We start from the raw sequence: 72,089 nt of genomic DNA on the forward strand, positions 1-72,089 counted from the left end.
CCAAAAATATCAATAGTATATAACATATAAAACATCAACACATAAGTACTTATATATTCTCAACTCATTCCTCAAGTCCATGCCAACACCATCCATATGTTTGTACCAAATTCAATAAACTTTTTAGGCATTACACCATCTACCACATAGGTATTATACTTACATGAACATTCCCGTATTCACTCATTTTCATTCTCACCTCTTGTTTGGATATTTTAAGATTTTTCAAATATCACCAATACTTTAAACATCCGCACACTTAGTGCTTTAAAGATTAGACGAAGCTATAATAATTCCACACACTTAGTGCCATCTCAATTAACCGAAGCTATTTCGATATCGCACACTTAGTGCCTCATATAGCCAAAGCTAGTTTAAATTGCACACTTAGTGCCAAATACCATTGGTTTATCATCGTATTCATCCAAACCAACTATATATACAATCTAAGCATAATCAAATCAGCAAAATATACCTATAACATCATGTTTTACGTACGAACTTACCTCGTACTCAGAATTGTCAACTCGGACTGTTTACTTTACAATCTTCGACTTCCCTCTGTCTAAGTTTGAATTTCTCTTTGCTTGATCTATATGATTCAAGAATTAACCCTTTTATTCACTAAATCATTCAAAACAATTCATAGACACATATTTAGGGCATTTTGCAAACTAACCCTCACATTTTCACATTTCGACACTTTAGTCCCTAAATCACAAAATTACAAAATACACATAATTTGCTTATACTCATGCTTGGATGAATTCTCCTAGCTCTCATACAAGTCCATACATTTCATTTATTTCACATTTTAGTCCCTCAAAATAACATTTTTACAATTTAGCCCATAATACTCAATTTCATCACAAATTCAAAGACAAAACATGTAAACCTAACATCAAGCTTTCGGAATTCATCAAATAACATCACAAAGCTCGTATTTTCATCAATGGCACATTTCAAAATCATCATCAATTTCTCAAATTCAAACATGGGCTTTATAAAACACAAAGCAACGATCTCAAAAATGTAAAAATCATCAAAAACCGAGCTCAATACATACTTAATCACCAATTTTTCAACTGAACCCTAGCTTGATCTTTTCTATTCTTTTTCTTTTAAATAATCGGCCAACAAAGATGATAATGTATGGCATTTTATGTTTTCTTTATTATAAAACATATTATTACACAAATGATTATTTTAACCTTAGCTATTTCATTATAAATTCCACCAACTAATGTCCACTAATGTCATTTAATGAGTTCAATGGCCTATTTACAACATAAGGACCTCTCATTCACAAAGCCAAGTCAAATAGGCACTTTTAACAAGTACCAAGCAACTTTTACAAATTATGCAATTAAGTCTTTTTTTATCAAATTAAGCACACAAACAGTTAAATTTTCACACGTGACTTTCACACATGTCAATTCACTTATAATAGGCACGGAAATTAATATTAAAATATTTTTCTAACTCAAATTTGTGGTCCCGAAACCACTATTCTGACTAGGGTTGAAATCAGACTATTACAATTCTCCCCCTTAAGGATTTTCATCCCCAAAAATCTTACCATTGAATAGATTCAGATATAATTGTCTCATTATATCTTCAGGCTCCCACACGGCCTCTTCAATACCATGTCACTGCCACATCACTTTAACTAACAGAATTTTCTTATTTCTTAGCTCTTTAACCTCACAAGCTAATATACGGATTGGCTTTTCTTCGTAATTCATATCAGACTGAATCTCTATCTTAGACGTAGGAATCACATGTGAAGAATCAGATATGTATCATCGAAGCATTGACACGTGAAACACATTATGAATCTTTTCTAACTCTGGTGGCAACAACAATCTCTATGCTACTGGCCCAATACGCTCGATAATTTCATACGGCCCAATGAACCTCGGACTCAATTTGCCTTTCTAAACAATGTAATTTTTTCCACAGAGACACCCTTAGAAACACTCTGTCGTCGATCTCAAACTCAATATCTTTTTTTTTCAGATCCCATAAGATTTCTGACGATTAGAAGCTGCTTTTAAACTATTTTTGATCATTTTCGCTTTTTGTTTAGTTTCTTTTATCAAATCAACTCTGTGAATCTTATTTTCGCTGAGCTCAGTCCAATACAAAGGTGTACGACATTTGCAACCATATAAAGCTTTGTAAGGTTCCATTTTAATGCTCGACTGAAAACTGTTATTATAAGCGAATTCAATCAAGGGCAGATATGGCTCCCATATACCTTCAAACTCAAGAATACAACATCTTAACATATCCTCAAGTATCTGAATAATCCGTTCAGATTGACCGCCCGTTTGCAAATGAAAAGCAGTACTGAATTGTAATTTAGTACCCAGAGCATCTTGCAACTTCTTCCAGAATCGTGATGTGAATCTCGGATCTCTATCTAACACTATAGACAATGGCACACAATGCAATCTCATAATATCAGAAATATATAACTCAGCTAATTTATCAAGCGAGTAATCAGATCAAACCGGAATAAAATGAGCTGAATTTTTCAAACAATCAACTATAACCCAAATTGCATCTCTTTCTCGGAGACAGGGGCAAACCCGAAATAAAGTCCATGGTCACTTGATCCCATTTCCACTCTGGAACCATAATCGGTTGTAACAATCCTGATGGCACTTGATGTTTCAGTTTAACTTGCTGACAGATCAAACATTTAGAAACAAATTCAGAGATATCTCTTGTCATTCCAGACCACCAATAATGTTATTTCAGATTATTATACATTTTCGTACAAACCGGATGCACAGATAAACGACTACTGTGAGCTTCACTCAGAATCATTTGAATTAATTTTGGATTTCTTGGAACACAAATTCAATCTCAAAATCTCAAACAATCATCTTTGTCAACTTTAAATTCTGAATCAGACCCTACATCGTACTGAGCTTGTTTAGCTAAAATCTTATTATCAATCTTCTGAGCTTCGATAATCTACTGTAAGAACAAAGGTCTTACTTTTAATTCAGCTAAAACTAAACCATCACTTGATAAAACCATTCGAGTATTCATCGCACGCAAAGCAAATAATAATTTTTTACTCAAGGCATCAGCAACAGCATTTGCTTTTCTCGGATGATAATCAATAACAAGTTCATAGTCTTTTAGCAGTTCTAACCATATTCTCTGTTGTAGATTCAGATCTTTCTGGGTCATCAAATACTTCAAACTCTTATGACCAGAGTATATGTGACACTTGTCACCGAACAAGTAATGACACTAAATCTTTAGAGCAAACACAATCGCAGCTAATTCCATTCGTGTGTCGGATAGTTCTTTTCGTGCGGCTTCAACTATCTCAAAGTATAAGCAATGACTTTGCCTTCTTGCATCAAAACACATCCCAAACCAATCAATGAAGCATTACTGTAGATCACAAATTCTTTACCTGATTCATGTTGTACCAATACCAGAGCTTCAGTCAACAAGGTTTTCAACTGATCAAAGCTGTACTGACACTTTTCGGACCACTCAAATTTGACATCTTTCTGTAGTAGTTTTGTTAACGGAGCCGCAATCATCGAAAAACCTTTCACAAATATTTTATAATAACTAGCACATCCTAGAAAACTACAGCCTTCAGAGACATTCTTCGGAGGTTTCCAATCCAGAATAGCTGAAATTTTGCTCGAATGAACTCGGATACCAGATGCTGATACAATATGACCCAATAAACCAACTTCTCGTAACTAGAACTCACATTTACTGAATTCGCATACAACTGCTTATCTCACAAAATCTGTAGCACTAATCTCAAATGCTCGGCATGTTCGGATTCATCACATGAATAAATCAATATGTCATTAATAAATACAACAACGAATTGATCTAAATACGGTTTGCAAATTCAATTCATCAAATCCATAAACATAGCAGGTGCATTAGTCAATCTGAAAGGCATAACTAAGAATCCATAGTGGTCGTACCTCGTTCTAAAAGCAGTTTTAGGAATATTTGAGTTTTTCACTCGCAACTGATAATAGCCTGATCTTAAATCTATTTTCGAAAACACAGCAGCTCCTTTCAACTGATCAAACAAGTCATCAATTTGGATAGAGGATATTTATTCTTGATAGTCACTTTATTCAACTAAAAATAATCGATACACATTCTCATCGTACCATCTTTCTTTTTCACAAATAGAACCGGAGCACCCTAAGGTGAGAAACTCAGTCTGGCAAATCCTCTATCGGCTAACTCTTGCCACTAAGACTTTAATTCTTTTAACTCGGTCGAATCCATTCTGTACGAAGCTATTGAAATCGAAGTAGTACCAGGTACCAATTCAATACCAAATTCTACCTCTCTAACCGGAGGTAATCCCGGAAGTTCTTCAGGAAATACATTAGGGAACTCACACAAAATCGATACTGATTCAACTTTCTTTTCTGACACTCTCGAATCAATCACATATGCAAAATAAGCTTCACAACCCTTTCTCACAATACTTAAAGCTTTTATCGAAGATTAACAGCAGGCAATCCATTCAAGTCACTAGATTCAATTCTAACTATTTCGTCATTCTTGCATCTCAAATCAATAGTTTTCCTTTTGCAGTTCACCACAGCATCATGCAAAGTTAACCAATCCATACCTAGAATTACATCAAATTTATCAAAAGGTAACAACATCAGATTAGCCAGAAAATAAGTGTCTTGAAACATTAACGGACAATTCTTGCATACTTTATCAACCAAAACACATCTGCCTAGAGGATTCAAAATTCTAATTACAAATTCAGTAGACTCTACAGGCAAAGTCTTACTGTCTACTAAGTTCATGCATATATACGAATGTGTCGATCCAGGATCTATCAAAGCAATCACATAAGTATCATAGAGAGTAAATGTACCTGTAATCACATCTGGTGATGAAGCTTCCTCGCGAGCTCGGATAGCATAGGCTCTGGTAGGTGCACGAGCCTTAGATCTAACAGCTGTATCTTTTGTTCCTCTTTGACTACCGCTTATATTTTCGAAATTTCTGGGAGGTCTACCACAAGAAGTGTTACCACTCTGCCTCGGATTCTGAACATTATCTTTTTCAACTAAATCTGGGAAATCTTTTATAAAATGATTTCTTGAACCACAATTATAACAAGCTCAATTATTTCTTTTTCCCCAGCATTCTCTGAAATGTCATCTTCCACATTGATCAAATTCAGGCTTTTCATTCTTTGCATTATCAACACTGGCAACAAACGTTGTTGAAGATTTGAAATTCGATTGCGATCTAACACGATCTCTGTTCGAATATCCCGCACTAGTCTTTGAACTACTACTATCATCTCTAAACTTCTTTCATTCAGATTGAAATGATTTGCCCGATGATCTCTTTCATACCTCTTTAACTTCAAAATCAGCTTTTCTTTTCTCTTTTCCAAGATCTTCAACTTTACATGCTCGTTCCACAAGTACAACGAATTCTTTGATTTCTAGAATCCCGACTAACAAACAAATATCCTCGTTCAAACCATCTTCAAATATTTTGCACATTATTGCTTCTGAAGATACACATTCTCGGGCATACTACTCAACCTTACAAATTCCCGCTCGTATTTTCTGACAGACATATAGCCTTGTTTAAGCTTGAGATACTCTTTGCATTTCTGATCAATGAATCTTTGATTGATATATTTCTTCTGAAATTCAGTTTGAAAGAAATCCCAAGTAACCCGTTCACTCGGAACCACAGATGTCAAAGTCTTCCACCAATGGTACACTGTATCTCTTAAAAGGGAAATGGTACATTTAATGCATTCTTCTGGACTCAAAGACAATTCATCAAACACTCTTATCGTATTCTCTAGCCAGAACTCAGCTTTTTCAGCATCATCACTCGTTGTAGCTTGGAACTCTTCAGCACCATATTTTCTAATCTTATCGACTGGTTGCCTTCTTACCTGATCCTGATTCACTGGTGGCATAACAAGAGCTTGAGGAGGATTAACTAGGGGTGGAGGTTGTTGTACAGCCAGATTGGTTCTAATATATTGGGTGAAGCAATCATTCATCATCTGATAGAAGGCTTGTTTAACCTCACCATCACGGCTACTCGTAGCCGGTCGAGAATCAGCTTGCTTTCAACATCATCTGCTACAGGATTACTTTCAACATCATCTGCTACAGCTCTTTCAGGACCCATTTGCTATATAAAAGCACAGTTCAATGTCAGAATTCATCATACTATCACAGTTCATAAATATGGCATGTATAGCTAGACTCACAAACGATATGGTAGTCTTAAAACTGACTAAATCATAGCTCTGATACCAATAAAATGTAACACCCTAACCTGTAACCGTCACCTGAATAGGTTAAGAGGCATTACTGGACTCACAACCCGATTCGAACAATCACATAACAAAAATATTCTCAATTCAATAAAATATAGATCATTCATACTAAACACAAACTTTAAACAATCATACAAGGTTTAAATCATACATTCAAGACTAATTCGAAAACATAATGAAGTTTTAGAACTTAGAAAAATTTTCAACTTCTAAAATGTCACACGCACGTGTGAATAGGCTGTGTGCTCACACGGTTTTAGACAAGCTCGCGTGTCTAAGTCGTGGCAAAATAGGGAATAGCTACTGACTAGCCCATACGACTACAAGACATGTCTGTGTGCCTTGGTCATGGTCGAGCCTAACTTTGGCCACAAAGCTAGCCACACGCCTGAGTGCTTTTGCCATGTTTGGGCCTAACTTACAATTGTAGGGTACCCCAGGTGACACACAACCATGCAACATAGCCGTGTGTCGCACACGATTGAGACACACACCCGTGTCTCTACCCGTGTGGACAAGAATAGGCCATTTGAATAGCCAATTTGCTACCCCAAATTTGGGTCAACCAATAAGAAAAGAAACAAGCATATATACACCACCATATCAGCCAATTTTATGCCAAAACATTCAGCATTTATATCATAACAATATCAATCATTTTCCTATTTATAAACTTTACTAATTTATGTCAACATAAGATAATATCATATCAAAACTTTTCCTTCCATATATCATTCAATCTCAAGCTAAACTTACCAAAACTTACCAACTAAAAACATACCACGATTGTATATTAACATCACCTACCATAAGCCATTATCAACTATGGGTTTAAACACCAACTAACCAAATCATACGGCTAACTATATACATCACAAAACATAATTCCACAAGCACTAGCCTATACATGCCATACTTCGAAATGTACAATTTCAAAATAACAAAATGAGGTTCAATATGTAGTGATGATCCTTGAAGATCCCTAAGCTTGCAGTAGCGGCGATATCTATAAAACAATACAAACATACACAAAGTAAGCTTTCAAAAGTTTAGTAAGCTCGTACCAAAAACATCAACGATATATAACATATGAAACATCAACAGAAGTATATTCTCAACTCATTCATTAAGTCCATGCTAACATCATCCATATGTTTTTACCAAATTCAATAAAATTTTAGGCATTATACCATCTACCACATAGGTATTATACTAACCTAAACATTCCCGTATTCATTCGTTTTCATTCTCACCTCTTGTTCAGATATTTTAAGATTTTTCGAATATCACCAATGCTTTATACACCCGTAAACTTAGTTCTTTAAAGATTAGCCTAAGCTATAATAATTCTGCACAATTAGTTCCATCTCAATTAACTGAAGCTATTTTAGTATCGCACACTTAGTGCCTCATATAGCCGAAGCTAGTTTAAATCGCACACTTAGTGCCAAATACCATTGGTTTATCATCGTATTCATCCAAACCAACTATATATACAATCTAAGCATAATCAAATCAGCAAAATATACCTATAACATCATGTTTTACGTACGAACTTACCTCGTACTCAGAATTGTCAACTCGGACTGTTTACTTTACAATCTTCGACTTCCCTCTGTCTAAGTTTGAATTTCTCTTTGCTTGATCTATATGATTCAAGAATTAACCCTTTTATTCACTAAATCATTCAAAACAATCCATAGACACATATTTAAGGCATTTTGCAAACTAGCCCTCATATTTTCACATTTTGACACTTTAGTCCCTAAATCACAAAATTACAAAATACACATAATTTGCTTATACTCATACTTGGCCGAATTCTCCTAGCTCTAATACAAGTCCATACATTTCATTTATTTCACATTTTAGTCCCTCAAAATAACATTTTTACAATTTAGCTCATAATACTGAATTTCATCAAAAATTCAAAGACAAAACTTGTAAACCCAACATCAACCTTTCATAATTCATCAACATAACATCACAAAGCTCATATTTTCATCAATGGAACATTTTAAAATCATAATCAATTTCTCAAATTTAGACATGGAGTTTATAAAACACAAAGGAACAATCTAAAAAACATAAAAATCATCAAAAATCGAGCTCAATACATACCTTAATCACCAATTTTTCAGCCAAACCCTAGCTTGATCTTTTCCATTTTTTCTTTCAAATAATCGGCCAACAAAGATGATAATTCATGGCCATTTTATGTTTTCTTTATTATAAAACATATTATTACACAAATGACTATTTTAACCTTAGCTATTTCATTATAAATTCAACCAACTAATGTCCACTAATGTCATTTAATGAGTTCAATGGTCCATTTACAACATAAGGACGTCTCATTCATAAAGCCAAGTTAAATAGGCACTTTTAACAAGTAGCAGGCAACTTTTACAAATTATGCGATTAAGTCCTTTTATCAAATTAAGCACACAAACAGTTAAATTTTCACACGTGACTTTCACACATGTCAATTCACTTATAATAGGCACAAAAAATAATATTAAAATATTTTTTAACTTAGATTTGTGGTCCTAAAACCACTATTTTGACTAGGGTCGGAACCAGACTGTTACACTCGTGATGTTGGATATGTGATGAATATAAATGATGATTATGTCTTAGGCTGATTGGTACTATTGAGACGTGACATAATATGTTTATATGCTTGAATTGTATTTCAACAGGAATGCTAAGAATGAGAAAGTATGTGACTATATTACGAGTGGTACAAGTATGTGCACGGAACTCATGTGAAGTGAATTTGATAAATGATGAATTCTTGGTGAGAATGTACATGAACAAGTTATGCTTATGAAACATTGATAACCTTGCGACAAATGGTCTACATTTATGATAAATGGATGCATGGTAAGATTTTATAATGATCATGTGATAGGCTTAGGAGCCTAATTGATTGTGATATATTACAGTTCATTTATTAAAATTGTGTTTCATTGGATATGAGGAAAAAAAAGACAGGAATAATTGCCGAATAAAAACTTTATGGGAATATAGTAAGATACGAGCTTAAACAAGTGAAAGGTGATTGAACTATATGTTGAAATTATGATTACTCACAAATAATGTGCATGTGATTAAGAGGATGGAAATAACTTGTTAGTTAATGTGATATGTTATAAAAGGAAAACTATAGTGGCTAGGCTAATGCCAAGGCATGTAAATGGTGTTTATAAATTAAAGGAGTAATCACTATGAATGAATAAGTAGAAATCTTAAAATCTAATGCTAATTGAAATTATAGTACTCTTATGGATGGATAAAGTAAATGAATGTTAATAGTTGCTATTATTTGCATATGAACTTATTAAGCTATATTATATAGCTTACCCCCTCCTTTCCCATGTCTTATAGGTTAAATTAGCTAGCTCGGGTTAGAGACTGCCGGAGATGTCATCACGCTATCAAGCTATTATCATGGGTAAAAATGAATACAAACCTCTCAAGTTTATGGCATGTATAGGGACTTAGTCAATTGTGAATGTGTCATTACAATTTAGCCAAAGGTAGTGGCCTGTAATGGTTAAATGTTTGATGTAATGTGAAGCCATGTAAATTGGCTTATATTGGCCTCTATTGATATTTGATTTATTTGGTATAAAGCCATGAGATGTGGCTCATATTGATTATTGGGTTTTAAGTATACATGTGCCCATGCGATGGTGATGTGTTGTGGTTATGAATGCATGATAATTTAATTTGTATTTGTTTAGTATGATGATAAACATGGCTTAAACAAGAATTGGCAAGTTAGGCTTGACAAAGTATGAAGTCTTATGCATGTATAAGTAAAGATGAAAAGATCATGGTCATATCTTGTTTCTGTATGTTTAAATGCTCACTTATGCCATGCTAAATGCCTTTGAAGTCATGTATGTGTATGTGTAAATAAGGGTGGCAACTGGCTTGGAAAATATCCTCAAATTTGTCCACACAGGTAGGCACACGGGCATGTGTCTAGACCATGTGTGACACACAGTCTACCCTCATAGGCGTGTGATTCAGCCGTGTGTCCCCTGTAACCTAATTTGTTAAAACAAAATGCTCAATAGTAAACACACGGATAGAGGCACGGCCGTGTGTCTCAGTTGTCTGGAGGCCACGACCTAAGACACGGGCGTGTGAGTTGGCCGTGTGACCTCAATTTAGTTGATGATGTCATAAACAGAGAGTTACACGAGCTGAGGACACGGGTGTGTCCCAAGCCATGCGGGCGTGTGAGACCACACGACCTACCCACACGGGCGTGTGACCCTCCAAAATAGAAAAATTTTCTAAGTATTGTATAAGTTCCATGAGTTCTTGGTTTAGTCCCGAACCACACCTAATGTATGTTTTTGGCCTCGAAGGCCCATATAAGGGACGATATGCATGTGAATGAAAAGTTTTAAATTTGGGAAAAATTAATGGCCCGATTTTGTATAATTATGTGAGTTTATGTCTGGTAATGCCTCGTACCCTGTTTCAGCATCGAATATGGGTAAGGGGTGTTACATGAGGGCAAATTGATTGAAAATGCCTTACATAGTTACCTCAAAATAGAATGAATGGTAAGTTAAATACCATGTTATACAAACTTACTAAGCATTTTATGCTTACTTAGTTTTATTTCCCTGTTTTATAGTAAATCAGAAGCTCGTTGGATTAGAAGCTTGGTAGAGATCACTCACACTATCCATCGGCCCATGTCAGTACAATATGGTAAATCAATTATGGTTGTCATCGTATGTATAGGATATATTGGCCATATTGGCATGTAAATGTAAATGATGCTTGTAATCTAGCCATTGGAATGGCTAGTAACGGTTTGTTTTAATATACTTGTAATGTCAAACTATGGTGGCTACATATATGTTAAGTAGTTGATTAAACTAAGTCTAACTTGTGGACTTAACTAAGGAAAGATTATAGACATGTATGCATGAAATGATATGCCATGATGAATGATGGAATTTGCTTGATTTGAATGCTTGAAATGGTTGGTATTTGGATATGCAATTCAAGTGCAGGTCATGGGTGTGATTTTGGGTGAGAAATAAAGCTAGGAATGGCTTTATTTTGTCCACATGGGCAAACACACAGGCTTGTGTCTAGATCATATGTGACACACGTTCGGGTACCTAGGCGTGTACTTAGGTCGTGTTTCCCCCGCACCTTAAATTCAAGAAATAGAATGCTCAGAATTGAGCAGACGGGCGTGTGTCTCAGCCGTGTGTGCTACACGGCCTAGAACACAGGCATCTGTCTTGGCCGTGTGAAACCTATATCTAATTTTGAATTGAATTAATTAACCACATGGCCTAGCACACGGGTGTGTGGTATGGTTGTGTGCACAAGGCACAAAGTTAGACGGGGTCGAACATGGCCTCTAGGACGGGCGTGTACTAGGGTCACACGGACGTGTCCCTCAGACCACACAAGCGTGTGAGCCCTACACCTTGGAAAATTTTTTGTAATTTCGTAAAAAGTTCTTAGAGTTCTCGATTCAGTCCTGACTCAATTCTAATGCTCGTATTGGGCCTCGAGGGTCTAATAAATGGACATTTTGAATAATCTCAGTTAGTGAATAGTAATTTACAGGAACTATGTAAAAAATGTTCTAAAAGTTCCTGTAACGCTCTGTAACCCTATTCTGGTGACAGATACAAGCTAGGGGCGTTACATTTAGTTGTATCAGAGCTATGGTTTAGTTAGTTCTCGAACTGGATGTAGCATATGTGAAGTCTAGAAACACATGCCATTATATAGCCTGTGATAGTGTGGTATCTCCCGACTCTGATGAAAATTGTTTTACAAATAGACAGAGATGCTGTCCAACCGAGCTAATTCTGATATTGCTGGGAGTGATACTCACGTGCTTGAGTAAAAATGTTACTTATGATGAAACGAGATTCATAAAGGTATGAAATAAAATTTTTATATTGAACATGTTAATGATACACGATAAGTGGTATGTGTGTAGTTATGAAAGTTAAATTTTGAGGCTTACGATCCCCAACCCCTTACCAGTATAGTGTTATACAATGAAACTCACAAGATTTATATGGATTAAGCTCATGAATATGGAACTAAAGAGTTTAAAGGTTGAATGATTAATGATGTAGTTAGAATGAGAATGGGTTAGTAAGTAAAGACTGTATTAAAAGAGATATAAGATTTTTCTGAAGATTGTTCTGGATATGTGATGTCATTGCTAAGGAAGAAGTTATTCATGAGTAATCGACTTATTCAGGTATGATATTTACAGAACAGATTAGCCAAAAATTCTTTCGAATTGACTCTTTCAGTGAACTGAATAATGTAAGATTATTGATGACTTTATTTGTCAGTGGAATAGTGATGAAATTGCACATATATTTGAATGTAGATGTTATAATTAGGGATTTTACAGCAATAAATTTTGGGTACTCTATAAGTTCTATTATTCTCAAAGGCATATGAAATTGTTCATATTCAGATGCAATATTTATCATATTTGAAAGCTGGCTAATTATATTAGATGGAATTACCGAAAGTCTGGTTGAATCATGAGCGGTCTTACTCTATTTTTCTTGGTTTTTCTAATTTATCATGATTGATATAAGATTTGATTATAAGGTTCATATGATATCATTTTTTACCTTTACTGATTGAAGGCCTGAATTGCAAATATGCAAGTTATATTGTCTTTATCATAGTTGTTTCTACTAAGTATGCTTGATAGTACTCTTTTGAATTTTCTCTGAGATATCATCAATCTCTTTGTTATGTAAACATGGATTACTTGTGAAAGATATTCTTTGATCAGAGGTAATTACATTTATTACTATTATAAATATTGACTTGGTCATGAGGTATGATGATAGAGATCACAGATTATTGAAACTGTGTTACTACATTGGTTATTATTGGGGCCACTTTCGATTTTCCCTCTTTTAAGTTGAGGTTCACTATTGATGTTGAAGTGTTGTTTTATCTATACAACTGAAATGTCAGTCATATTATTGCACAATGGTTTAAAATCTATCTGATGGTTGTGGCTTTGGAAAAACTCAAAGCTTCAATGTTAATAATTGAAATAGCTACATTGATGACATAGTTATAACAGAAAGATGTAAGATTTCAATGGACTGACAAATGTTAGTAAAGTTTTGACCAGTTGAAAGCTCTGTTGATCAAAGTATTAATTCTGGTTCAGCCTGAATCGGGTAAGGAATTCGTTATTACAGTACTGTACTATTAAACAGGATTAGATTATGTTTTTATGCAGTAAGGCAAGGTAATAGCCTATACTTTCAAATAGTTAAAAACCACATGGAAAGAATTACTCAATACATGATCTAGATTGCCATCTATTGTTTTTGTATTGAAATCTGACAACATTACTTGTTTGGTGAAAAATGTCATATATTCGCCGATAGTAAAAGTTTGAAGCATTTGATGTTACTAAAAGATTGAATCTGAGATAGCATATATGGTTTGAAATTTTGAAATATTATGATTTGATAATTGAATATCACTCGGAAAGAGTGAATGTGGTTACAGATATTTTGAGTAGAAAATCTCTATATACTTTGCAAGCCATGGATACCGAGTATGATTGTTTGATAATAACTCAATTTTAGCTGAGTGTAGAGCTAAACCGATGATTTTACAACACATCAATAAAACTCAGAAAAGAAATAATGAGTTGTAAGTTAAATGAATACAGTGTGAAATAATTTCTGATTCAAAATTTTAAAATAGATATGATAAATGTCTATTATTTAGAGACAAAGTCTGTGTATTAAAGAATTTAAAGTTTATACAGAAAATTTTACATGAATGATCATAGTGATACTATGTCTATTTATCTGGGGAATGATAAAATGTATAATGATTTGAAAAAGATGTATTAGTAGCTTGGAATGAAATGTGGTATTTCTAAAGCTATGTTTAAATGTTGGATGTATTAGAAAGATAAGGATGAAACTTTCAAGATGATTATAGCCAGCGAAGATACCGAAATGGAAATGAGACAAAGTTACATGAACTTTAGATCAGGATTATCTTTGTCTATAAAAAAGAAAGATACTATTTGAGTAATTGCCGATTGTTTGATGAAGCCTGCACATTCCATCCTGGTATGAGTGGATTTCCTACTTGATAGATTGCTTGAATTATCTATTTTTGAGATTGTCAGATTATATGAGGTGCTAGTTTTTGTAATGTCTGATAGAGATCTACAGTTTAAATTTTGATTCTGAAAAAAGTTACAAGAAACTCTGGGTATACGATTACATTTTTGTACTGTATTTCATTTTCAGATGGATGATCAATCTGAATATATGATTCAGAATTTGGAATATGTGCCTCGATGTTGTGTACTTGAATTTGAAGGTAATTGGGAAAATTATTTGCCTCTGGCTGAATTTTCTTATTATAACAGTTAATAGTCAAGTAATAAATTTTCACTGTACGAGGCTTTATATGGTCACAAATATAAAACTCTGGTGTTTTGGACAGAGTTCAATGAGAAAAGATACGTGTAGTAGGTTTGATTCTTTGAAACCGAAGAAGGATGAAAATGATCTCAGACAGTTTAAAAGTAGTATTTGATCGTTAGAAATTTCATGTGAATCTGAAATGAAAATAAATGGAGTTTCAGATTGGCGACAAAATATTTTTGAAAGTTTTGCCATGGAAGAAAGTTCTCCAGTTTGCCCATAAAGGCTTATTAAGTCTGTGGTTTATCAAGTCATATAAGATTAATGAAAAGAATTGGACCTGTTTCATATTCATTGGCATTATTGACAGAGCTGGAGAGAATTTATAATGTTTTCCTGTGATTATGTTATGACGGTAATGATCTAATCCATCACATGTTATTTCTTCGATAGATATTGTTATTTCTCTGATAGATATTAAGATTCAGCCTGATATGACATATATAGTGAATAACTGATCAAAATCTTAGTTCGGGAACCGGAGGACACTATGAGAAAGCAATACCCGAATCTTTTTACTGGTAAGATTTTCGAGGACAAAAATCCTTAAGGGGGAGAGTTGTAACAGCCCAATTTCAGTGAAATTGGAACAGTGGTTTCGGGATCACAAATCCAACCTGAAAATAAAAATTATTTTTATTTTATTACATCATCCGTAATATGCTAGAAATGTCATGTGAAAATTCTGATAATAAAATTTTATCAATTAAGTGTTTAATTACGAGATGGACTAAATCGCATAAGATGCGAAAGTTGAATTCTAGTAGCTATAAGGATTAAATAGCTATGGAGTTCAAAAATAGAGGTCCTTATACGGTAATTAGACCATTAAAGAAAGTATATAGATATTTTGGTGCCTCATCCATGGAAATTTAGAAAAAGGGCAAGGACTAAATTTGAAAGTGAAATAATTTAATTTATTAAAAGATGATAAAAAAGAAATATCATCTTATTTTATCATCTTCTTCCACAAAAATACACAAAAACCCTAGGAGAGAGAGAAGAAACTTTCATGGCCAAATTGGGTAAGTTTCCTTGGCCCATTTTTAGTAATTTTGATATTTTTGAAACTGGGATAACTTAATCTGTCTATTTGGGGGATTAATTTGAAAAGTTATCAAAGTATGAAAATTAGGTCATTGATTTATATGTTGTAAATTAGAAATTTATGGTAGAAAATGAAAGGTTGTTGATAGATAAACAACTTTCACAAAGTGATTTTTGATGAAAACATGATTTAGGGACTAAAATGTAAAGTTGTGAAATTGAAGAAAAATTCTAAATTTTTATGAATACATGTACTGTAAATTTTGTATTGGGATTTTGGTTAGGCTTGGAATAGGGAGTAAATTGCACAAAGTTTATTTTTCGAGCCCAGGGATGAAATGGGAATTTATGGAAAAGTTAGGGGCAAAATGGTAATTTTTCCTAAGATGTAAATTGAGTCCAAATGAGTAGGAAATATGAGAAATTGATGTAAAATTTACTCGTATAGATCCGACTAGACCAAATTCAGAGCTAGAACGAGGAAAGAGGAAAATGTTGGATTAATAGATTTTACGTACACGAATATTGTCGAGATAAGTTCGTGTAACTAAATTATGCTTATTTACATGCTTGCATTGATTGTATTTATGTAAATTGTACAAATTTCATAAATATGTGAAATGATTAGATATCCGATCAAGCCCGTTAAATAAAATTGTTTAAATTAAATGATAATGTCCGATAGATGATAAAGGATAAACGATGAGAATGTTACTTATATGCTTGAAATGAATGTGGAATATGTTCATTTGAATTATACGAATGTTTTCAATGTATGAATTAATCACATCTCTGATAATGTTTGAGAAAAATGTTCAAATCCCGGTTGAATAAAATGGAAAATCGATGGATATCTGATTTCTCGAAATGAATGAGGTCCTGCATTTGTTGCTGACGGGATTTAGCTCGGACGAGTAATCCTATTGACCTCATTACAGAAAGGATTTAGCCCAAACGGGTAATCCTGATATAAGTCCTTTCAAGCATCTGTTATAGATTGGATTTAGCCCGGACAGGTAATCTAGATCAAGCTCCTTAGAGCATATGTCATAAAAAGGATTTAGCCTAGACTGGTAATCCTGTTGTATACATGTATGGCTCGAGAGCGTACTCTCTGAAATACATGTATGTGCATGGAAACTTGACTGTTTTTGAGCCCATATGTTTGAGATGTTATTACGGAATATATGACTAACAAGGGCAATGAGGATATGTGTAAGGCTTGAAGCCAAATTGATTGAAAATACCTTACATAGTTACCTCAACATAGAATGAATGGTAAGTTAAGTACCATTATACAAACTTACTAAGCATTTTATGCTTACTTAGTTTTATTTCCCTATTTTATAGTAAATCAGAAGCTCATTGGATTGGAAGCTTGGCAGAGATCACTCACACTATCCATCAGCCCATGTCAGTACAATATGGTAAATCATTATGGTTATAATGGCATGTATAGGATATATTGGCCATATTGGCATGTAAATGTAAATGATGCTTGTAATCTAGCTATTGGAATGGCTAGTAACAGTTTGTTTTAATATACTAGTAATGTCAAACTATGGTAGCTATATATATGTTAAGTAGTTGATCAAACTATGTCTAACTTGTGTGCTTAACTAAGGAAAGATTATAGGCATGTATGTATGAAGAATGATGGAATTTGCTTGATTTGAATGCTTGAAATGGTTGGTATTTGGTTGTGCGGTTCAAGTACATGTTATGGGTGTGATTTTGGGTGAGAAATGAAGTAAGGAATGGCTTTATTTTGTCCACAAGGGCATGTGTCTAGACCATGTTTGACATACAGCCGGGTACCTAGGCGTGTAGTTAGGTCGTTGATGTTCGTGATAAGTTTTATATTTATGAATGATCGTACTTGAGAACTAACTATTACCACGATAAAGGCAAGTGCATCTATTGAACAGTAGTATAGCTTATAGCAAGATCGGGATGTCAAACCCACAAGAACTAAAAGTACTAGTATTGACTTTCTTTTTATTATCTAGCCTAAAAATAAGAGGATTTGTTTTATCTAAACTAATTAACTAAACTAAGAATGCACAGGAAGAAAATTGGGGAAATACTTTTGGGAAAACTGATTGATTTGGACAATACCCAAGGGAAAAATCCACCTAGACTTCACTTGTTATTTAACTCTGAATTAGATGATTTATTCACTTGACTTGATCCGTAGAAATCCCTAAGTTATATTATTATCTCTCTTAAGACTAACAATGTCTAACCCTAAGTTGATTAATTAAAATCTCTTTCTAGTTAAAATCCCTAGTGTTGCATTAACTCGATCTATGGATTCCCTTATTAGGTTTCACCCTAATTCGGTAAAATTATGTTGCCTTATGACTAGGGGTGCAATCAACTCCACTTAATTATGCTAAATCTACTTTTAGACAGGGACTTTTGCTCCTCTAAATAAGAACATCAATACTTGAATCAATATCCTGTAGTATTAAAGCAAGAATTAAGATCTCATAATTAAAAACAAGTCAAATATTTATCATATAATTTAGAAAATAATAAGATCCGTCTTAGGTTTCATTCCCCTTAGGTATTTAGGGGATTTAGTTCATAAGTGAAAAAGAAAACATCTTAGAAGAATAATGATAACAAAACATAAAGAATCCTAAGAACCCTTGAAGGAAATTGAAGGGAGATCTTCAGTCTTGAAGGAGAATACAGCTTCTAAGAAAGATCAATCAGCTTTCTTTGAGTAATTCCTTACCTCCTACTCTGTGTGTCCTCTCTAGGTACCTTTTGGGGTGTTTATATAGGCTTTAGAATGCTTCAAAACCCTCAAGAGTGGCCTTTTATGAATAGAACAAGGCTTGGGCTCGACAGGGACACCCCCGTGTGACACGCCCGTGTGGTGTGGCTTAAGTCGTATTGTAATCTGTTAAATGGACACGGGCGTGTGAACTACCCGTGTGAGGAAGTCTAGGCCATGTTGATTTCTCACGTTGACCTATTTTCTCCGTTTTTGTCCCGTTTCTCGCTCTTTTTACTCTCCTATGCTCACCTAAGTATAAAACATGAAATTAAAGGATTAGGAGCATCGAATTCCACAAATCTGATGATAATTCATCCAAAAATATGCTAAGCATGGGATAAAAATATGTATAAATTACGACTTATCAAATACCCCCACACTTAAGTGTTTGCTTGTCCTCAAGCAAAATCCTCAACTCACAATCAAAATAAATTCTTCTCAACTTATAATTCTCATCAATAGTATCTCAAAAAAATCCATAAGTGATCATACATTGACAATTCAACTTGAAGAACATCAAAGTTTCAAACATTCCAAGTTGAGCATTTTATCATGAAAACATAGGTGTCTCCCCTCATCTAAGTAATCACCTGTGATTCAAAATATCATAGAATTTCACATCCTCACTAAAGATTCACTCAAATCACTCGAGGTGTTTAAGGACAAGAAATTTAGCACTCAATAGTCAATATGAAAAGTTATTACTATAGGCTTGCGTGAAAATCAAATCTCCACCACTATATATTAAGATGATACATTAATCAAAAGGTCTTTAGAGGGTTGTAACGTGGCTTTGGTTAGGGGGTGTGGTCACAAGCTGAAAGTAAAGGTTAGAATCGAGATTGAATTGAAAAATTACTTAACTAGAAAAATACTAAAACTACAAATTACATTCCTAATTAGAAGATCCTAGAATTGAGCTTTTCTTCATGGAATATGGGATTAAATACTTAAGCTCAAAAACAAAGAATTACTACTAATATGTATGTATGTATGTATGTATTTTTTTTAGATCAAATCAAATAACATAGAACTTTGCTAACTATTACAAAGAAAAATAAAACATAGCTAAGCGATTAATTCAAATCAAATCTCGACAAAAATAGGGATCTAATTAGGGGTTTTCAACAATAATGGGTTATGGGTTAATATTGAGGGTAAATCAATGAATGGCTTGTTAGACTCAAAGGGGTTCACTAAGGGTTAATTATGAAGGTAGGCTTTTATGGAGTGAGTGGGTTACACCTAAGTGCCTTTATCATCTCGACATATCAAATCAAATAGTGTGGTCTTGACTTGCATAATCGACGCAGGTTCTAAAATAAAAATTTAATATTGACGGACTCAAAGAAAAATTAAAAGTGAGCATGAAAGAAATAATATATGCTCTAAAGGCTCAAGATCTCACAAACATTATGGCTTTTTTATGTGAAACCTATGAATTTCAACTCAAGATAATACCTAAACTTGGGAAAACAACATAAAAAAAATTTTAATTCTTAAAAATCAATTTTATCATGCTTGATTCTTTAATTCCTTAAAGTTTAAACAATCAATGAGTAAATGCTTATGTTTTAATTCAAGACATATCAATAAAAATCATAAATTAATCAAAATTCATTCTAATAGTGATATGAGTGAGTTACATGAGAATAAGACAAAATTCAGGGATTTTTCTGATAATGATATAAATAAATAACCCCTCACACTTAAGATGTACATTGTCCTCAATGTACAAAGATAGATTTACTGAGAATTATAGATATAAGATCATAAGATAGGGAGAGCAGTGAAACTTCCTGAATATTAAATGGAATCCTTGAGTTGGAGTTATGGAGAGTAATCAGCCAAGGCAAGTGTGAGATTGGAGGAGGATACTCCGGTGGTGCTAGAGGTTCGTTAGTCCATAAGTCCTGTGCCAAAAGAATATTATATCAGGTGGTAGCTATGGTCGTGGTTGAGCAGGATATGGCAGTCGTGGAGAACCTTTTCCAGTGGAGTTACAAATTCCTAAGTAATAGTGAGCTTTGGAGCTCTACATAATTGCGATAGAATCATTAACTCTTTAGGAAATATAAAGTAGCATGATTACTCGTAAAGAAATGGCTGAAAATATAAATTACTTAATATAAATTATAAAACCTAATGATGAAGTAAAAATAAAATTAAAGAAAAATAAAATAAAAAGTAGTTTTAAAAAGATAAAAGTAAAAACATAAAAATAGTAAATAAAAGTCTTTAAACATCTTCATCGTCAGATGGTTCCCGAGGTGGGGGCGGAGATGAGATGTGAAGGTGCTGACAAATCTAATGTAATGTTGTATCAATGTTATCGAAGCGTTGAAAACATTGCTGCTCGAATTGAGTGAGGTGCTCAGAGATGTCAGAGAGTGAAGCAGCCGCATGTACTAGGTGATGAATAGGTGGTGGCTGAGAGGCTGGATCTTTGTGAGGTGGAAGGACATCATCAGTAATGTCCTCTGGGTCCTCCTGCTCGGCTGACTGGACTAGGCGGTACTGAGGAGAATCAAATCCACATCATCGCTCGATCATCCTCATATACAGCATACTCGAGATCCCCTGTGGAGACATCTGACCGATGAGAGTGAGGGAGGATGCTTGCGCCGCCGTGTTGAGGAGATCGAAGTACCGCGCTAGGCGAGTCACATAAAGGCCTATGGAAATGACTCCCTTTTTATGCCGCTCTGTCTGATGGTGAATGGCGAGGGCAACGAAATAGGCGAGGTCGAATACGTGCACATGCGCCATGCTCCATAAAAAGTAGGCATCATTGGTGTTGAAGATGCTGGTGCTTTCTCTCTGCCCTACCAGGGTGTGGGCTAGGATGGCATGTAAATATCTCAGGGATAGGGCGAGAGCCGATGCCTTGGAGTGACTGGGGTTATAAGTGGCCAAAGCAAGGACTAGGGCTTCTAGCAGTTCGACTGAGAATAGTGGATGTGGCGATGAAGGCTGTCGAAATCGTCGTCATCCATGAACTCCTCTGTATATAGTCCTAGTGCGACTCCGAATTCAGGCACACTTAGCTGGTGAACTAAACCGCCGAGACGAAACTGAACCGTTCCAGGATCATCGAACTCTGTCATAATAACTTGAAGGTGGAAGGTCGAGCAGAGCTCGAGTGTGACCTTGAGGTACGTCGGCTCGATGATCTCAAAGAAGAGCCCCTACTTGTCAGTAGTCAAGAGGGCCCAGACAGCGTCAGCGAGTTGGATCTGCTCGAGTGCAGCCCAATCAATGCAACAACCCACACCTAGGGGTCGGGCCCGTAGTATCTAAAAGAGCTCCTCCTGAGGTCCCAGGGGAAACTGTAGGAATAGGTGCCAGATTCTGGTGGTAGGACTCGAGGAGTATGCTGCTCCTTTGCGCTTCTTCAAGGTGGAGACAACAGCCTTCTTGCCTCGTGGATTTGACATGATATAACTGCAAGAATAAAAGATTAAATCAACAATAATGCCCATATCTTCAAGTAAAATCTGAGTAATCCAAAAATAATGACTTGCTAGGACACACATTTAAGCATGCTAAAAAAGTGGTGATATTGCATATGAATCAACGGGTTAAGTTAAAGATGGACATAGTGCTAAGGTTAAAGCAAGCGAATGTTAAAAGATCAATCAAGTGATAGTAGATAATACTATTAGTAATCCTAATCTTGTGGGCAAATCAAGCAAGAGTAAAGATCAATGAGAGCACAACTATGTAAGTAAATCTTTATCATTAGGGAAAAATGGAAATTATGAAATATGGATAAGGGTTAATGCACATGCGAATTATTAACAATAGAGAGAATAACAAGAATAAGTTAAGAAATCAGTAAAAGAAATAAAAGTAATAGGGTGAAAGGGAAACAAAAGACTGATAAACAATGGTAGTGCTTGCTGACTAAGGAGTGCAACGTTGATGTGCGGTAGATAGCAGCGGTGGTGGGGCTGGTGCAACGGCCATGGGCGTGGGCAGTGAGGTCGTGAGGCACGCAACGGTGAGAAGAGAGGAGAGGGAAAGAGATAGGGGAGAAAATGGAAAAGAAAAGGGAGCTAAGGGTGGCCAGTCGGTGGTGGAAAAAGGGATTTTCGGCGGCTAGGGTTACGGTTTTTGGGGAAGGGGGTGATGAAAGTGGGGGTTTATATAAATTTTGGGGCACACGGCCATGGGGCACGCCCGTGTGCCCTTATTTCAGCCCGTATGTTTTGTGATTTTCAAATTTGGGCGCGTCTGAAATTCTGCCCATGCTCGTGTTCCTTGGGCGTGTTGGTGCACACGGCCGTGTCTTACTTTGTTCTCTTTTCCCACGCCCGTGTATATATGCACATGCCATTGTTATTTTGACAGGTTCGACCACGAATGGTGGGCACGGGTGTGTCGCACGCCCGTGTTGTTTTGGTAGGAATGCCCACGGCCATGTCACATGGCCGTGGCAACGTATCGAATCTCGTGTTGGGGAAAAATTTTGCGCGACATGGCCGAGTCGTCGCCTGTGGTATGAGCACGGCCTAAGGCACTCCCGTGTACCTGGCCGTGTGGATTTGGAATACCTGTGTTCAAAGACTCATTTAATGATTTAGATGTTAGAAACTAAAATTTAAAGAAATCAAAATTGTTAGTGCTCGGGTTGCCTCCTGAGAAGCACTTATTTATAGTCTAAGCTCAACTTATCTCAATTTCACGTGATTAGGGTGGATTGAGGAGTTGAAACTCCTCACATCTACTATCAATTTTATCAAAATAAGGTTTTAGATGAGTACTATTTACCTTAAACATGTCGAATTTGGAATGAGTTACCTCGACTGTACCGTATGGGAAAATGTTGAGTATTGTGAAGGGAGTCGCTCTTTCTGTATTGTGCTCTAAAGTAGCAATTCGGAGGTTATTTTCATCTAACAATACTTTGTCCCCAACTTTAATTTGCTTTGTTTCATCCCTATGTTCATTGTGGTGTCTCTTCGATTTTTCGTGTGGTTTTGGTTTCTCCTTGACAGGTGTTCGCCATTCATCTAGTTCATTGACCTGAAGTCTTTGTTCTTCATAGATGGGTCCTTTGTTGTTATTTGAACATGGCTCATGTATGCTCCTCGAACGTGTTTCCTACAAAAAAGGTTGCACCACATGATTAGTATTAGTAGCATAATTTATACAATCACCCTCAATATTCGATATGTTATTCAAATTACGAGCTTGAAGAGTGATTGTTTCATCACCCACACGAAGTGTAAGTTCACCTGTACCAACATCAATAATGGTTCTAGCAATTGCTAAAAAGGGTCGTCCTAAAATCAAAGGTATATTACTATCCTCTTCCATATCTAGAACAACAAAGTCTGTTGGGTATATAAATTTATCGATTTTAACAATAACACTTCAATGATACCCCTAGGAAATCTAATGGTTTTATCAGCCAATTGAATGCTTATCCTAGTTTGTTTGGGTTTCCTAAGACCTAGCTATTTAAACATTTTATAAGGCATAACATTAATGCTCACCCCTAAATAAGCCAATGCATTATTTACGTCTAAACTACCAATTAAACAAGGGAAACTCACTAGATCTTTCAATTTGTTTAATAGCTTATTCTGTAGAATGGTTGAGCAAACTGCGTTCAGCTCTATATGCGACGCCTCATCTAACATCTGCTTATTTGCTAAAAGCTCCTTGAAGAATTTAACTGCGTTTGGAATCTGCGAAAGAGCTTCAATAAATGGTAAGTTAATGTGTAATTTCTTTAATAATTTAAGGAATTTACCAAATTGGTCGTTCGTGTGGTCTTTCCTTGTTGCACTGGGTATTGCACACAAAGTTTGTACTCTCTACTTACCGGTTTCCGCTCACTATGGTCTACCTCACCTTTACATTTACTTACCACAATTCCTTGCCTCGGTTCTAGTTCAGGTTCAACTAACCCTTTCTTATCTTGAATGGTAATCGCATTGAGCTGTTCCCTTGGGTTAGATTCAGTGTTACTCGGCAAGCTACCTTGTGGTCGTTTAGAAATCAGTTTGGCGAGTTGGCCTATCTGGGTTTCGAGCCCCTGAATCGATGCTTGTTGATTCTTAAGTGCTGTTTCGATATTCTTAAAATGAGTTTCTAACAGCAAGATAATTTTCGTTAGCATCTCCTCAAGGTTCGGCTTCTTTTCCTGCTGGTATGGTGGTTGTTGAAAACTTGGGGGATGTTGTGGCCTTTGATTTCCTTGACCACCCCATGAGAAATTGGGATGGTTCCTCCAACCTGTATTATAAGTGTTACTATATGGGTTATTTTGAGGTCTAGAATTATTGTTACTCATATATTAAACTTTTTCCTCCTTGATGATAGGGTTGAAGGATTGATATTCTATGTGTACTTCTCCTCCATTTGAATCGCACCTCATCACTGGATGTACCTGAGTAGAACTATACAAACCGTCAATCTTTTTATTTAACAGTTCTACCTGGTTAGATAGCATAGTAACCGCGTTGAGGTTGAAAACACCGGCTGCTTTTGTTGGCTTTGTTCTCATGACTTGCCACTGATAGTTATTCAGTGACATCTCTTCAATAAATTCATAAGCCCCTTCAGTTGTTTTGTTGTTTAAAGTTCCACCGGCGGTTGCGTCTATTAGTTGTCTTGTTGAGGGGTTCACACTGTTAAAAAAAGTCTGAACCTATAACCATAAAGGTAACCCATGGTGAGGGCACCTTCTCAATAGGTCCTTGTATCTCTCCCATGCATCATAGAGTGTTTCTAGATCCATCTGCACAAAAGAAGAGATATCATTCCTCAACTCAGCAGTTTTAACCGGCGAAAAATTTTTAAGTAAAAATTTTTCGATCATTTGTTCCCAAGTAGTGATTGACCCTCGTGGTAACGAGTTCAACCATTGTTTAGCTTTGTTCCTCAACGAAAAGGGAAACAACCGAAGGTGAATGGCATCATCAGAAATGCCATTGATCTTAAAAGTGTCGCAAAATTCCAAGAAATTCACCAAATGAGCATTTGGATCCTCATCCTGCAAACTATCAAACTGAACAAACTGTTGTATCATTTGAATTGTGTTAGGTTTCAGTTCAAAATTATTTGCAGCAACAACAGGTCTAACTATGCTCGATTCGGCTCCTGTTAAAGTAGGTTTAGCATAATTATACATAGTGCGCGGAGCAGGATTCTGATTTACTGGATCAGCAGCAATTAAAGGAGGTAGCGGGTTTTCCTGATTTTCGGCCATCTCCTTAGTTGTGGTGGAAATATCGTTCTCTTGCTCTTCCTCTGTGTATCTTAGGCTTCGCCTTATTTCTCTTCGGTTTCTACGAGCTGTGCGATCAATCTCACTGTCAAAAATTAATGGTCCCTACGGGTTTCTTCTAGTCATAAACTATAAAAACCTGCCAAAAGGAAAAAGAAAATTTAGTAAAATTAACAAAACTAAAATAAAATTTAAATTGCAATAAATGGCTAAAGTAATAAAATTTGAGTGTTCCTAATATTTTAGTTCCCCGGTAACGACGCCAAAAACTTGATGTGCATGATAAGTTTTATATTTATGAATGATCGTACTTGAGAACTTACTATTACCACGATAAAGGCAAGTGCACCTATCGAACAGTAGTATAGCTTATAGCAAGATCGGGATGTCGAACCCACAGGAACTAAAAGTACTAGTATTAACCTTCTTTTTATTATCTAGCCTAAAAATAAGAGGATTTGTTTTATCTAAACTAATTAACTAAACTAAGAATGCACAGAAAGAAAAGTGGGGAAATACTTTTGGGAAAACTGATTGATTTGGACAATAACCAAGGGAAAAATCCACCTAGACTTCACTTGTTATTTAACTCTAAATTAGACGATTTATTCACTTAACTTGATATGTTGAAATCCCTATGTTATATTATTATCTCTCTCGAGACTAACAACGTCTAACCCTAGGTTGATTAATTGAAATCTCTTTCTAATTAAAACCCCTAGTGTTGTATTAACTCGATCTATGGATTCCCTTATTACGTTTCACACTAATTCGGCAAAATTATGTCGCCCTATGTCTAGGGTGCAATCAACTCCGCTTAATTATTCTAGATCTACACTTAGAAAGGGACTTTTGCTCCTCTAAATAAGCATATCAATACTTGAATCAATATCCTGGAATATTAAAGCAAGAATTAAGAACTCATAATTAAGAACAAGACAAATATTTATTATATAATTTAGAAAATAATAACAAGATCCATCTTAGGTTTCATTCCCCTTAGGTATGTAGGGGATTTAGTTCATAAGTGTAAAAGAAAATATCTCAGAAGAATAATGATAACAAAACATAAAGAATCCTAAGAACCCCTGAAGGAAATTGAAGGGAGATCTTCAGTCTTGAAGGAGAATCCGGCTTCTGAGATGGATCAATAGGCTTTCTTCGAGTAATTCCTTACCTCCTACTCCGTGTGTCTTCTCTAGGTACCTCCTGGGTGTTTATATAGGCTTTAGAATGCTTCAAAACCCTCAAGAGTGGCCTTTTCCGAATAGAACTAGGCTCGGGCTTGACATGGACACGCCTGTGTGACACGCCCGTGTGGTGTGGCTTAGGCCGTATTGCAATCTGTTAAATGGACACAGACATGTGAACTACCCGTGTGAGGAAGTCCAGGCTGTGTTGATTTCCTACGTTGACCCATTTTCTCCCTTTTTGGTCCGTTTCTTGCTCTTTTTACTCTCCTATGCTCACCTAAGTATAAAATATGAAATTAAAAGATTAGGAGCATCGAATTCCACAAATCTAATGATAATTCATCCAAAAAAATGCTAAGCATGGGATAAAAATATGTATAAATTACGACTTATTAGTCATGTGTCCCCTGCACCTTAAATTCGAGAAACAGAATGCTCAAATTGAGCACACGGGCGTGTGTCTCAGCCATGTATGCTACACGACCTAGAACACAGGCGTGTGTCTTGGCCGTGTGAAACCTACCCCTAATTTCGAATTGAATTAATTAACCATATGGCCTAGCACACGGGCGTGTGGCATAGCGTGTGCACAAGTCAGAGAGTTACATGGGGTCAAACACGGCCTCTAGCACGGGCGTGTCCCGGGGTCACACGGGCATGTCTCTTGGGCCACACGGACATGTGAGCCCTGCACCTTGGAAAATTTTTGTAATTTTGTGAAAAATTCTTAGAGTTCCTGATTAAGTCCCGACTTGATTCTAATGTTCGTATTGGTCCTCGAGGGTCCAATTAAAGGATGTTTTGAATGATCTTGGTTAATGAATAGTAATTTACAAGAATTATCTGAAAATATTTGGAAAGTTTTGGTAACGCTCCGTAACCCTGTTCTGGCAACAGATACGGGTTAGAGGTGTTACACTTGATATATTTATTCATATCATGACAAAGTTCAACAATTTTGGGTCAAGAAGTAATGAACATACATATATTCAGAGTTTTTATTTTGCTTAGTTCAGTGAAACAGTTCCGTATCAATTAACTTTTATTCTTTCGATGGATATTTGTAAAATTATTCAATACATAACTCTAGAAAAAGATAATGCTTATAAGAGCTAATCAAACACAGAAGAAATGTGTAAGGTTACCCGTCTGGGCTAAGCAAGTTCTTTGGGATAAGGGTGAGAGAAGGGGTCCACCATGGGCTAAACGTATTTGGAAGGACCGCCAATAGAGAGATACCCAAGGGCCATTAGAAGAATAGACCAAAGGGCTATCTTATAAGGACATGGTGGAAAGAAGATTTCCCGTATTGGGAATAAATAAGAAGAAGATTACAAGGAAGAATAGAGTTCACAAAAATAGAAATACATCCGAGGAACTGTCAAGACTAATCGTGGGTTGTTAAGATTGCCCAAAGGTAATTTGTTTAACAATCTATCCGTAAATGGATAGGATTGGGAATAAATCAGAGCACACTACGCCAGGTTTAAGAGAATTTACTCGTAAAAGAAGAGAGTTATTTATATTTAGTTCTTTCAATCTAAACCCCTATAAGATGGGGCCTATTTTCGTGCAACGTAGAGACTCACTAAGTTAATCCAAACTTACAAGAGTTTGACTTGTGGTTGTAGGACTTGCGTGTTAAGGAACTCGATGAGGGACTAAGCCAGCCTGAGTTAAGTCAAGGATTTCACGTCGGTACGGTTTCATGCACATAGGAAGGGGGTAGCATGAGAGGCTTCACCTTAGAGTCCATTACGTTGTAATTATGTAATTCTGTTAATGTCTGAAGTTGAAAAAAGTGAACTTTTATTTAAAATTTTTGTCTATTTTGTAAGGTTTCTTTTAAATAGGTAATATAGTCTGATTTTAAAAGAATGAGTTTTAATCTTGTACACAAAAATAGTTCAGTTGTGACACTCTATACCTAAATTCGATGAAAGGGTCGAGTAAGGGGTGTTATAGGGACTATTTAGTAGTTTTCCCGTTTCTACTTAAATCCTCTTATTGTTGTAATTTTTGATCTAAACTACAATTAAACTTAATCATCTATTCTAAATATTGTTTAACAATATATTAAAGTTAAATAACAACTCAATTTTATCTATACAACAATTCTTTAAGTTTTTCATTTATTTCAATGTAGTCCTTAAAACTAAAAATACTACAATTTTTAAATTCGAGTTTTGATTTCAAAACCAATCTCAAATAAATCCTTAATTAACATATCAGTAGCATATAATATATAATTCTCACCCCACTATTTATAATTTTTTCATTTTAGTCCTTAATGACAAAACTATCAAAATTTCACTTATAATTTAGTCTTACTAACATTTAAGCTTAACATGTTAACCATTAACACCAAAAAATTCAATAATTATTCAATGGTAACTTTTCTAAACTTTAATAGATTCATGAATTAGTCCTAGGGCTAGCTAAATTAAGCTCCCAAGATTCCAAAAATATAAAAATTACCAGAAAATGACTTGAATAACTTACCAAATTGAGGGACTAAAGATCCAAAACCCAAAAAAGTTCTTCTTCCCCGTCGAGGTTATGAAATTTTGGTGGAATGAGTTGAGAAAGACTTTGTTTTTCTCTTTCCATCCATCACCCTTTCGTTTCTTATTTTATTTTACTATTTAATTATAAATTGAACATAATTTATAAGTTATACTTCACCAAATCGACCACTTAATAACAAAGGGGTTTAATTTCCATATTAATCCCTATAGATTCATTAATTAAACCTTTTATCAACAAAACATTCAATAGCGATTAAGTTTTATGGTTTTTACGATTTAGTCATTGTACCCTAATTAAACATGTAATCACTAAAATTATCGCACCAAAACTCAATTTAACTCTAATATAGACTCAATAATATTAAATAATAATATTATCAGACTCGATCATCGAAGAACGGAGTTTTGAAACCGCTGTTTCTGGTATCACTGAAAACGGGCTATTACACACCCCTCTTGGTGTTTTGGGGGCTTGTTTTTTTCAAAACTGACTCGAAAATCTTTATTATTTACGAAAATGACCGAGTTTCAAAATTTATAATGAAAATGACCTAAAATGAATAGTGTCAAGCAGTGCCAACACCCCGATGGTTGGAACCAAAGTCCATCATCGTGTAATCATTACTTTGTGATTGGGTTGGGGATAAAAAAAATTAATATTTTTGGTGTCAGCGCTGCCATGGCAACACTCATATGTATTTTTTTGAGTACTTTTGAAAAAAATACGAGTATTTCTCGGTTTAAAAAAATATTCAAAACAAAATTAGAAAATTTTTTAAGACTCTCTTAACTTCCAAACAATAGTCAACATTCAAAATGAAATAAAATTTAAATTGGAAAATTAAATAAATAAACAAATAATTTTATTTAATGATGATGATAAATATTCTACTGTAATCATATCCCAATTTAAAAGAACACATTAATAAAACTCACAATTTAAAAGAAATCAAATTTTACTTTACTGCTAAATCTTTTAATTTTCCCAATTTATTTCTTCTTCTCTTCCTCTCTTCTTCTCTTCTCCCCAAGTCATTTCATTTTCTTAAATGTTTTTTACTTTTTTTTAAAAATAATCACTGATTTCAACAACCAGAGCACACTGACAAATTTTTTTCAAAAATCACGCCGGTATTGGTAACGAGAAATCTGACACCAATATTGACAATTTTTTAGAAAAAAATATGAACTAATGCCGGCAACATGAGCGCTGACACCAAAAAACACTGAAAAAAATATTTTGAAAATTTTTTCCGGTGCTAGCCACCTACATGTTGACACCGATTAAAAAAATATATTTTGAACCAGGAAATACACGTATTTTTAAAAAGTATTCGAAAAATTACATACGGGTGCCGACTATGACAGTGTTGGCACCAAAAAATTAATTTTTTATCCCCAACTCAATTACAAAGTAATGATTATACAACGGACTTTGGTGTCGACCATTGGTGTGTCGACATCGCCTACCACTATTCATTTCAATTAATTTTTGTTATATATTTTGAAATTGGACCATTTTCGTAAATAATAAAATTTTTCAGGTCATTTTCAAAAAAAGACCTATTTTTGGGCCTAGAAAAATCAATAAAAAGAAACATAAGTTTAATGTTCAAATTCAAGAATTTTAACAAATACGAAAAGTGTATAACAACAACTATGTATATTACCTTATCATTAATTAAAATAATCTATCATTTCTCCACCATTGCTTTACTGTTCCATCCTCTTTTTTTTATCTAACTATCTCTCTATTCTTTTTCTAAGTAATTTTACTTAGATGTTAATTGATTGAATATATCTAACCATTGAATGTTATTTATAAATTTAACTTTAAAATTTAATTGGTATATAACTCTAATATTAATTAAGTGATAATCAATAGATAAATCTTTTTACTTTATTTTATACTTAAGAGTACTATTCAAATTGAAACTCTATTTAGATTAATAGATAAATCTTTTTTTTCATGCTTAAAGTTTTATTCAAATAATAATTCTATATTTTTAATAATAGAATTATTGTAATTATCGCAAGTTCTCTTTTATGTCAACTTTTTTAACTAATAATGTTAAATTAAATTATAATTATATTTTAATTTTAATTTTAATTTAGTAATATGATGAAAAATAAAATATATTTTTATCAATTCAAAATTTTTTTCAAATTCATACTTTTATATACGGTATAGATTTTTTTATAAAAAATATTTTATACATTCCAAAAATAAAGTTTAAAAGATGGCACAATTTTTATAGTATAATAACAAACTTTTTTTTTTAAGAAAATAGACATGTGACAATAGTTAAACTTTATTTGTAAAGTTGAAATATTAATTTTATTTTATATTAAAAATATTAATTTTCTTTAAAAATCTTAAAAATAATTAAATAAAAATATTTCAATCCTACTTATAAAATTTTCATTTATCATCAACAATGATAATAACCCCTTTTTATATTAGATGGAAAAGGGAAATTCAAGCATTAGATTTGCATTCCAACAAAATCAAATACTTACGAATATTTTTGAATAAATCATTAAAAATAAAAATAAAATATTAAAAATAACAAAATTCAGTTGAATTAATTTTTTAATTCAATTTAAAATATTCTCAAGTTAATTAAATTTTTTATCGTTTTTTCAATTAATTTTTATCCAATTCGATTAAGATGACACTAAATCTACAGGGCAACCATTTTCATTGGAACCCGCAAAAATAAGCATGTCTGATTTTTAAACAAAAATATAAGATAAATTTTGGTAAAGAATCATGATGTGGGTGGAAAGGCTCATTTTCCAAAATCTACATGGAATGACATTGAATACGATGCTTCTTCGCTCAACTGCCTTTATTTTCTCATCCTTCTACTTTGACTTCCTCATATCTATGCTCCTCAATTTTTGCAACATTTCCTTCCTCATTTTTCCCACCTTTTGCTTCAGCTCGGGTTCTTTTGTCCTCTTTTTTTTTTTTTTAATGATGGCCTAACTCTTATCCTTTTTGTCAAAAATTGAAATCTAAAGACTTAAATCTTGTTTTTGTTAACAATAACCAAACCATATTCTTAAAATTATTTACTATGTTTTATTATTCATTTAACATTAAATTTATTTTTTAAAATATTAATAAAATCGATTTTGTTTGCCCTTTAATTTGATTTATTTTAATTATAAATAAGATATTGAAATATTATAAATAACATTTTGGAAGTAATTATTTTACTGAAAACATGAACTTTTTGCTTAACCAATCGATAGTATTTTGAGTTTAGTTCTACGTACGTACGATAATAAACTAGCACTACCCTATTCCCAAAAGGTTGCTATTTCCTTGCCTGTTTGAAATGCTAAAAAAAAGAAAAAAAAAAGAGCGTGGAAATAGCATAAATTCGAATAATTACATTAAAAGAATCAATATTTAATTCAAACCATAATATTGATCTAAGAGCAGCGTGGGTTATTCCCAGGCCCTCCATAGTAAAAAAATGTGCCCCATTCCTTGTTATATGAGCTCCTGATGTTGTAACAATTTGTATTTTCAGCTAGGGTTGATATGCCACGAACAGAACTCAAGCTATTATCCGCATCAACAACCTCTAAGTTCCGAAAATAGCTTGATTTTCCGAACCCGTCTTCGGGAAAATGACCGGAGCCCATCTGAGTTGAGGTGTGTTGGCCATTGGCCCTCGAGTTCACCACTTCACCACCCCATTCCACCATGGTTGCACGGTCTGCTAGGTGAGTAAATAGCTCCGCTGGCCAATAACCTATCAAAGTATTGTCACCTAATCCCATCCACCAATTCCCTAGTTTAGGATCCTAAAATTAGAAACACAATTGGGAAACATATTAAACCAAGTTAAATATATAATGAGAATAATATTAACTATACATACATATATTTTAGAGGTATAAATGAGATATTGATACTCGCAAGCTATTCGAGTTCGGCTAAAAATATAATTTGAACTCAAACTAATAATTTTCAAGCTGAATTTGAGTTTGGTAATACTTACTTGAATGGCTTGCGAGCCTTACCAAGCCTTTCATTTTTTATATTATTAAATCATGTTATTACCCTTAATATATATTATTAAACCTAAACTTAATTATTGAGTCAAGGTCGGATTGTTCAGTTATATCTAGAATTTAAAAATAGATATTCAGTCGAGCTCGAACTTGACAATATTCGAATTCGACTCAGCCCCGATTACACCCATATATATTCATATACCTTCCAAATGAGGATGGTAATGTCATATTGATTTGCAGTATATTGAGAAACAGGAGAAATAGAAGCCCCAATTGCAATTCTACTATTTGTTTGAACGAAGCCTGCGCATAGAAGGTTGTAACATCCAGTTGCTTCATAGGAGTCGGTCTGTAATTATCCAAAAATATATAAAAATAATTAATAATAATTGAAAAAAGAATAATTTGCTTGCATGACATTCAATAAAAATGAAATACTCCAATCTTCTTAGAATATAAATGTTGAAGATAATTAATAAATAAAATATATTTTATTAATTAATGTAAAAGTAATAAATTACATGAAATCTCCAATCCCCTGAACAAATAAATGTCAAATTCCACAAAGTAAATGAAGTTGTCTTTTAACTTCTAGACATATTAAAAAGGTTGTTGAAAAGCATTAATCATGCGATCAATATTTTCTCCCACTATGGTATTCATATAGTAATTTTGTTTTTTCCACTTCTAACATGCATGTGTTTTTTTTTTCACCTTCTAAAAATTAAAAATATTTATGGATTGAATTAAAATCTGAAAAATATTTATTGATAATGTTCAAGAGTCAACTTATATAAAATCAAATCCATCAAATTAAAATATAGAATAGTTTAATTTTTTTAACATATAGAGCCATTTAAAGTTAAAAGTGTTTGGAAGAATGTGATGCAAACCAAAAAAGTTAAATTGAAGATTCCTCAATAATAATGTGGCCATTGTTAGTTTGTTTCATTTAATAATTGTATGGCTGTTTTCTATTTGGTTTTTTTATTGAACTTTGGCAATGAAAGAATGGTTAACTAACCATTTTCCAAAACTAAACTCATCTTTTAGCAAACAACCATTTTCATTTCAGACCACTTTAGACCAATAATGCAAGTTCTAAAGTTACATTCTCAAAATATAACTATAATATATAAAATTGAGAAATTTATATATTATTTGTAATATTAATAATAAATATAATATTTACATACTCAAATTCTATATCGTCAGATCAACCCAAGTTAAAGCTTATAATTTTTATAAAGAAAAGACAGATTTCAATCCTAAAATCTCAATAATCTCTTAATTAAAGCAATTATTTCCCATTTGTATAAAATTATCCTTTAAATTTTTATTTAATAACAAAATAAAAACCATATAAATCATATTATGAACATGCATACTGCATCAAGATAGGTCTAACCACTATATGCATGCACATGAAAAATTCCATATCATTAATATAATATAATTATTTCCATTGACATTATTTAATAATATATAACATATATATAATTAAAATTTTTATGTACCTCACCATTTGAGCCATAAAATAATTAAAAACATAAAAATGATAGATTAAACAGAAATTTAATATTAAGGTATAATTATATAGAAAACTCACCGTCCAATAAGTGAACAATCTTGGCCTATTGTCACCATAAAGCTCCGGACTGACCTGTCTAGTACAAATGTCATCAAAAGCTTCTAAAACCCTAATACAAGTATTTTCATTTTAGTTATATAATTTACATTTAAATCAACTCTTAATAAATCAATCAAGACATTTGGAAAGCGACTTATTTGAAAATTTATGTTCGAGCAAAACAAACCTTAAAAAAAAAAAAGAAATAGTATAGGATTAGGTGCATGCGAGGACAGGAAATGGAACGAGTACCTGCCATCCAGCTTCGATACTGTTGAGATCAGAGCCGTCGAATGATCCGGAAAGAATCCAAATCTGTGATAGACTGAACTCCTTGACTTCTTCTATTGATGGGTCCCACACGTTTATAGTTGCCCTCGCCCCATAGAATTCTTGGGTTGTTCCCGTATATGCAATCGCATGCTAAATAAATGTACGCACATGCATCATTCACCATACCAATGTCATTAATTACTTTAGAAACTTCATTTAAAAAAAAAAAAAAAACTGTATCATATTGATTGTTTATAATGCCGAAACATTAGCTTAAATCAATGTTAAGAAAATAAATTATGTACTTCGTGACCGTTGCCGCTAACGATATCTGGTGCATCGGCACGGCGGCGTGCAGGGTTGATAAATCCACGTTGTTTCTTGCCAAAATGGAACAAAGACTTGGCCCTCAAAACATCATGCACCGAGCTTCGCCGTATGGGAACCGTTCCTTTGGGACATCTTGTCCCATTGCTATGCCACATTTGCCATTGCCATTGCCTTGGAGTACCCTTTATAGTTGCCTCATTGCTCATTGAATTTCTTACCTCTTCTTGTATCAACCTTTTTGGCATCTCTGGTGGAACTTTCTGGTACAGTATATTGCCACATAAATTTTTAAAAAAAATTTACTCCCGTCATAATGTGACCAGAAAATAGAAAAAATTACACTTTTGGTTTAATGTTGATACCTGAATCTTGTGATTTTTTAAAAGAGGATGATCTAAAGCTGGCTGTTTTCTTTTGTGGACACAATCTATGATATCTCCATCTGGACTCTGAAAAAAAAAAACAACATCCATGAGAAATATATAAGAGAAGAAAATATATACAAGTAGAGTAATGGTTTTAACATACTTGAATGGTGATGAGAGGAGGCTTATTAATCTTTTCCAAGTGTTTTTGAATTCTTTCAAGCCTCAACCTACTCGCTTGCCTGATAAACTTTGTGTAGTTTAGGCCTGAAAGATCAAATTCCCCCACGACAAGGAAACAAAGAAGAAGAAGATGAAGAAGAAGATATAAAACACCATTTTTGTTGGCTACAATGTTACCCATTATCTCATTCAGTATGCCAAGCAAAGCCAAAAACGTTACAAGAAAAAAGAAAAACAATGGAAAAGAAAGGAAGAAAAAGACACTTTTTTTGTCTGTGTATAGCTTTTAATAGTGAGAGAAGGGAGGTGGGTGAAGGGGTTAATGAACCCTGAAACAATGAACACAAAGGCAAAGGCCAAGGCTGCCTTACTCTTTCACCATCAAAGTCATGATTGCCTGCATTGGTTTCATATAGTGAACCAAAACATTCATATTTTTAATTGATGGAAACCCCATTTTGTTTTTGTGTGTGTTTTGTTTAATAAATTTGCAGATAATGCAATGAGACGAAAAAAAAAAAACAGGAGGAAGAGAGACTTGATGGCATTAATAATTACACAGACCTACCCAACTAAACTGATCCCCCCTTTTTTTTATTGCAGTATTCCTTCAATGTTTGTATCTGCCACCATACACTTTGCCATTAATATATTTCCCCCCCTTTTTTTTTCTTGTAACTTGTTTTTATGTTATATTTTATCAATGAAATTTAGATTCATGATTATCTCTTTCAACGATATTGTTTTTGAAGTTCAAAATCCTATTATCTTCTTAGAGTCTAATATACCTTATCATTATATCAATATTTGCTGGTTATTTCGTGTTATTTTTAATTGTTATGCTATTTCAGTTTGGAGTTTTATTATTGTTAAAATATGCAAGTAGTCTTTGTACTTCTACATAATTTGAGATTTAATCTTTATATTTTAAAAGTTAAAAATTTTAATCTCTTTACTTTTTCAATTTGAAAATTGTAGTTCAATCATTATTGTTTTTGATAGTTTTTGTCAGAATTTGTCAACTTAACAAATTTATTTTTTATAAATCATGTAAAATGTTATATGAGGAAATCTTAATTAATATGTCAAATTGAAAAATTCTTTTAAAAATATTAACAAAGTTAATGATTGGACTAAAAATTTTAAATTAGAAATATTTAAGTATAAAGACTAAATTTTAAATTTTATGTAAGTACAAGGACTGCCTAATCTATTAACCTTATATTATTGATATACTTAATATTTTATTATTTTTATATATTGAAAAGTTATATTTTTTTATTTATGTTTTAACATGTATTCCCCATAATTATTGAAATTAAATATATTTTTTTTTAAATCTAAAAAAACAAGCTTAATATTTGAATATGTTGTCAAATAATTAGATGATAACATATTAGTTAAATAAATAATTTTATGTTTAAAAAATTTAGTTATGATGAAGCAAATGGTGACACATTATATGAAATAAATTAAGTGAATTTACTTTAAAAAATTTTAAATGGAGTATTGCCATCCGATTCTTTGCCTATACTACATAACACATTATCAACGTATCAATAATAATTTCATAACACAAAAGTCAATATTTGATTTACTACCATATATACGATGAGACATGAAGAGGTTCATTCTTTAGCTTCTTCTTGTAAACTTTTCTCCGTTCTACGTTTCCTCATTTAGATGTGGGCCTATTTGAATGGGTGTTTATTTTTAGTGTAATGTATTTTTTTCTTTTATATTATAATATTATTACAATATCTAATTTCACTGTTACCATTGATTTCTACTAATTGCAGGTAAACGCTCGTGATATATTACTATCTTTCACCTTTCTCAAATTTAACACTAATTGATGCGAGTCTCAAAGCTCAATTTCAGGCTCATAAATGTAATGAACTTACACTACTTTAAGGCTCAACCAAGTTATCAATTTTCAAGCTAAAAAGATTAGTCCACTTGCTATAAATATTTGTATGGCATCCAGGCATTTATGGATTAAGATGTCTCCATAACGTTCGAAGATCTACATCTTAGTTTCGAAACGCACTTTGAATCACTCAATTCGAGTTTGGGAACTCAAGTTATAATCATTTTAGTTAAGACTACGCGAACAAAAATTCTGAACGGGATTATGATAAGAATTACGAGTTTTGGGCTTTTAATTCTAGTTTAAATCATACTAGGTTTGGGTTTTAGACTTAATTTTTATTATATATTAGCTCATTATTGTACTTATCAACTATTATTATTTTATTATTATTTTATTCTGATTTTTTATAATTATTAAGTATTTTAAGTTATTTAAGAGTTTTATGTCAACAAGAAAATTTAGTTTAAAACTACCTCTTGTTTTGGTTAATTAGAGTTCTAATATACTTAAGAGTTTTATTTAGATTTATTTAGCTAGCCTATATAAAGGCCTTTACATTGTACACACACAAAAAAAATTATCATTATTCAATTTATCTTTTGAGTTAATAAATTCTTTTTGAGTTTTGTCTTCAAGAATTTTTCTTGAGTTTTCTTTTAGAAGAGGTTTAACAATATTTTTAGATTATGGGAGTCATATTTAAACTTTTTCTTGCCAAGTTTCTTGAAGAGGAAATTAGAGTCGCTTGAAGGGAGTTGTGAATTCTTCTTGTTTCCAAGGCTTCTTAGGACTTCTACATGCCACGTTCTATCTTTTCCATCCATTTTTTTATTTTCCTTTTTTTATCTTTCTAATCTTTGAATTATTGTTCTATTTTATTTATCTTAGTTATTTATTTTAATTATTTTCATTTTTTTACTTGGATTCGTTTGCATTTTAGGTTGTTAGAATCCAAGTTTCTTTCCAAACGTCTAAAGCACTAAGTCAAATCCGAGACTTGGACAAATCTGCGATCCTCTTCCTCTCATATTTATCATTTGGTATCAGATTTTAGTGTTTTAGGTGTTATTTATGCTCTTATAAAACTGATTTCTAACAAACATTCTCAAAACAATTTTTTTTTACTAGAAAGTTTTTAGAATTTTTTTCAGTGGGTAGACATTTTTCAAATGATATAAAAATTTACATACTGCTTTTTGGAACTATTTTATAATATAAAAATTTCCCACAAAAAAAGTGATTGAAAAATTGAAAATAGGAAACTACGAGAAATAAATAAAAATTACAAAATATTTTGTAGGTTGAATTTTGTGCCGAAACTTTTCATATCATGTAACGCCCCAAAAATCTGAACATTTGTTTGATAAATTTCGTCAGTAATTAAGTCTTTGTATATGTGGTTAAGTACTCTATTTATGTGTATGAGATCGAGGGTTCAAGTCTTCCCTCTTGAAAATTTATAGTTTATTTTGGCATGACTCCTATCATTGAACTGACTACTTAAGTTTAGTTATGCGTTAATTTGTGTTAAGAATAAGCATGCTGGTTCGATGGTTAAGTTTCTATATACTCTGTGGTCTTGTATTTGAGTCTTTGCATAAACGAAACGGGGATATGTTTTTGCTAATTTGCATAATTAGTTTTGTTTTAAAAGAAATTGGTTCCTAAACGTTTATTTTTTTTCCTCTTTTCCTTTTTCTTTTTCTTTTGGTTGCCCAATCACTAAAGTTGCTAGAAATTTTGTTGTTGTGAGCTTGGGTAGGTGTGCATTTCGTTGTTTGTTGACTGGAAAGTTAATTGCGTGTGTTCTATTGTAGAATTTATGTTAAACATCCGTTTTCGTTCATTTTTGGTTGAAGTTGGTTTCAACTTGTTTTGTTTGAATCCGTTATTACGCGATCGTTTGTATTTCTTTTTAGGTGTAAACATCGAAGGCAATGATCTCCAACGCGCTAATTCGAGTAATTATTATTGACTTAAGATAAGTGGTAGTTCATTTTGAGGCTTTGCGTCGAAGTTTTGGCATCGTTAGTTAAGTGTTTATTTGTAAGAATTTGGTCATTTTTGTCGTTTTAGGTTATGAGATTCTTCTACGTTGCTCTTGCATCGAAGTTATACCAGGTGTGTAATGAAAACCCGAGATTCTGTAAGTTTTGAATGCTGGAAAACATGGCTCCAGACGCCACATGGCCATATGCCAGGCCATGTGAGCCACACGACTGTGTGTTAAGCTGCGTAACTCACTATTTTTGAATTAGAGACACACGGGCTACGGAAATGGGCATGTCTCCAGGCTGTGTAACTCACTATTTTAAATTAAAGGTTACACAGGCTAAGGACATGAGCATGTGTCCAGGTCCTTTGAGGGGTTGTGAGTCACACGAGTGTGTGCTTGGTCGTGTGATAGACTATGTAATTCACTATTTTGAGCCACACGGGTGTGTGCCAGGTTGTGTAGACTACACGGGCTAGACACCTAAGCCGTGTGGATCCACACGGGCAAGTGGGCCAAAATACTGAAATCTTCCCCAGGGTCATAAGTGTTATAAAAATTGAATGTAGGCCTTCCGTAGGGTCCGTCTGATTTGAATTAGATTGTTGAACTTGATATTTAATATTCTGAAACAAAATAATCAATTATCTATACGTATAATTGATACAGTAACTATTGAATGATAATGATTTGTATTTTCTGATTATGGATTGTAATTGAATAATTGTTTATACATCCCTGATGTTTGACATCTATAATTTGCATTTGCATTGGGTGGGAGTGATATAAAACAGGAAGTGCTAAAAGTTTAATGATTTGCCGAATTGAGTGACTAAGCCACAACTCTGTATTTGATTCTAACGATTTATCACATTCTGATCTGGTAGCTATATTGTAATTACTCTGAAATGTGTCATACGGACATGAATTGGTGCATAGGAATGGATGGGTACTTAATACCCTTTATGGTGTTTAGCGGATGGGTGTAGGAAATTGTATCTGATACTGATCTGTTCTACATCTGTATCTGATCTATTCTGTGTCTTACCTAAACTATTATGATATTGCTAAGTACCATCTGTTTCTGATTCTATATATGAATTTGGGCAAGTATTGTAATATTTGTATTACTATTTTGCCTATATACCGGTTGCACACATTGAGTTATAATATCATTTTATATGTTGTCTGCATTATAGGTGTAACATCCCATTTTTTAGTGAAATCAGAACAGTGGTTTTGGGACCACAAATTTGACCCAAAAATATAATTTATTTTTATTTCATTATATATTCCGTATTATAATCAACATGTCGTGTAAAAATTTTGATACAAAAATTTTATCGGTTAACTATTTAATTACGAGAAGGACTAAATCGCATAAAACGCGAAAGTTCAATTCTAGTAGCTATAAGGATTAAATAGCTATGGAATTCAAAACTAGAGGTTCTTATATGGTAATTAGACCATTAAGAAAAGTATGTAAATTTTTCTTGGTGACTCATCCATGGAAATATAGAAAAAGGGCAAGGACTAAATTGGAAATTGTAAAATACTTAATTAATTAAAAAGATGATAAAAGATATCATCTTATTTTATGTCATCTTCAACTTAAAACACATGAAAACCCTAAGTGAGAGAAAAGAAACTTTCAAGGCCTAATTGGGTAAGTTTCCTTGTCCCGTTTTTAGTAATTTTGATATTTTTGAAACCGGGATAGCTTAATCTCTCTATTTGAAGGATTAATTTGAAAAGTTATCAAAGTATGGAAAATGGGTCAAGGATGTATATGCTGAAAATTATAAATTTATGGTAGAAAACAAAAGATTATTGATAAATAAACAACTTTTACAAAGTGATTTTTGATGAAAACATGATTTAGGGACTAAAATGTAAAGTTGTAAAATTTGATGAAAAATTCTAAATTTTTATGAGTACAAGTGCTGTAAATTTTTAATGGGGCTTTGGTTAGGCTTGGAATAAGGAGTAATTTGCACAAGTTTCATTTTCCGAGCCTATGGACGAAACGGGAATTTATGGAAAAGTTAAGGGCAAAATGGTAATTTTTCCTAGGATGAAAATTGAGTCCACTTGAATGTGAAATATGATAAATTGATGTTAAATTTACTCGTATAGATCTGGATAGACCAAATTTGGAGCTAGAATGAGGAAAGATGAAAATGTCAGATTAGTAGATTTTAAGTATACAAACATTGTCGAGGTAAGTTCGTGTAACTAAATTGTGTTTATTTACATACTTGCGTTAATTGTGTTTATGTAAATTGTATAAATTTCATAAATATGTGAAATTATTACATATCCGATCAAGCACGATAAATAAAAATATTTAAATTAAATGATAATGCCCGACAGATGATAAAGGATAAACAATGAAATGTTACTTATATGCTTGAAATGAATGTGGAATGTGTTTATTGGAATTATATGAATGTTATGGATGTATGAAATAATCACATGCTCGATAATGCTTGAGAAAAATGTTTAAATCCTTGTTGAAAAAATGGAAAATCGATGGATATGTGATTTCTCGAAATGAATGAGGTCCTGCATTTGTTGCTGACGAGATTTAGCTTGAAAAAGTAATCCTATTGACCTCATTACAGAAAGGATTTAGGCTGGATGAGTAATCCTTATATAAGTCCTCTTGAGCATATGTTATGGATTGAATTTAGCTCGGACGAGTAATCCAGATCAAGCTCCTTAGAGCATATGGCATAAAAAGGATTTAGCCTGGACTGGTAATCCTATTGTATACATGTGTGGCTCAAGAGTGTACTCTCTTATATAGTATCTTATGGGTACCACTGGACATGAATTGACGGTGTAACAGCCTATTTTTAGGTCAAATTAGAATAGTAGTTTCGAGACCACAAATCTGAAGTTAAAATATTTATTTTATTATTTTAATAAGGTTTACAGTGGGATAGATTAATTATGTGAAAGTTTCATAAAGAAATTTTACTGTTTAAATGCTTAATTTGGTAAAAAGGACTAAATCGCGTAAAGCGTAAAACTTGAGTTCTAATATATTAAAGGTGCTTAATAGCTATAGAACCTTAGAGTAAGGTCCTTAAGAGTTAATTGTACCATTGATAATATACCATTGATAATACTAGTGGACAAATATGGACAACCATTATTGAATTTAAATGTTTTATTACTAAGGTTATTATGGTAATTTATGTATTAAGTTAATAATATTAATAAAACAAAAACCAAAATTTTGTTATTTTCATTCATCCATTGCCAAAATTGAAGAGAAGAGAAAGCTATTATAGGGTTTTAACATTCGGTACATTCATGGTTAAATAGATTAAGATAAGCCGAGATGGAGTTTAGATCGAGGAAAACGAAAAGTAGACGAATAGCCGATAGTTTTATCCGAGGTTACGAGGTAAGTTCCTATAATTAGAATCGAACTTTTATATACTTGTAATTATTGAAATTAATATGTATAATGGAAATATTTGAAGTATAAATGCCTTATTGATATAATGTATTAGTTACTGAGCCCTGTTTGAACCGTATAAATTCATTGGATACGAGTGACATGTTATTGGGATTACCGTTTCGGTCGAGCTCTTGCATTTGTTGCGGACTCACCACAGCTCGTAAGAGCTTACCAATATATCAGCTCATAAGAGCTTACTGTTTTCAGCTCATTGGAGCTTACCGTTTCAGCTCGTATGAGCTTACTGTTCAGCTTAATAGAGCTTACTGTTCAGCTCGATAGAGCTTATCGTTTCAGCTCAATAGAGCTTACTGTCCATCAGCTCAGGAGGAGCTTATCGATCATGGCTTGAAAGAGCATATATGATAATGAATTGACGGATTACTGACATTGTTCACTCGATTATCCTTTGAAGTTCTATTAGGTTCAACGGGCTTAAATAATGTTATACGGATAAGTTACGGTTTATAAATGTTACTAATGTTATACATGATATATGAATTTGGAATGATGATAAGCGTTGTATTAATTGATGGTTTCATGTATTCTTACAATGACTAACATGTAATGAATACTTTTGTTTAGGTGTTGGTTAATTGAATTGGTTGCATTTTTGTATTGCTTTAATTATGTATAATGGTAAGTTTAATTTTAAATTATACGGGCTTATTAAGCTATAATGCTTACTCTGCTTCTTTTTCTATGTTTTATAGAGGTTCGTTAGCTCGCTCGTTCCGGACAAGTCGGAGTTACACATCACACTATCCAATTTCTGATTGGTACTCTTGAACTTGTGAATTTGTAAATATGACATGTATAGGCTAGTTTAACGGATGATAGTTATGCTATTTCATATCTTAATTTTGGCATATTTTTGTATATATGTTAAGCCATGTGATTTGGCTTATTTTGATGTTATATTTTTGTTGAATTGAAGTGTTCAATTATGGTATGTTTTAGCAAGGAAAGATGGAATGAAATTATGCAAATGAAGTCTTGATATATAGATGTTAGATGAATGGATTGTACATGTGGTTAAATAGGTATTTGGAGATGTAAATGGTAAGTTTTGATATGGCTTATAATATATATTGAAATGGTTATTTTGGTTGCCAATTGAGTTGCATAAATGTGGTCAATTATGTTTGTAAATGCTTGTGTTTATAGGGTGGCAAAATGGCTTTGCAAATGACCTATTTTTGTCCACACAGGCAGAGACATGGGTGTGTGTGTCAGCCGTGTGTGACATACAGTTATGTTACACGGTCGTGTGTCCCTTAGGGTACCCTACGAATTAAGTCAGTATACCCTACAGGTTTGACACGGCTTAGACACATGGGCGTGTCTATTGGCCTTGTGTGTCACATGGACTCACACATGAGTGTGTGACTGATCGTGTGACATAAGTCAGTATACCCTCTAAATGGCACACGGCTTAGCACATGGACATGTGTGGCTATTTCCAAGGGCAGACGAGCTAGACACACGAGCATGTGGTTGGCCGTGTGACCCAAGTCAGTATCCTCTCCAGTTTTCACACAGCCTGGCACATAGGCGTGTCCATGGTCGTGTGACACAAGTCAGTATGTATGCCCCATTTTCAAACGGTCTAAGACACAAGCGTGTGATACTTGAAATGTTGAAATTTTTCTAAGTTTATGAAATTTTTAATATGTTACGATTTGGTCCCGGATGTATGATTAAAGCTTGATATGCTTGTTTTAAGTACATAGTGAATGTGAATGAATGATATTGACCGAAAATAGATGTTATCAGATATATGACTATTTTGAACTGAGTTACAAGTCCAATAATGCCTCTTAACCTATTCCGGTGACAGTTACGGGTTAGGGGTGTTACATTTGTTGGTATTGGAGCCAGGTTTCAGTCGATTCTAAGACTAACGTAGCATATGTGAGTCTAGCTATACATGCCATATATAAAAATGTGATAGTGTGATAACTTCTGATGTTGTCTAATGTGGTTTTATATAGTAATGGATCTCAAACGAGCTATAGCAGATGACGTTGAAAGTAATGCGCCAGCTTTCGCTCAGGGGATAGCGCCTATAGAAGCTTTCTTTCAAATATTAAATGAGTGGTTCACACAGTAAATTCGTATGAACCCAGTTGTTCTGCAACCTCTACCCCCACCTGTTCCCCAACCGATTCCTGTAGTTCCTCAAGGTATTGGTCCTCTGTGACTAAATAAACCACATGTTCCCCAACCAAATGTGGATCTTTTGATTATTTTCTCCGTTACTGTCCAGAAAAACTTATAGTTGAAAAAGATCAACCAGTGAAAGCAAGTAACATGGCTACTAGAGGGAGACCACCTCGAAACACTGGAAATGTGAGTGGTAATCGAGGTGTTACGAGAGATACAACCGTAAGATTTGAGGCTCGAGCACTGGAAACACAAAAATTTATATGCTTTTTTCATACCCATTTCTACGTAAATTCGTGCAAATCCGGTAACTTCTTGTCGAAAAATAATTAAATATTATAAAATAATTAAATTGTGTTAAAAATATGATCATGGTGAATTTTAGTTAATTTTATACTTAATTTTGATTAATTTTGACTATTTTCGACAGTTTCGCGTAAAGGGCGAAAATTGGCTCGGTTGACACTACCGAAAGCAAAAAACCGAGAAGCAATTTGAAGTATTGAGGCACATTAATTTCTAGCCTAAGACGGCCCTGAAATGTGTATTAATTCATAATTTAATTAATTTTAATTTATTCCCCATTTAATTTGGGTTAAATAAATTATTTTTAATTAATTATAAAGAAAGGGCCTAGTTGAACTGCACTGGTCGAACCAAATTGAGTGAACCGAACCAACCACTAATTGGGCAGCCCAAAACCGTCCATATGCTGATCCAAATCATTTTAGCTGGTTAAATATGCTTGCAAAAAGGCCCTTGAAAGACTTTCAAATAGCATTCAAACCCCACTTTTAATTGTGGCTTTGTAGATTTCCCCTAGGCTATTTTTAGCAAAGCTGAAAGTCTCAACTTTTGCCAAGTAGATGGCCGGCCATAGGGGGCTCTTTGGCTGCTGGAATTTTCTATTTTTAGGAGCCACAATCAGCTATAAAAACCACCCTTTGCTGATCATTCAAACCATCCCTCAATCCCACAACATTCTCTCATTCTCTCTTCTCCTCTCTCATTCTTCTCTCCATTTTTTTCCATCCCATTTCCCTTTTTGTTCAAGTGCCGATTTCTTCTCTTGGGAAAGAGGCTCTCATCAGCCATTTGGGAGCGGCAATTAGGTGTTCATAAGCTACCTGGATAGCCGAAGGCAACGAAGAACGGAGCAACTAGTCAAGCCACGGAGAAACATCGGATTTGCTTCTTGTTCCCTATCTCTGTAATTTTTGCCATTGATTTGCATGTTTATGAATATTTATGCTATTAAAATGATTATTTTAATCAATTTAGCTTAAATTAAGTTTGTGTTGGGTTGATTATATTCTGCCTGCTTGAATTGTTAAAATGATGTTTATGCTGTTATAGGCCTCGGTAAATTGCTTGGTTAAGTAAAATCATGCCTAAGTTATTTTTGCAATATAATTGTTAAATAAATATTGAATTAATTATTAAATCATATTGAAATTATAATTAATAGACACAATGCTTAATCAGTGCATATTTATTCTTCTAAGGTAGCTAAAGTTTAAATTAGCATTGTATTCGGCGATACATATGTCTTGCATAATTTGCAAGATTTGTGTGATTAAACTATTTCAAGATAGAAATACCCTGTTACATCACTTAATATTTTATATGCTTATGAAGATTAATTAACCACTTGGATTGACATTGAAAAATGATCAAGAGATTGATTAATTTAATAAGTATGTATGAGCAGTAGTTAGCAAATTACTGAGTTGCCTTGAATTTATTCGTAGCAATATAAACATAAGTTTAATAATTCTAAGTTAAAGAAATGTAATTAATCCAACATAAGTATGTTATCTTGATTAAATCTTATTTGAAATAATGCATTAGAACTCCTTTGTTTTATTTTAATTATTTACTTAGTTTTTAAATAGTTTTTGACCATCTTTTAAAACCAAGTTATTTTTACCTCGCCAAAGTGTTTTACAATTAATTTCATAAATAATTCTTTTTACAGTCCTTGTGGGTACGATAACTCGACATTTACTTGTCACTTTATTACTTGTTGTAATTGTGTACACTTGCACACTTTCCGTCGTTCCAAGTTTTTGGCGCCGTTACTAGAGACTGTTTTAAAAAAGCCATTATTTGTCAATTTGTTAGTTTTACATTTTGGTTTATTTTCCTGTTTAAATTTTTAGTTACTTAATTTTTCTATGATTATTCCAAGTGTTTATGAGTATTGACCAGATTATTGACTTACTCCCTGTAGACCTTGAGATAGAACGAACCTTTCGACAGCGAAGAAGACAAGCGAACCAGAGAAGGACTGAAGGAATGAATTTCGAGAATATGAATCAAGGAAATGGAGCAAACCTTGGTCAAAATCCTATCCTTATTGTTGATGATAAGGATAGAACCTTAAGACAATATGCTGTGCCAGTGTTTAATGATTTTAATCCGGGTATTAGGAGACCCGAAATTGAGGTACAACAATTCGAGCTGAAGCCAGTCATGTTCCAGATGCTTCAAACAGTGGGCCAATTTAGTGGAATGCCTACCGAAGATCCTCATCTTCATTTAAGACTGTGTATGGAGGTGAGCGACTCTTTCAAATTAGCCGGAGTACCCAAAGATGCATTACGATTGAAACTATTCCCGTACTCACTAAGGGATAGAGCTCGAGCCTGGTTGAACTCATTGCCACCAAACTCAATTTCCACATGGCAAGAGTTAGCCAAAAGATTCCTCATGAAGTATTTCTCGCCAAGCAAGAACGCTAAGTTGAGGAACGAGATCACTGCCTTCCAACAAATGGATGATGAGTCCTTGTATGAGGCATGGAAACGATACAAAGAATTATTACAAAAATGCCCTCATGATAGAATCCTACATTGCATCCAACTTGAGACATTTTATAATGGTCTCAACGCTCACACGGGGATGGTAGTGGACGCCTCCGCTAATGGTGCTCTTCTTTCTAAGTCTTTCAATGAGGCTTACGAAATCATCAAAAGGATTGCCAGTAACAATTATCAACAACCAACCAATCGAGCCGCGTCAGGAAGACGAGTTGCTGGAATACATGAAGTGGACGCTCTCACTTCACTCGCATCTCAGGTATCTTCAATATCCTTAATGCTTAAAAATCTTACCACTAATGGGTTTAACAGTTTTGCAGCCCAACCACCTCACCAATTTGAGAGTATAGCCTGTGTTTATTGTGGGGAAGGACATTTGTTCGAAGAATGTCTATCGAACCCCTAATCCATATATTACATGGGTAACCAGAACCAAAATTGAGGATGGCAAGGAATGCAATCCAACTTCTATAACCCATCGTGGCGAAACCAGCTGAACATTTCTGGAGTAACCAAGGGGCTGGAACTAGTAACAACTATGCCCAACCTAGACCGACCTAACCGCCTAGTTTTTCCCAACAAGTTCAGAAGCCAGTTTAAGCTAAATCATCCAACAGCTTAGAGAATCTATTGAAGGCTTACATGGCGAAGAATGATGCCTTAATTCAAATCTAAGAAGCTATATTGAAGAACTTGGAGAACTAGATGGGTCAGCTTGCAACTGAACTCAGAAACTGACCACAAGGTGCTTTACCTAGTGATACAGAGAATCTAAGAAATCTGAGGAAGGAACACTGTAAAGCGTTAATACTGAAGAGCAGAAAGACAGTAGAACCCAACACCATCGAAGCTGAAAAGGAGCCAGTTGACACTCAAGAATCAGAAGAAGTTCAACCGAGTGTTAAAATTCCAGTTTTACGAGAACCAGAACCTGCAAAATTTGATAAGGTAACCTCAAAACCACCTAATTCTGATCAAACAACTGCGTTAGATATAGGATTGCCACCAAAGACAAATCAACCAGTACCAGTTCTAGCAATAAAACCTTCACCACTCTACCCTCAAAGACTTCAGAAGCAGAAACAGGAAATTCAATTCAAGAAGTTCCTTGATGTACTCAAGCAACTTCATATCAACATCCCATTGGTAGAAGCACTTGAACAAATGTCGAACTATGTCAAGTTTATGAAAGATATCCTGTTATAAAAGCAAAAACTTGGAGAATTTGAGACGATAGCTCTGACGAAGGAATGCAGCGCATATCTTCAAGACAAACTACTTCCAAAGCTGAAGGATCCTAGATGTTTTACCATACCTTGCAACATTGGAGCAACATATTATGGGAAGGCACTATGTGACTTGGGTGCAAGTATAAACTTGATGCCTATGTCAATATGTAGAAAGTTGGGGACAGGTGAAGTTAAACCTACTACGGTTGCACTTCAACTAGAAAATCGATCCTTAGCACATTTAGAAGGAAAGATTGAGGATGTATTGGTACGTGTAGATAAATTCATCTTTCTTACTAACTTTGTGATTCTAGATTTTGAAGCAGACAAAGAAGTACCAATTATCCTAGGAAAACCGTTCTTAGCAACTGGAAGGACCCTTATTGATGTGCAGAATGGTGAGCTTACGATGCGTCTTCAGGATGACCAGGTAACATTTAAGGATTTTAAGTCTATGTGATTTCCCGACACGATTGACGATTGTTCTGCAGTATCCGACTTAGAGGATTTAATAGTAGAAAAGGAACTCAACTCTGTTGATGATCCACTAGAAAGAATTTTGACATCGGACCCTCCAAATGATGAAAAGGAGAATGAGTACTTAGCTTTGCTGGAGGCTAATCAAAGGGGATTTAATTCGCAATCCTGTTTTGAATATTTGGATTTAGAGAAGAGAGAGTATGCCCAACCAAAAGCGTCAATCGAGGAACCACCTAAATTAAAACTCAAGGTCTTACTTTCACATTTAAAATATGTTTATTTAGGTAAAGCTTCTACTCTGCCTGTGATTGTTTCAGCAGAATTGATTATTGAGCAAGAAGAGAAACTTATCTTAGTCTTGAAACAATTCAAGAAGGCTATCAGATGGACCATAGCCGATATTTGTGGTATTAGTCCATCTGTATGCATGCACAAGATTATCCTGGAAGATGGAAAAAAAGGGACGATTGATGGACAATGAAGACTGAACCCCATCATGAAGGACATGGTGAAAAAGGAGATTATCAAGTGGTTAGATGCGGGCATCATTTATCCCATCTCAGATAGTTCGTGGGAAAGTCCGGTCTAGTGCGTGCCAAAGAAGGGAGGTATCATAGTCGTAGAGAACAAGAATAATGAGTTGATACCAACTAGAACAGTTACGGGATGGAGGTTTTGCATTGATTATCGGAAGCTGAACAAGGCGACTAGGAAAGATCACTTTCCTTTGCCGTTCTTGGACCAGATGCTGGATAGACTCGAGAGGTGAGACTATTATTGTTTTCTTGATGGATACTCAGGGTATAATCATATTACAGTAGCACCAGAAGATCAACACAAGACGATGTTCACCTGCCCGTACTGTACATTTGCATTTAGACGTATGCCATTTGGTTTATGTAATGCACCTGCTACATTTCAAAGATGTATGATGTCTATTTTTACTGACATGGTTGAGAAGTACTTGTAAGTTTTTATGGATGACTTTTCAGTATTTGAAGATACTTACGATGATTACTTAGCCAATCTAGCTAAGGTACTAAGGGGATGCGAAGAAACGAACCTCGTACTCAACTGGGAGAAGTGCCATTTCATGGTACGAGAAGGAATTGTTCTAGGGCATCAGACAATGAGACATGGGATCGAGGTAGATAAAGTGAAGGTAGACATTATTGAGAAGCTTCCACCGCCAGCATCTGTAAAGGGTGTTAGGAACTTTTTGGGCTACGCCGGTTTCTATCGAAGATTTATCAAGTACTTCTCCAAAATTGCTAAACCCTTATGAAAATTATTAGAGAAGGACACGACATTCAAGTTCAATGATGAATGCTTAAGAGCTTTCAAGGATTTGAAGAGTTGATTAGTTACGGCACCCATAATCGTCACACCAGACTGGGATTTGCCATTTGAATTGATATGTGATGCAAGTGACTTCACGATAGGAGCTGTCATGGGCCAGCGAAGGAACAAAGTTTTTCATCCCATCTACTATGCAAGCCGAACTCTTACAGGAGCTCAACTGAACTATACGCTAACAGAAAAAGAGTTACTTGCTATTTTATTTGCTTTTGACAAGTTTTGATCTTATCTTGTAGGCACCAAAGTGATTGTCTATATGGACCACTCGGCAATTAAGTACTTGCTTGACAAGAAAGATGCTAAGCCGAGACTGATCTGGTGGGTGCTTTTACTTCAAGAGTTTGATCTAGAAATTCAAGATCGAAAGGGAGTAAAAAACCAAGTAGTAGATGACTTGTCCAGGCTGGAGCTGCAAGAAGGGAATTGTCCTATTATACCAATTCAGGAAACGTTTCCAGATGAATACATACTGAAAGTAAGTCATGTCCATAATACCCCTTGGTTTACTGATATTGCTAACTATTTAGCTTGTGGTTTGATGGCAATTGATAAGACGTATCAACAAAGGAAAAAGTTTCTTCACGATATGAAGTACTATTTCTGGGAAAAGCCATATTTGTTTAAAAAGTATGCAGATCAGATGATTAGGAGATGCGTGGCAGAAGATGAAATACAAAAGATTTTATACCATTGCCACTCAGCTCCGAGTGGGGGACACTTCGGAGGTACTCGTAAGGCGGTCAAAGTATTGCAAGCCAGATTCTTTTAGCCCACACTATTCAAGGATGCATATCTGTACGTAAAGAGCTGTGACCGATGTCAAAGGGTTAAAAATGTCACCAACAGAAATGAGATGCCTTGAACAAACATCATTGAGGTAGAATTGTTCGATGTATGGGGTATTGACTTTCTTGGTCTTTTCCTTCGTCTTTTGGTCACAAGTGTATATTGGTAGTAGTAGACTATGTGTCCAAGTGGGTCAAGGCTGAAGCTTATCCAACAAATGATGCGAAGGTTGTAATGAAGTTCTTGCAGAAATACGTGTTCACAAGGTTTGGAACCCCAAGAGTGATCATTGGTGATGAAGGGTCCCACTTTGTGAACAAGTGGTTAAAATGGTTATTAGACAAGCACAGAGCGGAACACAAGGTTGCAACAGCTTACCATCCGTAGACAAATGGTCAAGCTGAACTGGCAAATAAGGAGATCAAAGGCATACTTGAGAACGTAGTTTGCCCAAACTGACAAGATTGGTCCAAAAGGCTGGATGATGCTTTGCTAGCTTACAGAACAGCATACAATACACCTTTAGGGAAGTCACCTTACAGGTTGGTCTTTGGGAAAGCATGTCATCCACCCTTGGAGTTAAAGCACAAAGCTTACTGGGCTCTTCAATAGCTTAATTTGGACCCTAAGCTCGCGAAAGAGAAATGGATGTTCCAACTTAATGAGTTAGAAGAGTTCCGAATGTTCTCATATGAAAATGCCAAATTACTTAAAGAAAGACTCAAGAAATGGCATGACAAACACATTCGAGTTCTAGAATTTGAAGCAGGTCAGGAAGTATTGTTGTTCAATTCTAGATTAAGGTTCTTTCCAGGTAAGTTAAAATCACGTTGGTTCGGTCCATTTACGATTCATCAAGTCTATCCATATGGAGTTGTTGAACTCTAAGGTAAGGGAGGTAATTTCCGAGTTAATGCTCAGCGCCTAAAACATTATTAGGGAGATAAAATTGAACGGGATAAAATCTCGTTCATTTTATCTGATACTTAATTTCTCGTTTTTATTTTTGAATAAATGATTTAGGGTATATTTGTAACATCCCGAAATAGGGCCTAATCGAAATAGTAGTTTCAGGACCACAAATCCGACATCAAAATATTTATTTTATGATTATTATGAGGCGTAAAATATGAGTATATGATGTGTTAAAGTTTCATGAAGAAATTCTAAGTATAAGGTGTCCAATTGGAAATTACGGACTAAATTGAATAAATTGCAAAACTTGGATTCTAGAAGCAATTTGTATGAAATTGCTTTAGATTATGAATTAGAAGGTCTTGGAGAGAATTTTCCCAAATTCTAAATTTTTGGACAAAAATGGGCTTGCATGGATGAAATTCTAAAGAAAGTGAATAAGGGCATTTTGGTCATTTGTCATTTTAATGAATTAAAATGGGAAAAATCAAGCCAAAACCAGCCATTTTCTTCTCCATGGCTGCCGAAAATTGAAGAGACACTATAGCTAGGGTTTTCAACATTTTCAAGCTTAATAATAAGTGCTCCCAAGCCCCGTTTTTAACGTTCTTTGTATTTTTGAAATCCCAGAAGCTTGATCTCTCCATTTCTACCCAAATTTCATGCTAGGGTTCATGTTTAAAAATTTACCCATGCATGATTTGCTTGTATTTTGATAGGTTATGGAGGAATATGAAAGATTAATGTGTGTTAAGCATCTTTTTCTAGTTGATTTTCATGAGAAACCCTTATAGGGACCGTTTTGGAAAAAGATGTAAATGTGTGGTAGAAATGAGAAATTAATGGATAATGTGGGCTACCATAAGAAGGAAAAGTGTTTGGCTAGGCTTGAGTAAAATAGAAAGTGCATGTGTTTTATTATATGAGCCTAGGGACTAAATCGTAAAAATGTCAAAGGTTAAGGGCAAAATGGTCATTTGGACCGGGGGTGGATATTAAACTCAAAACGCATAATGTAGTGTATTAATGAGTTAATTTTGTTGATATAGACCCCGAGGAACAAATTCTGGAGGTCGAACGAGGTAAACGCAAAGTTTCGAAGTAACCGAAACACAATCCCGAAAAGAATACCAGGTAAGTTCAGATAACTCAAAGTAAACCTCTAATATGTATAATTGTATGATTTATGAATGCATGATGATTATATTTATTGTTTGCATGAATATCGTAGAAATGCATACTTGATGATAACATGCAAAAATGTTTCAGATGAGGTTAAAAAAGGGGAATTCGATGGACAAACCCTCTTTGACATGTGAACTGAGATCCTGCATGTGTTGCAGTAGGATTTAGCCCGGATGGGTAATCTGTGATCTCAACTATGAAAAGGAAACTAGCCCGGACGGGTGTTCCTTGAATGATCAAGCCTCTTGGAGAATATGTGTGCATTATGGATTCAGCCCGGATGGGTAATCCGATTAGGGTCTGAATTTATCCTGGCCTAGTAATTCAGATCCGAGCTCATTAAGGGTGTTTGTCGCTATAAGGGGTTTAGGCTGGACTGGTAATCCCGACATCACCTTACGTGTTCATAATATGGGGAATTTAGCCTGGCCTGGTAATTTCGCCATGAGATGTGAGGTTCACAGGAGTGCATATATGTAAAATGATCATTCGTGAGAATTGACTGATAATGGGTATTCCATCGAGATTTTCCAGAAACTCAACAAGATTAACATGAGATATATATATTTGTGAATGAAATGTTAAATGATGAGGTCATCTAGTTAAATTACATGATACGTGGTTATGTGACTAACTCATTGATTGAGTGCATGTGATAGGAAATCATTTCATAATGGATGATTTCATGAATTAAGTAAGGATGTATGTTAATTACTCGATAAGTTTACTTTCTGGTTGTTCGAGCTTACTAAGCATGTAAATGCTTATCCCTCTCTTTTTCCCTGTTTTACAGAGCTCGAGGACTCGAAAGGATTGGAGGACAATTGGAGAGTCAACACACTATCAACTAAACGAGCTTGGGTAATAAAGACGCTGTTGATTTTGTTCAATGGCATGTATAGTATTTTTGGGTATTTTGTTATATGTTTCATTTGATTTACCAAATGAAGGCATGTAGAAATATGTTTATCTCTTTGTATATAGCCATGAAAGTTGGCTTAATTTAAGTAGGCTATGACCTACGATTTTATGCATCGTTTTATTTACAAAAGATAGGTTGCTATCAATTGGCAATGAGTCACTTGAACGAGCCAATTTCAGATGGATTAATGTAGTATGGGAACCCATAAACACTAAATGGGGAATAATCTATCATGTATGAAACCAATGATATGAGGTTTCCATACAATGAGTTTTAAATGTAAAATTGTGTTTCTCTCAAACTTGAAAATTTCTAAACATAACAGGTAGAAAGGGGTGACTTTAGGCTTGGAAAATAGCCTATTAGAGTTCACATGGCTGGACACACGGACATGTGCCTAGGCCTTGTGTGACACACAATTTTCTCCCATGAGCGTGTACTAAGGCCGTGTGTCCCCTGCACTTAAAATTTTAGCTCAAAGTTGTACACGAGTAAGCCACACGAGCGTGTGCTATGGCCATGTTAAAATGACAGTTTCGTCCATGGGTACGTAGCACGGGCGTGTTCCATGGCTGTGTTGATAAGTCAGTGTTGCCCACAGTTGAAGGGCATGGGCGTGCCCAAAAATACACGGGCGTGTGAGTCCACACGACCCACCTACATGGGTGTGTGACATTTCATGATAAAGAAAATCTTCCGAGAAGCCCAATGTTATCAAACGTGTCCGAATTTGTCCTACACTACCTCTTGATATGTTATAGGTCTTGAAGGCCTATACAAGGGACGAGATGTTCAAGATTGAAAAGTTTTAAATTCAAATGAAATTTTATGACCCGAGTTAGAATACAAAAGTGCAAAGTTCAAGTAATGCCTCGAACCCTATCCTGGCGTCGGATACGGGTGAGGGGTGTTACAATATTTTCAGGTATAGTATGTTTAAATAAATTCTGTCTAGGAGATTGGAACTTAAGCAGGACCACTTGTGACCCCTCCAATCTTTCCTGGGAATTTATTTTGACATTATTTCCTAAGAAATTATTCCTTAAATGGAAAAATAATTTTTTAGTTTTTCAAATAAAAGGGTCAATTTTTATCCACGTTTTAATTTGCAACTCAAATTTAAATTTTCATTAAGTCTAGGGCTTAATTAAATTATTTCTAAAATTTGATTGCTCTTTTTGTAAATAATAAAAACTAGGTGCTTCTCCTTATAAATATTTTCAAAGAGCATCTAGAATAAATATTTTAAATATTATTTATTAATTTGATAAACCTTAATATATAATTATACTTATTATAATTTATATATTAATTTTTATCAACTTAGCTTAGAATTAGGATTAATTGTATTTTAATTATATTTTATGGTTATCTTAATAAATTAATGGCAATTGATAATTTCATATACATTTATTTAATTATTAATTGCCGCTAAACTTCGAGTAGAATTAGAACTTAGGATTTTTTTTTCTCTTTTAAATTTTTTTAAGAATTCTACTATAAATCTTATTTTTTCGTCTATAAATACCATCAACCTTTCTCCCTCCATTCATTCATCTTCAAAACCCCAAAACACCAAACCCCTAAGTGCTAAGCCTAGCCCAGCTGACTGACCAGCACACGCCCAGTAGACCACCGCAGGTCCAGCTCCATCGTGCGCCTATTGCTCCAGCCTCAACTCACCAAGCGCTCATCCGTGCGCGCCTGTTGCTCCTGCCCAGTAGTTATCCAGGCCTAGTCTTGCACTAGGCTTCCATCCGCGCATGCCTACTGCTCCAGGCCACAACGCACGAGCACCCAGCGCCTTAGCCCCCTCGATAGGCCTGCTGTCGAAGGCTCCTTGCTGCATTGCTGCTCCCACACGTAACATCTGTCCAAGCACCTAGCCACCTTGCACACCAAGCCCTTTAGCCAAGCCTTCCAACCCTTCTTTTAGATTGCCATCTTTTTCTTCATTATTATTATTATTATTTCAAGAGTTCTTATATTTTTACAAAAAAGGTGGTAAGACCTAATTTTCTCTTAATTTTTAATTTTTTTCAATTAGTTAATTTTTCAATTCATTGAATTATTAATAATTTTTATTAAATTTTTGAGAAAATAAATTTTCCATCTTATGATTAGGTTAAACATTCCTTGCAAGAGAACTCGTGCTTCTGCTCAAATTGATGAAACACAAAACAAGTTCCACTGTAAAGAACCTAAAGTGAGATACGAAAGTATCTTCAAAAATCAACAGATGCATCGAGAGAAAGGGTTTACATTAAAAGAAAGAAACTACAGAGACTTTATGGCACGTATTCATCAAGTTGTTGAAACCCTCAATTAGGAACTATTTTATGCAAAGAGAGCTAGTGTGGATGAGGAGCTAGTTCGTGAGTTCTATGCGAATTTAACTTCAAGCGAGATGACAGAAGTTCCAGTTCGCGGAATCAAAGTACCAATAAATTCAAATGCTATTAATGAGTTCTTTGAATTACCTGATTTCGAAAACGATGAATATTCCACATTAATGAGCAATATCAAGCCTGAGAATTTGCAAGAAATTCTCAAGGAACTGACAGTTCAGGGTTCTACGTGGATTGCGTTAAAACAAGGAATCCACACTTGTCAAAGAGAATATTTGACACCACTCGTGAAGGTATGGTTTTACTTTATTCAATTCAGCCTTATGCCTAGCTCACATGGGACTACAATCTCGTTAGAGCGAATGGTCTTATTATACTCGATCCTAACTGGTAAGACCATTGATGTGGGAAAGATCATCTTGAGGGAAATATAGAATTGTGCCGTTAAACGTTCTGGCCCTGCTCACTTCTCGTTTACAATAACAATTCTATGCTTGAAAGCTGAAAATCTTGCAAATTTAAGGAAGACAGGTTATAGCCAAGGCACAATCACAGATTGCGACCTCTACCAAGTAGCTGGAGACTCTGTTCTATAGTAACGAGTTGAAGGATGTAACGCCCCAAATTTGGGCCTAGAAGTATTGGGACTTGAGCATGGGTCCGTAAGGAGGTTGTATATAAGTATTTAATTGTGCAAGTAAATGACACAATTAAATGTTTGCTTTGATGGTTAATGGCCCTGAGAAGTGTTGGAGAAATCTTGGGTTCAAACCTCGGCTTTAGCAAAAATTTTGGTTTTAAGTGAATAAAACCCTGGATGCTTGGATGAGGGCTTTTTAAATTATTATGGTAGGAAAATGACACAAAGAAGCATGTGGTCTAGTGGTGGTGGTTTCATTAAGATTGTAAGGGAGCCTAGGTTCAAGTCTTGGCTCTTGCAATTTATTTTGGTTTTTCTTTTAAAGGAACCTGCACTTTGGCCTATAGACCTTATAATTAATTAAGACTAAAATGGTGACAGAAAGAGCCTGTGGTGGAGTGGCAAGGTGGCGTGTTGTGTAACTGTGAGGTCTAAGGTTCATGTCTTGGGATGCATAATAGAGTATTTATTTTGCTGTTTGAACTGTGTAGGAGGTGGAGTTGGACTGGAAATTTGTGGTTGACCTGGTCATAAAAAAATAAGGAATTTTCCTAATGGTTTAAAGTAATCCCACATCGGGAAGCTAACATGGGAATTAGTGATGTAATGCCCCGTACCCGAGACCGTTGCCGGAGTCGAACACGAGGTGTTAACGGACTTAATTCATTACTTAAACAGCTCATACAATTCATTTTAAAATTTCCAGACAAGCTGGCTAACTGCATCACAGTCGCTTTAAAAATCATATCTCGAGTTCCGAAACTCGAAATATAATTCCGTAAATTTTTACTAAAACTAGACTCAATAATATATCTACTACTTTTTTTTTAGAATTTTTGGTCAGGCCAATTAGTACAGTTTATTAGTTAAAGTCTCCCCTGTTTCAAGGATGACTACTCTGACCTCTGTGTATTATGAATCAGATATCTCCCTATACAGAGCTTCAATGACTATTCCATTTGTCTCTAATAAAACTAGGCTCAATAAGGAATCTGTACATATAAATCATGACTTCTAATTATCTTTTTAAAATTTATGGTGAATTTCCAAAGTCAGAACAGGGGATCCAGAAATTGCTCTAGCCCTGTTTCACAAAAATTTAAACATCTCATAAAATATAGCTCATATACTTGTTTCGCTTCTTCCATATGAAAATATACTCATCAAGCTTCGATTCCATAACTTATTCATTATTTAATTCCATTTCTACTATTTTTAGTGATTTTCAAATTCATTATTTTTATGGTAAATTTTACCTATTTCATGGTAAATTTTACCTATTTCATGGCTTCCATGGATTAGCTAGCAATTTGACATACATAACACCAAATATGATCATGATTAGCCATTCCAATGGCTAATCATTACCAAGCATTTCCATACCACTCAATAACCATATCATAAGACCATATATACAAAATGATTATAATGCTATACATTCCATACTCAAAATATACAAGCCATTATGCCAAGATGGTATACAGATAGTGTGAGTAAGCCTCCGACCGTTCCCGATTTCTGAGCTGTCTTGTCAAAACTACAAGGAATGAAAAGGAGGGAGTAAGCATAAATGCTTAATAAGTTCACATGCAAATAGCAAGTAACATAACCATATAAGCAAACATAAAACATCATTTACATAATCATCACCAAGACATTCATATCACATTTTCATTTATCATCTTACCGTATTGTTGTTATATCGATTTTTCAACCCGAGGGTTAAGTACATACCTGTTCAAAGTACCCATTTCACAACACTTACAAATACGTCCCTTTCATCTTGAGTATTCCTCCATTTTAGTAGAACTTTACCCGTTGAACACATCGGAATATAATTCGGATACATGGAAAGTTTGCACATAAATGCCACATATGTAGCCAAGCTACCATGTAACCCGCCCATAAGTGAACTCGGACTCAACTCAACGAGTTCAGGCGTTCGCATCCATAAGTGAACTCGGACTCAACTCAACGAGCTCGGATGCCTAGTTACATCTCTCGAACTCGGACTCAGCTCAACGAGTTCGGACATTTGCATCCATAAGTGAACTCAGACTCAACTCAACGAGTTCGGATGCTCAACCATCCTAGTGACATGTCACTTGTATCCTAATCTATTCCTAAGGTTCAAACGGGCTTTTTTTTCCCTCGATCTCACATTTGCCATCTTCCATGGAATATCGGAACCGATAATTCGGTGATAGTTCATACTCATCAAGTAATTCACATAATTACATATTATTCAACAATAACCACAAAGCATAATATTTCATGATAATAATCAGCATCATATCATACAAACAACATTAAATTGCTTAAAATGACAATTATGTTACTACATTTACACATGAACTTACCTCGTATGCGAAAATGGCTACTTTTACCATTTCGCCCACAACTTGGTATTTTCCCCATTTTAGCCCGAATTTCAGTTTTCCTTGCTCTATCATTTAAAATATAGTCTAATTAGGACTCACATTATTCAAATTGACCCAAATCATATTTTGGAAAAATTACAATTTTGCCCCTAAACTTTTGCATATTTACACTTTTGCCCCAAAGCTCGTAAATTAAACTTCAGCCTATTTTCTTATGTTTTATGACATGCTGATCATTTTCCCCTTCTATGGCAACATCAAATTCTCACTCTAACATGTACTTATGACTATTAGGTATTTTTACCGATTAAGCCCTTTTGCTCGTTTTCACTTAAAACCGAGTAGCACAAGTTGTCTAACATAATTTAAAACCTCATATTCTATCATAAAACACCAAAATACACAAATTTCACCTATGGGTAATTTTCCAAATATAAACCCTAGGTTAAATTATTGTTTGCATAAGCTAAATCGAGCTACCGGGACTCTAAAAACGTAAAAATCATTAAAAACGAGGCTAGAACGGACTTACAATCGAGCTTGGAAGCTTGAAAAACCCTAGCCATGGTTTCTGCTTGCTATATTCGGCCATTGGGTTGAAGATGAGCAAAATTGGCTTTTAATTTTGTATTTTAATTCATTTTACCCCTAAATGACCAAAATGCCCTTACTACTAAACTTTCCAAAAATTCCATCCATGTCCAATTTTTTCCATAGACTTAGAAATTGGTAAAATTTCTATTTAATACCTCCTAATTAATATTTCAGAACAATTTCATACTAGAAACTTCTAGAATACAAGTTTTGCAAATTATTCGATTTAGTCCCTAATTTCAATTTAAGCACTTTATGCATAAAATTTCTTCACGAAAATTTCACACAATCATGCAATCATATCATAGACCTTAAAATAATCATAAAATAATTATTTCTATCTCAGATTTTGTGGTAACGAAACCACTATTCTGACTAGGCCCAAAATCAGGATATTACAACTCTCCCCCCTTCAGAGATTTTCGTCCCCGAAAATCTTACCAGAAACGTGGTCTTCACTTTTAATCTCATATTCGGTGCCGAAGAACTTGCACTTAGACTGCACCTCCAATACATCTCTTCAATTTCTCATATGATCTAAAAGCTTACAGTCTCAACTCTCAACTGTTCTTCAACTTTCAACCCTTCTCAGTTTCCCATGATATCATGACATAAAACCCAGATCTCAACTTGATTTAATGGAGACCAGAATGCCAAGAAATCCAACAATCAAAGAGACTTGAAATTCCATGAATCTGATGAGTAGGAATTCATTCAATACAGATATGATTTATAGATCTCGCCAAACATTTAATAATAGGATACATCACATTTTCCTCTTTCCGCCATAGAAATAATTCTGATATGGCCTCAAGAATAATCCTTCTCATTTCCATCCCAATATCAACATTGACAAGGATAATTTTGATAGATCCCAATGCTCGGCTTTAACCCCTTTAACAACTCCGATTTTATGTAACATCAGATGCTCTAAACTATCACATTACCTCACTGTCTTGAAACACATCACAATTTGTAATATCCTGAATTAGGGCTTAATCAGAATAGTGGTTTCGTGACCACAAATCTGAGATAGAAATAATAATTTTATAATTATTTTGATGATTATGATATGATTGCATGATTGTGTGAAAATTTCGTGATGAAATTCTATGCCTAAAGTGCTTAAATTGAAAGTAGGGACTAAATCGAATAAGTTGCAAAACTTGCATTCTAGAAGTTTTTAGTATGAAATTGTTTTGGAATATTAATGAGGAGGTCTTAAATAGCAATTTGACCAATTTTAAGTTCATGGACAAAATTAGGACATGGAAGGAATTTTTGGAAAGTTTAGTAGTAAGGGTATTTTGGTCATTTAGTTATTAAAATGAATTAAAAACAAAATTAAAAGCCAATTTTTGTCCATCTTCTTCATTACGCCGAAATTTCAAGGGTTCTCCATAGCTAGGGTTTGTTTCAAGCTTCCAAGCTCCATAGTAAGTGATTCTAAGCCCCGTTTTTAATGTTCTTTACGTTTTTGGAATCCCGGTAGCTCGATTAAGCTTATGTTAGCAATAATTCAACCTAGGGTTTATATTTGGAAAAATAACCATAGGTGAAATTTGTGTATTTCGATGTTTTATGATAGAATATGAGGTTTTAAATTATGTTAGACAACTTGTGCTACTCGGTTTTGAGTGAAAACGAGTAAAAGGGCTTAATCGACAAAATACCTAATAGTCACAAGTATAAGTTAGAGAGAGAATTTGATGTTGCCATAGAAGGGAAAAGTGATCAGCATGTTATAAAACATAAGAATAAGGAATAAAGTTTAATTCCTGAGCCTAGGGGCAAAAGTGTAATTATGCAAAAGTTCAAAAGTGTAATTTTTTAAAGTTCGTATTAGATGCTGTTTTGATAAATGTATGTATTAAATAAGATTAATTTGGTATTATAGATCAAGAAAAACGAGATTCAAGTTGTGATCGAGGAAAAGAAAAGCTTGTGGACTAAATTGCAAAATCTTTATATTTTGGTACCAAGGTAAGTTCATGTGTAAATAATGTAGCATAATTGTTATTTTTAAGTTATTGATGTTAATTATATGATACGCTGATTTTTAATCGTGAAATATTATGCTTTGTGGTTAATGTTGAGTAATATGCAAATTATGTTTACTACTTGATAAATATGAATTGCTACCAAGTATCGGTTCCGATATTCCATGGAAGACGACAAATATGAGATCGAGGGAAAAAGCCTGTTTGAACCTTAGGAATAGATTAGGATACAAGTGACATGTCACTAGGATGGTTGAGCATCCGAACTCGTTGAGTTGAGTCCGAGTTCACCTATGGATGCGAATGTCCGAACTCGTTGAGTTGAGTCCGAGTTCGTGAGATGTAACTAGGCATCCAAACTCGTTGAGTTGAGTCCGAGTTCACTTAGGGGCGGGTTACATGATTTCTTGATTACATATGAGGCACTTATGTGCAAATTATCCGTGTATCCGAGTTGTATTCCGATGTGTTCAACGGGTGAAATTTCTAGTGAAATGGAAGAACACTTAAGATGCAAGCGACGTTTTAGTAAGTGTTGTGAAATGGACACTTTGGACAGGTATGTTCTTAACCCTCGGGTTGAAAATAGATACAACAATGATAAGGTGGTAAGATGAGGAATGATGTTTAGAAATGTGATATATGTTTTGGTGATACCATGCTAAAGTTGTTTGGTATATTTGTATTGTTATGTTACTTGTTATTTACATATGAACTTACTAAGCTTTTATGCTTACTCCCTCCTCTTTATTTACTGTAGTTTTGAACAAGCCAGCTCGGGAATCGGGACGGGTCGAAGGTTCGATCACACTATCCAAAAGACTTTCATCTGGGTAAATGGCTTGTAAAACTTAAGTATGGCATGTATAGCAATATACCTATTTTGTGTAAATAATTTTATGATATGGCCATGTTTGGTTGAGAAATGTTTGATATTGATAAGTCATGGTGATGGCTAATTTAGATCATGTTTGATATTATGGAAGTTTAATAGGTTATCTAGTTCATAAAAATTCATGGAAAGATGAAACTTGCCTTAAAACAGAATATTGCTGCAGCAATGACATGAATTTGAAAAATCACTAAAAATAGTATAAATGGAACTAAATAATGAGTAAGTTATGAAATTTAAGCTTAATGAGTCTATTTTCATGTGGATTGAATAAAACAGGCATATAAATTATATTTTATGAGATATTTAAACTTTTGTGAAACAGGGCCAGAGTGATTTTTGGATCCCCTATTCTGACTCTAAAAATTCATAATAAATTTTAAAAAAATAATTAGAAGTTTTTCTTTATATTTAAAGGTTCTTTATTGAGTCTAGTTTTAAGAGAAACAAACCTCATAGTCATTTAATTTTTGTATAGAGAAATATCTGATTCGTAATACACAAAGGTCGGAGCAGTCAAACCCTGAAATAGGGGAGACTTTAACTAATAAACTGTACTAATTGGCCCAACCAAAAATTCTATAAAGAAATTATTAAATAGATATATGAGTCTAGATTTAGGAAAAATTTACGGTCTAGATTTCGAGTTTCGTAACTCGAGATATGATTTTTCTTGTAACTGTGACGCGAGTAGTTAGAAAGCTGTGAATGTAGAAACAAATGATTTGAAGTTCTTAAATTGATAAATTATGTTCAGTAACCCCTCAAGCTCGACTCCGGTGATGGTCTCGGGCGTGGGGGCGTTACATTTGGTGGTATCAGAGTAGGTTTAGTCGGTTCTTGGACTACGTGTTGTATGTACGGATTTTGCTATACATGCCATATGTATGAATTGTGATAGTGTGACGACTTCTGACCTTTTTAAATTATTTTTATATAGTAAATGGATCCCGATCCAGCTGTGACAGATGAAGTAGAGAGTAATGCGCCAGATCCGGCTGAAGGGGCAGCGCTGACTGAAAACCCACCTCCTACTGTTGGTCAGGGAGGAGGAGAAATGGATCGGGAAGCCTTTCTCCAAATGATGAGTGCATGGTACACTGAGTTCGTTCGTACGAACCCAAATGTACGACCTCCCCCACCTCCCCCAATTCCTCAACCTATGCCTCCGATGCCTCAAGGAGTGGATATGATAAAATTTCATAGAACCCCCATTGATAGAATTCGTAAACAAGGGGCTAAAGAATTTAGAGCAAATATTGATGATGATCCAGAGAAAGCAGAGTTCTGGCTTGAAAATTTTGTCCGGGTATTTGATGAATTATCTTGTACACCTGAAGAATGTTTGAAATGTGCTACATCTTTGTTGAGAGATTCAGCCTATAATTGGTGGAAGACTTTGATTTCAGTGGTACCGAAAGAGAGGGTAACCTGGGAATTCTTTCAAGAAGAGTTTCGGAAGAAATATATTAGTGAAAGATTTATTGATCAGAAATGTAAAGAGTTTCTTGAGCTGAAGCAAGGTAATATGACAGTCTCAGAATATGAAAGAGAGTTTGTTCGATTAAGTAAGTATGCCAGGGAATATGTTCCTACAGAAGCCAATATGTGCGACGATTTGAAGACGGGCTTAGCGAAGACATTAAGGTATTTGTTGGGATCCTTGAACTAAAAGAAATGGTGGTACTTGTCGATCGAGCTTGCAAGGCTGAAGAATTACTGAAGGAAAAGAAAAAGGTAGAATCTGAAACATGAAATTGGAAGAAAAGACTAATGAGTAATGCACCCTCACAGCAAACCGAAAAGTCAAGAAATATGAATCCTCGTTCCCAAGTTTCAGCTGGGCAATCATATGGAAAATTTAAGAAGCGAAATGTGGGTCCTAAATCTCAGACTACTTCTGCGGCTAGTGTGGGAAATACGAGATTTGTTAAACTCGAGTGCCAGCGGTGTGGTAGAAATCATTTTGGTTCGTGTAGAGCAAATGAATGTTTTCGATGTGGTTCTCCGGATCATTTTATTAGAGACTGCCCAGAGAGAGCTGAGAAAGAAAAATTTTAGAGTGTAAAAGCTAGTGGTGCAAACTCGAGGGGAAGGTATCCGAGAAAAGCTGGAAGTGAAACAAGCAGTAAGAATGTAGCCAGAGATGCAGCAGTTAGATCTGAAGGAAGAGCTCCAGCTAGAACCTATGCTATTAAAGCGCGTGAAGATGCTTCCTTACCCGATGTGATTACCGGTACATTTTCTCTTTATGATACTAATGTTATTGCTTTGATTGATCCCAGTTCTACTCATTCATATGTATGCATGAAACTAGTGTCTAGTATGAATATACCTGTTGAGAACACAGAATTTATGATTAGAGTGTCGAACCCGTTAGGCAAATGCATGATAGTTAATAAAGTATGCAAGAAATGCCCTTTAATGATTCGGGGTCATTACTTTCCGACCGGCTTGATGTTGTTGCCGTTTGATGAATTTGATGTTATTTTGGGTATGGATTGGTTGACATTGCATGATGCTATAATAAATTGCAAAGAAAAGGTTATAGAATTAAAGTGTGAAAGCGGTGAAATTCTGCGGGTTGAGCCAGACAAATCAGAGGCATTATCTAGTATGATTTCTTCGATGTCGGCTCAGAGATATTTGAGAAAGGGTTATGAAGCTTATTTGGCGTATGTAATTAATACAAAAGAAGTTGAAAAGAAAGTTGAATCAGTGCCTGTTGTGTGTGAATTTGCGGACGTATTTCCAGAAGAATTACCGGGTTTGCCTCCAGTCAGGGAAGTAGAATTTGGTATAGATTTGATACCGGGAACAGCTCCGATCTCGATTGCTCCATATAGAATGGCACCAACAGAGTTGAAAGAATTAAAGTCGCAGTTGCAAGAGTTGACTGATAAAGGCTTTGTGAGACCAAGTTTTTCACCTTGGGGTGCTCCCGTGTTATTTGTGAAAAAGAAGGATGGTTCTATGAGATTATGTGTTGATTATCGGCAGTTAAACAAGGTGACAATCAAAACAAGTATCCATTGCCGAGAATTGATGATTTGTTTGATCAGCTAAAAGGAGCGACATGGTTTTCAAAGATTGACTTGAGATCTGGGTATTATCAGCTGCGAGTGAAAGAGTCAGATGTGCCTAAAACTGCTTTTAGAACAAGGTACGATCATTATGAATTTTTAGTTTTGCCATTCGGGTTAACAAATGCTCCTGCTGTGTTTATGGATTTAATGAATCGCATATTTCGGCCATACTTGGACAGATTTGTTGTGGTGTTTATAGATGATATTTTAATTTATTCAAAAGATGAGACAGAGCATGCTGAGCATTTGAGGATAGTTTTGCAAACTTTGAGAGATAAGCAGCTGTATGCTAAGTTTAGTAAAAGTGAATTTTGGCTCCGGGAAGTTGGATTTTTGGGTCATATTGTTTCAGGTGATGGTATACGGGTTGATCCTAGTAAAATTTCAGCCATTGTTGATTGGAAACCACCAAAAAACGTAACTGAAGTTAGGAGTTTCTTGGGGCTAGCTGGGTATTATCGACGGTTCGTAAATGAATTTTCTATAATTGCTGCTCCTATGACTAGACTACTCTGAAAGGATGTTAAATTTGAATGGACGGAAGAATGTCAACAGAGTTTCGAAGAATTGAAAAAGTTATTAACTGAAGCACCAGTGTTGATACAACCCGAATCAGGTAAAGAATTTGTAGTGTATAGTGACGCTTCTCTAAATGGTTTGGGGTGTGTACTCATGCAAGAAGGAAAAGTGGTGGCTTATGCTTCGAGGCAGTTAAAACCTCATGAGAGGAATTATCCTACTCACGATTTGGAATTGGCTGCAGTGGTGTTTGCTTTGAAGATTTGGCGACATTATTTGTATGGTAAAAAGTGCCGAGTATATACCGATCACAAAAGTCTTAAATATTTGATGTCACAAAAAGACTTGAATTTGAGACAACGAAGATGGTTAGAGTTATTGAAAGATTACGAGCTTGTTATTGATTATCATCCGGGAAAAGCGAATGTGGTTGCCGATGCTTCAAGCAGAAAGTTGTTGTTTGCTTTGAGAGTTATGAACGCTCATTTGAAAATTTTAGATGACGGTTCGATTCTAGCAGAGTTAAGATCAAGACCGATGTTTTTACAAGAGATTCCTGAAGCTCAAAAAAATGATCAAGATTTGCTAGCCAAAAGAAAACAGTGTGAAGCTAATACGGGATCAAATTTCAGAATCGGTTCTGATGGTTGTTTGATGTTTAAAAATTGGATTTGTGTACCGAAAAATGATGAGTTGATTCAAAAGATTTTGCATGAAGCACATAATAGTTGTTTGGCGGTTCATCCGGGCAGTACGAAGATGTATAATGACTTAAAGAAAATGTACTGGTGGAGTGGAATGAAAAGAGATATTTCCGAGTTTGTATCAAAGTGCTTAGTTTGTCAACAAGTGAAAGTTGAACACCAGGTACCTTCGGGATTACTTCAGCCTATTATGGTTCCTGAATGGAAATGGGATAGGATTACTATGGATTTTATATCAGGGTTGCCGTTAACTCCAGGGAAGAAAAATGCCATCTGGGCAATAGTTGACAGACTGATTAAATCGGCTCATTTTATTCCGGTACGTACAGATTATTCTCTTAATAAGTTGGCTGAATTGTATATCCGAGAGATTGTTAGACTTCATGGGATACCTTTGTCAATCATTTCGGATAGAGATCCGAGGTTTACCTCACGGTTTTGGCAAAAGTTGCAAGAGGCATTAGGTACAAAGTTAAATTTCAGCACTGCCTTTCATCCACAAACTGATGGACAATCAGTGAGAGTAATTCAGATTCTTGAAGACATGCTCAGATGTTGCGTATTGGAATTTCAAGATAGTTGGGAAAGGTACTTACCATTGGTAGAATTTGCTTATAATAATAGTTATCAGACGAGTTTGAAGATGACACCTTATGAAGCATTATATGGTCGTAAATGTCGGACGCCATTGTATTGGACTGAACTCAAGGAAAGCCAGATTTATGGAGTTGATTTAATAAAAGAAACCGAAGAAAAGGTGAAAGTGATTCGAGATTGTTTGAAAGCTGCTTCAAATAGACAGAAATCTTATGCGGATTTGAAACGAAAAGAAATGGAGTTTCAAGTTGGTGATAAGGTATTTTTGAAAGTGTCTCCATGGAAGAAAGTCCTTAGATTTGGACGAAAGGGCAAGTTAAGTCCGCGTTTTATTGGACCGTATAAAATAATTGAAAAAGTTGGACCGGTAGCATATCGGCTAGCGTTACCACCTGAATTAGAGAAGATTCATGATGTGTTTCATGTATCTATGTTACGTCGGTATCGTTCAGATCCTTCACATATAATTTCACCGACAGAAGTTAAACTACGACCGGATATGACTTATGAAGAAGAACCGATTAAGATTTTAGCTCGAGAAGTCAAACAACTAAGAAATAAAAGTGTTGCACTTGTGAAAGTGTTGTGGCAAAAGCATGGGGTAGAAGAGACTACATGGGAACCTGAAGAAACTATGAGAAACCAATATCCACACCTGTTTACCGGTAAGATTTTCGAGGACGAAAATCCTTAAAAGGGGGGAGAGTTGTAATATCCTGAATTAGGGCTTAATCGGAATAGTGGTTTTGTGACCACAAATTCGAGATAAAAATAATAATTTTATAATTATTTTGATGATTATAATATGATTGCATGATTGTGTGAAAATTTCGTGATGAAATTCTATGCCTAAAGTGCTTAAATTGAAAGTAGGGACTAAATCGAATAAGTTGCAAAACTTGCATTCTAGAAGTTTTTAGTATGAAATTGTTTTGGAATATTAATGAGGAGGTCTTAAATAGCAATTTGACCAATTTTAAGTTCATGGACAAAATTAAGACATGGAAGGAATTTTTGGAAAGTTTAGTAGTAAGGGTATTTTGGTCATTTAGTTATTAAAATGAATTAAAAACAAAATTAAAAGCCAATTTTTGTCCATCTTCTTCATTAGGCCGAAATTTCAAGGGTTCTCCATAGCTAGGGTTTGTTTCCAGCTTCCAAGCTCCATAGTAAGTGATTCCAAGCCCCGTTTTTAATGTTCTTTATGTTTTTGGAATCTTGGTAGCTCGATTAAGCTTATGTTAGCAATAATTCAACCTAGGGTTTATATTTGGAAAAATACCCATAGGTGAAATTTGTGTATTTTGATGTTTTATGATAGAATATGAGGTTTTAAATTATGTTAGACAACTTGTGCTACTCGGTTTTGAGTGAAAACGAGTAAAAGGGCTTAATCGACAAAAATACCTAATAGTCACAAGTATATGTTAGAGAGAGAATTTGATGTTGCCATAGAAGGGAAAAGTGATCAGCATGTTATAAAACATAAAAATAAGGAATAAAGTTTAATTCCTGAGCCTAGGGGCAAAAGTGTAATTATGCAAAAGTTCAAAAGTGTAATTTTTTAAAGTTCGTATTAAATGCTGTTTTGATAAATGTATGTATTAAATAAGATTAATTTGGTATTATAGATCAAGAAAAACGAGATTCAAGTCGTGATCGAGGAAAAGAAAAGATTGTAGACTAAATTGCAAAATCTTTATATTTTGGTACCAAGGTAAGTTCATGTGTAAATAATGTAGCATAATTGTTATTTTTAAGTTATTGATGTTAATTATATGATACGCAGATTTTTAATCGTGAAATATTATGCTTTGTGGTTAATGTTGAGTAATATGCAAATTATGTTTACTACTTGATAAATATGAATTGCTACCAAGTATCGGTTCCAATAATCCATGGAAGACGACAAATATGAGATCGAGGGAAAAAGCCCGTTTGAACCTTAGGAATAGATTAGGATACAAGTGACATGTCACTAGGATGGTTGAGCATCCGAACTCGTTGAGTTGAGTCCGAGTTCGTGAGATGTAACTAGGCATCCGAACTCGTTGAGTTGAGTCCGAGTTCACTTATGGATGTGAACGCCCGAGCTCGTTGAGTTGAGTCCGAGTTCACTTAGGGGCGGGTTACATGATTTCTTGATTACATATGAGGCACTTATGTGCAAATTATCCGTGTATCCGAGTTGTATTCCGATGTGTTCAACGGGTGAAATTTCTAGTGAAATGGAAGAACACTTAAGATGCAAGCGACGTTTTAGTAAGTGTTGTGAAATGGACACTTTGGACAGGTATGTTCTTAACCCTCGGGTTGAAAATAGATACAACAATGATAAGGTGGTAAGATGAGGAATGATGTTTAGAAATGTGATATATGTTTTGGTGATACCATGCTAAAGTTGTTTGGTATATTTGTATTGTTATGTTACTTGTTATTTACATATGAACTTACTAAGCTTTTATGCTTACTCCCTCCTCTTTATTTACTGTAGTTTTGAACAAGCCAGCTCGGGAATCGGGACGGGTCGAAGGTTCGATCACACTATCCAAAAGACTTTCATCTGGGTAAATGGCTTGTAAAACTTAAGTATGGCATGTATAGCAATATACCTATTTTGTGTAAATAATTTTATGATATGGCCATGTTTGGTTGAGAAAATGTTTG

General features: G+C 34.5%; 1 protein-coding gene and 2 non-coding genes across 3 annotated transcripts; 1 reads left to right on the top strand and 2 right to left on the bottom strand.

Annotated features, from left to right (window-relative positions):
• Positions 1 to 25,359: 25,359 nt before the first annotated feature.
• Positions 25,360 to 25,466, top strand: LOC121210392 (small nucleolar RNA R71). The gene has a single exon (XR_005905505.1). It is a non-coding gene; the product is annotated as a small nucleolar RNA R71 (small nucleolar RNA).
• A 7,559-nt stretch (positions 25,467 to 33,025) lies between these two features.
• On the bottom strand, positions 33,026 to 37,025 carry LOC107892109 (uncharacterized). Its single transcript, XM_016817105.2, has 7 exons — positions 36,440 to 37,025; positions 36,274 to 36,360; positions 35,887 to 36,171; positions 35,561 to 35,731; positions 35,288 to 35,341; positions 33,881 to 34,027; positions 33,026 to 33,465 (listed from the first exon to the last, which is right to left on the bottom strand). The coding sequence occupies exons 1-7, from the start codon at positions 36,638 to 36,640 to the stop codon at positions 33,088 to 33,090; spliced, it is 1,323 nt and encodes a 440-aa protein (XP_016672594.2). The 5' UTR covers positions 36,641 to 37,025; the 3' UTR covers positions 33,026 to 33,087.
• An 11,680-nt stretch (positions 37,026 to 48,705) lies between these two features.
• On the bottom strand, positions 48,706 to 48,812 carry LOC121210369 (small nucleolar RNA R71). The gene has a single exon (XR_005905482.1). It is a non-coding gene; the product is annotated as a small nucleolar RNA R71 (small nucleolar RNA).
• Positions 48,813 to 72,089: the final 23,277 nt, after the last annotated feature.

Source organism: Gossypium hirsutum, chromosome A11, assembly GCF_007990345.1.
Source record: "Gossypium hirsutum isolate 1008001.06 chromosome A11, Gossypium_hirsutum_v2.1, whole genome shotgun sequence".
In the NCBI taxonomy this organism is placed as follows: domain Eukaryota; kingdom Viridiplantae; phylum Streptophyta; class Magnoliopsida; order Malvales; family Malvaceae; genus Gossypium; species Gossypium hirsutum.

Coding starts and splice junctions, on each gene's coding strand:
- LOC107892109 (XM_016817105.2), bottom strand. CDS start 36,640: ATGGGTAACATTGTAGCCAACAAAAATGGTGTTTTATATCTTCTTCTT. Junction 35,342..35,560: donor GTATCGAAGCTGGATGGCAG/GTACTCGTTCCA, acceptor TGTACTAGACAG/GTCAGTCCGGAGCTTTATGG. Junction 34,028..35,287: donor GATTGTTCACTTATTGGACG/GTGAGTTTTCTA, acceptor GGATAATTACAG/ACCGACTCCTATGAAGCAAC.